Source organism: Bos mutus, chromosome 17 (genome assembly GCF_027580195.1).
Source record: "Bos mutus isolate GX-2022 chromosome 17, NWIPB_WYAK_1.1, whole genome shotgun sequence".
NCBI lineage: Eukaryota > Metazoa > Chordata > Mammalia > Artiodactyla > Bovidae > Bos > Bos mutus.
In genome coordinates this window covers 2,238,159-2,299,106 of record NC_091633.1, presented here as the reverse complement: position 1 = coordinate 2,299,106, position 60,948 = coordinate 2,238,159, and the positions used below count along the sequence as shown (strand labels likewise).

At 46.2% G+C, this 60,948-nt stretch overlaps 1 protein-coding gene across 1 annotated transcript; it reads left to right on the top strand.

The window, feature by feature from the left end:
• The first annotated feature begins 8,597 nt into the window (after positions 1-8,597).
• SLC5A1 (solute carrier family 5 member 1) lies at positions 8,598-58,661 on the top strand. The gene is made up of 15 exons (XM_005908504.2): positions 8,598-8,891; positions 12,361-12,432; positions 30,193-30,297; positions 31,153-31,212; positions 32,592-32,696; positions 41,593-41,698; positions 42,751-42,831; positions 44,030-44,250; positions 44,495-44,630; positions 45,858-45,965; positions 48,399-48,549; positions 51,272-51,440; positions 52,520-52,735; positions 54,434-54,539; positions 56,309-58,661. Exons 1-15 carry the CDS (start codon positions 8,757-8,759, stop codon positions 56,530-56,532), a joined length of 1,995 nt encoding a protein of 664 aa, XP_005908566.1. The 5' UTR covers positions 8,598-8,756; the 3' UTR covers positions 56,533-58,661.
• The last annotated feature ends 2,287 nt before the right edge of the window (positions 58,662-60,948 follow it).

The window sequence follows — 60,948 nt, the reverse complement described above, 5'->3', positions numbered from 1 at the left end:
CTTTCCATTCTGCCCCTACTCCCCCTGGGCCCAGACAGTAGTTCAGGAGAGAGGGGTGGACAGCTGAGGCCAACTCACTGGTTCCCTCTCCTAACTCTTCTATTCATCTTCACCTCTTCTCTTGGCAGCTTTTTGACATTTACCCCTGGGTCTGGACTTACCGCCTCCAGCAGCTCCCTCCTCCCCTCTCTGCCCTTCCTCCTGTTACCAAACTGAACTTGGGTCTGCTTGCCCAGCTCAGCAACCTATTCATCAGGTTGTGATGAAGCAAAGTGCAGCAGCAATTTGCAGGGCACCAGGCAAGGAGAATGGGGGCTATTGCTGGGAGACTTGGACTGCTCAGCGCCTTTCAGGCAAGGGAGCATTGAGGGGAGACAACATTGAGGGGAGGTTTGTAGGATGCTCCCATGAGGGATCAGCTCATGGACATTAGTCTGATTGGTTGGTGGTGAGGTAACAGGGTGATGTTTCGGGAATCTTCATTATCAACCTTCTGGTTCCAGCCAGTCTGGGATCTATGTGCTTGTGGTCAGCATGTAATCACCAATGGGGGGCGGTGTCTTAGTTTCTGCAGAACAACTCAAAGATATGAATCAGGTTGTTATCTATCTCTCTTCAGGAGGAACTAGGGATCCTTCGACCATTGTTCTATTTGTTAAATGCTTACGTCTGCTCTTTGGAACTTGAAGTGAAAATGAAAGCGTTAGTTACTCAGTCGTGTCTGCCTCTTTGTGACCCCATGGACCATCGCTCCTCTGTCCATTTAATTTTCCAGGCAAGAATACTGGAGTGGGTTGTCATTCCCTTCTCCAAGGGATCTTCCCAAATCAGGGATCAAACCCGGGTTTCCTGCATTGCAGGCAGATTCCTTACTGTCTGGGCTACTAGGGAAGTCCACTGGAACTTGAGGAAGACCAAACAAGAAGCAGGGGACATGGTGGGACTTGTACTCAGGAAGGCCCTGCAGGGTCCTGCTCGGTTTCAGTCCCCTCTTTCCTTTGTTGTTGTTGTTCAGTCGCTAAGTTGTATATAACTCTTTGTGGCCCCATGGACTGCAACACGCCAGGCTCCCCTGTCCCTCACTATCTCCCAAAGTTTGCTTAGATTCATGTTCATTGAGTCAGGGATGCTATCTAACCATCTCATCCTCTGTCACCCACTTCTCCTTTTGACCTCAGTCTTGCCCAGCATCAGGGTCTTTTCCAATGAGTTGGCTCTCCGCATCAGGTGGCCAAAGTGTTGGAGCTTCAGCTTCAGCATCAGTCCTTCCAATGAATATTCAGGGTTGATTTCCTTTAGGATTGACTGGTTTGATCTCCTTGCTATCCAAGGGACTCTCAAGAGTCTTCACTAGCACCACAATTTGAAAGTATCAATTCTTCAGCACTCAGCCTTCCTTATGATCCAGCTCTCCCATCCATACATGACTGCTGGAAAAACGTAGCTTTGATTATATGGACCTTTGTCAGTTAAGTGATGTCTCTGATTTTTAATATGTTGTCTAGGTTTGTCAAAGATTTCTTTCCAATGAACAAACATCTTTTAATTTCATGGCTGCAGTCTCTGTCACAGTGATTTTGGAGCCCAAGAAAATAAAATCTGTCACTGCTTCCATTTTTTACCCTTTCTATTAATGTTTGCCACGAAGTGATAGGACCAGATGCCATGATCTTAGATTTTTTAATACTGAGTTTTAGGCTAGCTTTTCTTCAATATTCCTCAATCCTTAAGGGAGCAGGGACTGGACAAGAAAGAGAACAAAGTTTTGGATAGAAAAGTGAATCATAAATTCAGCAGGGAACATAAGTTTTAGGGGGATTTATTCTTGGCCCATCAACACTTTCAACATTCAGATTTCTTTATCATCACTGATTGCAGTGGTTCAAATAATGGCCATCCAGAGGTAACAGGTCTTAACCTTGGAACCTGTCAATGCTACCTTATTTGGAAGAAGGGTCTTAGCAGTTGTGATTAAGTTAAGGAGCTTGAGATAAAGATACATCATCTTAGATAATTCTGGTGGGCCCTAAATGCCATCACAAATGTTTTTGTAAAGGAAAGGGAGGGAGATTTGGCAGACAAGCACAGAGCAGAAGGCAATATGAAGTTGGAGGCAGACAGTATCATTCCACTTACAGGAGGCCCCCAGAGCAGTCAAGTTCGTAGAGATAGAAACTACAATGGTGGTCTCCAGGGGCTGGGGAAGAGGGAATGGGGAGTTACTGTTTAGTGGGTAAGTGTTTCATTCTGAGAAAATGAAAAGGTTCTGAAGGTAGATGGTGGTGATGGTTGAACAACAAGGTGAATATACTGAATGCCACTAACTATACACTTTAAAATAGTTAAAATGGTAAATTTTATGCTATGTGTATTTAACCACTCACACACCCAAAGAGACAGGGGTAGAGATTAGAGTGACGTTGCCACAAGCAAGGAATGCTGGCAGCCACGGGAAGCTGGAAGAGGCAAGGAAGGACGCGCCCCTCAAACCTCAATAGTGGCCCACGCTATTATTGATTTCAGGCCAGTAAAACTGATTTTGAACTTCTGCCTTCCAGAACAGTGAGAGAATAGGTTTGTTTTTTAAACAATTTAATTTAATTTTATTTGGCTGAGCTGGGTCTTGACTGCTGCACGTGGCCTCTCTAGCTGCGTTCGTTGAGTGGGGACCGCTCTTCGGTTGTTTCTCTTGTTGTGGCTCACGGGCTTTAGGGCACAGTCTCTGCAGTCGTGGTGTACAGGCTTAGTCGCCCTGCGACGTGTGCAGTCTTCCCAGACCAGGGATCGAACCTGTGTCCCCTGCATTGGTAGGTGGACTCTCAAGCACTGGACCACCAGGGAAGTCCAATTTCTGTTTTGTGGTAATTTACCACTGAGTTTGTGGTAAATTCAGATGGAGGAATCTAATACTTACACTAATCAACAACCTGATTCTCACACCTGTGCTTATAACCAGGAAAAGGTAAAGGAGAGAAAAATCATGGAAGCCCCCTCAGCCCCTCACTTTCACCCTTTCCTTGTCAACAGGCCTCTTCACATCTCATTTGCACCTCATAGGTACGTAAGACAGTCTTTGTCTGACCGTCCTTTGTCTCTCTTCAAATGGGAGTCACAGATGCCTGTGAGCTGTCCATGGTCCGCTGCTGGTGATGGCTGAGCTGAGATTCAGGGTAGACACATGGGTCCCCTCCCCAGACAATCTCCCAAACTCACGGCCTCCCCACCTAGGCTGTTGACTTTACTGTGGGACAAGAGTTCGGGAGCCGACCATCCCACCATGCGGTCCTCACTGAGTAGCACAGTTTGGCCCATGAGAGACAGAGAGGCCTACTTGGGAGGACCTTCCTGGCTGGCAGGAGCAGGTTGGACTCTTGTGAGACCTGCATAGATGAGCAGTGAGGAGGGAGGCAGGAAGAGGAGATGGGACAATTCCCATTTAATAATCAGGGCTTCCCAGGTGGCTCAGTGGTAAAGAACCCGCCTTTTTTTGCAGGGTTCTCGGGAGACTCTGGTTCGATCCCTGGGTTGGGAAGATCCCCTGGAGAAAGAAATGGCAACCCACTCCGGTATTCTTGCTTGGGAAATCCCATGGACAGAGAAACCTGGTGGGTTACAGTCCATGGGTTCACAAAAAGAGTCAGACATGACTTAGTGATGAAATAACGAAAACAACAACCCTCCAAATCTTGGGTCTCTCCTTGGCCATCTGTAGATACTAGCTTAGCAATCTGAGTCATTTGAGTATTTTTCTCCAACAGTCAGGTTTAGCTGTGAACCTGCGAGCACCTGGCTTTTCAAACTTAAGACCCCAGTCTGACCAGAGGTTGTGAACCGGTGTGGATTCAGGTGGTTCTGCTTCATGCTGTCACATCTGTCTTTCTTCATCAGCCTCATCCTCCCCACGTCAGGTTGATTGGCCTGCTTTTTTTCTCTGAGGTTCTGGTAACAAGGTCCTTTTAAAAGACCAGACCCTGGTTTTTGTTGGCAACAGGGAGGGCAGGAAAGAGGTGAATAGGATCCTCACCAATGAGCAGTGACTCAGCAGCTCTGGCCAGCTGTGACGGCAGACGGTGCATCATACTTTCGTCCTCTGGAAGCATCTGTTCAGGGGAAATAAAAAAAAACCAGGTTGTACCACAAGACTTTTTAAAAGGTGTACTATGTGATGATTTAATATGTGTATACACTGTGAAATGATTACCACCATCAAGTTAACTAACCTCATGTAGTTACTTTTTTTTTCTTTTTTTTGTGATGAGAACACTTAAGGTCTCTTAGCAACTTCCAGTAAAATACTGTTAACTGTAATCACCATACTGTGCTTTCAATTTCCAGAATTTATTCATCTTAGAACTTATATCCTTTGACCAATGTCTCCACCATTTCCTCCACCCCCGGCCCCTGGCAAACTACCATTCTACTTTTTGGTTCTATGAGTTTCCTTTTTTTAGAGTGTAGGTAAGGTCATGCAGCAATTGTTTTTCCATGCCTGACATTTCATTTAGCACAATGCCTTTAAGGTTCATTCATGGTGTCGCAAATGGCAAGATTTCCTTCTTTTTGATTGGCTGAATAACATTCCATCGTGTAATATATATCACGCCTTCTTCTTTTTATTTATTATTTTATTTATTTTAATTGGAGGCTAATTACTTTACAATATTGTAGTGGTTTTGCCATACATTGACATGAATCTGCCATGGGTGTACATGTGTTCCCCATCCTGAACCCCCTCCCACCTCCCTCCCCATCCCATCCCTCTGGGATGCATCCCAGTGCACCAGCCCCAAGCACCCCGTCTCATGCATTGAACCTGGACTGGCAATTCATTTCACATATGATATTATACATGTTTCAATGACATTATCCCAAATCATCCCACCCTCTCCCTCTCCCACAGAGTCCAAAAGACTGTTCTATACATCTGTGTCTCTTTTGCTCTCTCGCATATAGGGTTATCATTACCATCTTTCTAAATTCCATATATATGTGTCAGTGTACTGTATTGGGGTTTTCTTCCTGGCTTACTTCACTCTGTATAATAGGCTCCAGTTTCATCCACCTCATTAGAACTGATTCAAATGTATTCTTTTTAATGGCTGAGTAATACTCCATTGTGTATATGTATCACAGCTTTCTTATCCATTCATCTGCTTATGGACATCTAGGTTACTTCCATGTCCTGGCTGTTAAAAACAGTGCTGCGATGAACATTGGCGTACACATGTCTCTTTCAATTCTAGTTTCCTCCATGTGTATGGCCAGCAGTGGGATTGCTGGGTCATATGGCAGTTCTATTTCCAGTTTTTTAAGGAATCTCCACACTGTTCTCCATAGTGGCTGTACTAGTTTGCATTCCCACCAACAGTGTAAGAGGGTTCCCTTTTCTCCACACCCTCTCCAGCATTTATTGCTTGTAGACTTTTGGATCGCAGCCATTCTGACTGGCGTGAAATGGTACCTTATTGTGGTTTTGATTTGCATTTCTCTGATAATGAGTGATGTTGAGCATCTTTTCATGTGTTTGTTAGCCATCTGTATGTCTTCTTTGGAGAAATGTCTATTTAGTTCTTTGGCCCGTTTTTTGATTGGGTCATTTATTTTTCTGGAATTGAGCTGCAGGAGTTGCTTGTATATTTCTGAGATTAGTTCTTTGTCAGTTGCTTCGTTTGCTATTATTTTCTCCCATTCTGAAGGCTGTCTTTTCACCTTGCTTATAGTTTCCTTTGTTGTGCAAAAGCTTTTAAATTTAATTAGGTTCCATTTGTTTATTTTTGCTTTTATTTCTAATACTCTGGGAGGTGGGTCATAGAGAATCCTGCTGCAATTTATGTCGGAGAGTGTTTTGCCTATGTTTTCCTCTAGGAGTTTTATAGTTTCTGGTCTTACGTTTAGATTTTCATCCATTTTGAGTTTATTTTTGTGTATGGTGTTAGAAAGTGTTCTAGTTTCATTCTTTTACAAGTGGTTGACCAGTTTTCCCAGCACCACTTTTAAAGAGATTGTCTTTTCTCCACTGTCTGTCCTTGCCTTCTTTGTCGAAGATAAGGTGTCCGCAGGTGCGTGGATTCGTCTCTGGGCTTTCCGTTTTGTTCCATTGATCTGTTTCTGTCTTTGTGTTGTACCTTCTTTATTCGTCCGTCAGGGATGCTTAGGTTGTTTCCATGTCTTGGCTGTTGCAAATAATGCTGCCATGAACACAGGAGTACAGATATCTCTTTGACACAGTGTTTTTATTTCCTTTGGATATATTCCCAGAAATGGGATTACTGGTTTATATGGTAGTTCTAGTTTTAATTTTTTGAGAAACCTCCATACTGTTTTCTTGGGCTTAATTTGTTCTTTTCGAGACCAATGAGGAAAAGAAATTGCAAAAGGACCTCGGTAAGCCTGGGGATAGCCATGGTGGGGATTGCTTGCTGATGACATGTTTTTAATTTATTTTTTATTTTCAGTCCCAGCTGGTGACTTCTTATACACTGTAGACAAATCCTCTCCCTCCCCAACCATGCTTCCCTCTCCTGGTACATCCCTCACTCCCCTCTTACCTGACTCATTCCTTCTGTTTCAGGACCCTGCCCAAACCAGACCTTCCCACAATCTCAACTCATTCCCGGGTCAAAATCCTTGCTAGATATTTGGAGCATTAGTGCTTCTCTTGCAAAGCACCCATCACTGTGCTAATTTTAGAAGTCTATGTCTCATCTTTGCTGACAGTCTGTTTCCGCTCCTGGGCGGGAAGCCCTGTGAGAAGGGCAGGAACCCTGTGGGTCTCATTCATAGCTGTAACCCCAGTGTCATCACACATGACCAGGCACACAGAAGCTGCTCTTTTGTTGCAAGAATGAATGAATGAATAAATGAATGAGTGCATTCTCTGTGTCTCTCCCTGGCTGCTACCCATGGCTTACCTGCTCTGGCCACCTATATTCTGCTGCCCTACAAAGGGTCAAAGAACAGCTATGTCCCCCCCTCCCCCCGCGGTCCATTAGCACTTCTGAGCCTTCCTCCCACTCATGTTTTAAGTTTTCTCATTTCCACAGACTTCACTTTTAGAACTGGGCATGGGCTGGCTGCCTGCAGCTGGGGGTTCAATGCTGGACTTTTCCTGGGGGTGGGTTCACTTCCAGATTAGACTGGAAGTTCCCTGAGGACAAGAACTCTGCTTGGCACAGAGCCAGGTGAAAAAAAAGCTTTGCTCAATGCGGGAGCAGATAGACATGGATTGAAGGTAAGTGGCTCCACGCTGTGGCTGATGGCTGAGCTCTAAGTCACGGGAGGCATCCATGGTGAAGAGCCCCTGCTCTCAAGATCCCCAGATGGGGAACTTCTTTTTCCTGTGGACAGGTATTATTTTTTTCACTGTTTGTTTCTTTAGTTGGGGGATAATTGCTTTACAATGTTGTGTTGGTTTCTGCCATACATCAACACCAACAAAAATCAGCCATAGGTACACACGTGGTGGACGGGTATTATGATGGGCCTTGGACATAGCCTCATAGAGTTTATTGTCCTGGGGAATGGACAGGGAAGTGGGGACGAACAGGCACTGGAGGGACAGGAGGGGAGTGGCCCTCGGAGGCAGTGAGGTACAAAGGAATGGGCTGCTTGAATTTAAGCAGTGGTTGGATGTCTGGTGGGCAGGGAGGACCCAAGGCATCATAGCACCCTGGCAGGGTTTGGGTGGGCCTTCCCCACTCTAAGCATCTCATCACCCAGCAAGGCTCCCCTCTCTAGAGTGCCTGCTTGGGGGTTTCCAGCACCAGCCCCTGAAAGCATCCCAGCCCTCCTCTGAACCAGGCCTGCCTTGGCCTGGGCTGCATGGTCACCTCCGTCACTGGATCACCGTGAGCCCTTGGGTGAGCCATGCCTCTCCTCACCACTCTCTCTCTTCTGACTTCCAGATTAGACCTGTGCTTCCAGGTGGACAGGCTGAGTCCCAGATAGGGCCAGGGTTTGGTGAGCTCCTTGGGGGGGGATTCTCTAGCATCTTCCCTCCTTGCCTTAGAAAGGTCCCAGATAACATCACTGGGTGAGGTACAGGGCGAGGAAATAGCTCCCAGGGGATCCCCTTTCCCAGTCTCGGTGTCTCTGTCCTTAAGTTGGGATGACCATGCGTGGGGGGCTGCAGGCTGTAGAGGGAGGGGCAGAAAGGTGGATGGGTGAGCGGTCATCCCTTTGGCTAAGATACTGTCACCATGCTGACTTTTCTTTGGCAACATCCAGCAACTTCTGATTTTCCCCAGAATGTTTTCCATGGAGACCAAGAACTTGGCTGATTTCTGGGACAGTCCTGCATGCCTTTTACATATGGAGAAGCCAGGTCTGCAGAGAACAGGAGACTGGTCCATGGGCAGGTGATCTGAAGCTTCTAGGTTCCCAGCACCAGGCAGCCTGGCTCCTCAATAGAGCTGCTGGAGCCCTGGCCTGGGTGTGGCCCCACAGCAGGCCAGGCGAGGCTGCCCGGTGCCCAGCGATGGGAGCACAGCGGCCTTTTGTGCTCTGTGGGCAGCACCGCCTGGCTGGCCCCACCCAGCTCTCTGGAGAGCCTTTACCTACCCGCCTACCTCCTGCCAACAGCTCTGCCAGCTCCTCCTCATTCTGCACTCAGAGTTGCTCCCTGACCAGCGCTGGGGCCCCTGCACGACAGTCCTGCTGCCAGACTCCCGGGTCCCCTCCTCCGGGCTGATCATTAACCTGGAGGCCATATAAGGAACCAACAGCCCGGGCAGAAGGGACGCGTTGCAGCTGCCACTATGGACAGTAGCACCTGGAGCCCCCCGGCCACGGCCACCGCCGAGCCCCTCCCGCCCTACGAGCGCATCCGCAATGCAGCCGACATCTCTGTCATCGTCATCTACTTCGTGGTGGTGATGGCTGTCGGGCTGTGGGTAGGTGGGGGGTCCTGAAACACAGGGTTTGAGGGTGCAAGGGCCAAGGGGAGGGAGGGGGAAGGGGGCCCATGGAGAAGCCACTGTCTTGGTAAAGCCCAAGGAGGGGAGTGTGGGCTGAAGGGTGTGTGGAGCCGGGTGGAAGTGATTTGGAAACGTCTGAGAGGAGTTCAGGGGGCACCATGTGAGGTGAGGGGGCAAGCAAGGGTAAGCAGAAGTGAGGGGATGCTGGTCAGTGTCCAGGGAGGCTCCTGCATCCCAGGCCAGTGGGCAGAGAAGGAGAGTGAGAGATTGGAGAGGCTGGGGGCTTGAGAGGCAGCAGAGGACCAGCTTGAAGCTGCAGGGAGGGTCCCAGGGCTGAGCAGTGAGCCCCAGGGAGGTGACTACCTCCTGCCTTTAGTCAGATGGAAGAGAAACAGGTGGGTCAGGGAGGACACAGCACCTGCCAGCTGCAGATGCTCTGGGGCGGCCCCTCCTGGGAGAGGCCCTGTGCCCCGTGCAGGGGCTGGAGTGAGAGGGAGCTGGGAAAGCCGGGCCCAGGGAGAGGAGGAAGAGGAGGAAGGCCAGAGTGTGGCCTGGGCTGGGCTGGGGAGAGGGAAATGACTGGGCTCCCTCTTGGGACTCTGGGGACATACCAAACCAGAGAAACTTGTTCTTAGCAGTCCTGAACTTGGAAATTTCACTTGGGACAGACTCTGGCACACCCAGCAACTGAAAGACAGGTGTTTTAAGTGCGAACATCTTCCAGTCGCTCTCAAAGACCTTCAAGGTGGGGGTGGACAGGCCAGGAAGCTGAGGGGCTAGCAGCTGATTGAAGTCTTTTAACTTAGAGGAGAGGAGAGTGGACATTAACCCCTTCATGGTCATAGAGTTTTTTTTTTTAATAGAAAAAGGGAAGTATTGATTTTTAAAAAGAAAAGTGTAATTTAAAAAGAAACCAGATGTGAGTGAAGGCCTTAAGGGTCACAAGGGGTCTATGTGACTGATTCTTGCTCAGTAGCCTCAGCTCACTAGACTCTGTGGAAAGTCCGGCCAGGGGCCAAGGTTCTCAGGTTTAGCACTGGCTTCTACACCTTCCAGTGTTCTTTCAATGTTGGTAACTCTGCCCAGTCTCAGTTTATTCAGCTGTGTAATGGGTACAATCTTACCTGTTCTTATGACTCCTCATAAATGGCTGTGAGGGTCTGGGAGATGCATCTGAAAGCTCATTATGGACTCTAGGAATCTTTTAAAAATGTAATTGGGTTGACTGAGAAGTTCATTTGTGTTTGTCCAAAATCTTACAGAAAAACCCAAACAAACTTTTTGGCTAACCCAATACTATCATTTGCTCTCCAGGCTATGAGTCGGACCCTGAATGATTTTTGTTCTTTTAAGTAAAATGGGCAAAAGTGGTCAGATGGGTAGGACATCTCACAAAAAGCCACGAGGAGGGCGGGAATGCTAATCCACATTTTCCAGAATAAGAAATCGAAGCTCTGTGTGATTGTGATTTGCCTACGGTTGTGGTCTACGGAACTCGGGTCACGGACTCTCAGTCTTCCATGGCACCGTCTGCTCTGTCACCCTGCATGCCTTCATCCCTCACCCCAGCTTGTATTAACAAGTGCTGCACGTGAGATGGGAATCCATCGTTTGCTAGCTGCACCTCCTGTTTCCCTGACAATTGGCGACAAGCTCAAGTCCCCTAACCAATCTCATTTTAGCCCTGCCAGTGCCGATGGTAATGGTGTTTACACTTCTCAAATATCTGTGAATTCGTATTCCTTGTCTTGTTAAATGCTGCCTAATGAGCCTGTTAGTGTTTGTCTACAGTTAATCTTTCCCTATGCGTCAGTGCCTCCGACCCCCTGATCATTTAACACGCTGGCTTGCTTCTAATTTAAGTTTCTTTTTTCCAATGGAGTGTCAAGAGTGGTTTGGCTCAGGGACGGATATCCTGACTCCTGTGTGATCTCCAGGCTGCAGAAACAGCGATCCAGGCCCACTGTGCTTCCCCAACTTAGAAAAGGCACCCAGGCCAACATCCCTTTGTCCATCCCTGTCGCTTCCAATATTTTTCTTTTTTTAATCCTTTTAATCATTGGAAAATGCTGCCTCATTTCTTATTTCTTTAGGGTATAGTTCCATGTGTCTTTCACCACCTCATATGGGGAATTTTGTATCCTTTTCGGCTGACTATTCCTTCAGGAAGACTTAAGATATCCTGAAACCCTTTGTGCTGGTGTTGCTAAACTACAGCCCATGGACCAAATCTGGCCCACAGCCTATTTTTGCATGGCTTACAAATTAAGATTTTTAAAAAAAAATGTTTTTCAGAGGTTGTAAAAAACAAACCAAACAAAAAGAATATGTAGTGGAGATCATATATATCCCATAAGGCCTAAACTATTTACTACCTGGGCCTTTTTCTTAGAGTGTCCAAGGCAGCTCAGTGGTAAAGAATCTGCCTGCTGATGCAGGAGATGCAGGAGATGAGGGTTTGATCCCTGGGTTGGACAATCCCATGGACAGAGGAGCTTGGTGGGCTACAGTCCATGGGGTTGCAAAGAGTTGGACACACCTGAGGACTAACTCACGTCACATGTCCTTTTTCTTAGTGGAAAAAAATGTACTTTATGTAGCATTTGCATTAATAGCATCATTGGATGCCTGAGTCGTAATGGGGGAGCCCAGTCTTTCTATTTAACAGACAAGGATCAGAGAGAGTGACTAGAAGTCACTCAGAGGAATCAGCCCCAGGGCTGGGACCAGAGTCCAGAACTTTCTATGCCAAAGGCAATGCTCTTTCCAATATCTCACCCTTCCCCCTCCCTAAGACTCTGTTCTTTCTGGGAATACCCTCTCCATGGTCCTTACCACAACTTGCACTGCTGTTACAGCGTCCCTCACATATTCTCATAAAGTGAGGGCCTAACTTGATCATATTCAACCCTCTTCATCCTATTCTCAAATCTCTTGTTTAAACCACTTGACAAAATCACCTTGACAAATTGTCAGCATGTGTGTGTGCTCAGTTGCATCCGACTCCTTGCAACCCTGTGGACTCTCGCCCACCAGGCTTCTCTATCCGTGGGATTTTCCAGGCAAGAATACTGGAGTGGGTTGCCATTTCCTACTCCAGGGGATCTTCCCAACCCAGGGATCAAACCTGCATCTCCTGCATTGGCAGACGAATTCTTTACCACTGAGCCACCCGAGAAGCCTCCAAATTGTCAGCGCTTGATTCCAAAACTTCCAGCAGAAACTTCCCCCAGGGGCGCTATTTCCATCCCTGGATGACTCTGGTGGCAAGGAAATTCTTCCTGGTACCCAGCTAAGACCTGATGTCCTAGAGTGTGAAATTGTTTCAGAAAGTAAAGCAGGTTGAAGAAAGTGCGAGTAAATGGGGAGACGGGGAGTGTCCTCTTGGCTGGCAAGGGTATTCTGTTCTGGTAATTCTATTAAGTTTTTGACACTTCCTCCCTAGGCCATGTTTTCCACTAACCGTGGGACTGTTGGAGGCTTCTTCCTGGCAGGTCGAAGTATGGTGTGGTGGCCGGTAAGTTTTCTCTGAAATACATATTTCCCTGAACTATGATATTCCCCACTTTCTTGTTGGCTCTGGGTGGTGGTGATTCTTTCTTCTTGCCTTTGATCCTGAAAAATGGATCACCTTCTCACCAGGTCACCAATTCGCCTTAATCTGCAGCGGTAAGGGAACAAGCTTTAAAGAAATAATGCTTGACATTTTTTTCAAGGGATAAATAGAGGAAAGACTTCACAAGGAGGACAGTGTGGAAGAGCAATAAGAGCAGCTAGCCCAGGGTGACCTTGGGCACGTCTGAGCTTCCATGTCAGTTTCTATAAGATGGTGTGATGATATTTACCTTCTAGGGGGATTATGAGAAGTGGAGACCCTCTTATAGGGTAAAAACTCAGTAAATAGTAGTTCTTTTTGCTTCAAGTTCTACAGAGGAGAGAACTTCTCTGTCTACATCAGGAGCCTAACACAGGGCCTGATACCCAGGAGGCTCTCAATAAATACTTGAAGAGTAGCTGGAGGAGGGGCCCCTACTGTCCCCAGTCACAGTTCTCCTCATCTCTTGGTGGATTTTGTATTTTGTATGTATGTGTGGTGTTTTCCCTGACATGTGCACACGGGCAGAAGAATCCCAATCATAGGACATATGCATAGGTGGAAGAGAAAGTGGGAGGGCCCTTCCATCCTGTCACCTCAGGGCTCTGCTGGGTTATCAGGTCAGCCCAATGACCGGTTCTATCCAGAGTTCTCATCGAAACTACTGTTGACCAGATTGACCAAATCGTGCAATTCCTTGGGCCTAAGATAGAAGCAGGACTGGCTGGTGAAAGGGGGGGGTTGATGAAGCGTACATACAATGAGAAGAGAGTGACAGCTATGGAGGACGAGAAGTGAGAAAGCAGACTGTCACTGTCATAACACACGGCACAGAGGGAAGGTAGGAGGAAAACGTGACGCTTCCTGCAGCTGCCCTCTGATCAGTTATTTGGAAATGGGAGTTAATAATTAGCATCTTGGGACTTGCCTGGCGGTCTAGTGGTCAAGACTCCACGCTTCTACAACAGAGGGTACAGGTTCGATCTCTGGTTGGGGAGTTAAGAGCCATATACTACACTGCACCAGCAAAATGCAAAACAAGCAAGTAAGTAAATTAGTATCTTCACAGTTGCTAGCTTTATCCCTGAAGTCATTTCTCTTTATCTTTAAGGTGGCCAAGAACACTGGGCAGCTGCTGACTTCTGTAGGGGCCCCTTGTGGTGGTCTCTCATGACACATTTTATTTTCTCATGCTTTGGCCTTTGATGCTTTTCTAAAAGCTGTGACCACCAAGTTCAAGACAAGGTTGAACTGCAGTGTCCAATATGGTAGCCACTAACCACATTGGCTTTTTAAATTGAAATTAAAATAAGATCGAAGATTTATTTCCTCAGTCACACTAGCCATGCTTCAGGTGCTTAATAGGTACATGTGGATGGTGGCCACCATACTGGATGCTGCGGATCTAGAACATTTCCATCATTTTAGAGAGTTCTGTCGGACACTGCTGCTCTACAGGCTTCAGAGCAGAGGCTGGCATGAGATGTGGACTTGAGATTTGCTGAATTAGAAAACTGAGTAGGACTTTCAAGTTTACTCTAGTTGTTTGGAAACTGGCACCCCACACCGCTGAATGCTTCAGCACCCTCAACAGTAAGCCTGCCATGTGTTCATACAGCCTCGGTTTGCATCCAGACCTCTTTTTTCTTCCTTCCCCCCACCTTAACAGGAAACTCGTATCTCTTCATGTAAACTTTCTAGGGCTGATTCATTAGGATAAGGCCTTAGCTTCCACTCCCTGGGTCTTGGAGAAGCTGATGAGAAGGCAGAGGCATGGGGCAGAACCACCCTAGGAGATAGACATTTTAGGTTAGGCGTGGGAACACATCACATCTTAACCACTGATGTCTTCCTTCTGATGACACTTGGGTTTGGATCTGGGTTGAGAGTTGGTTGATAAGAGGAATTGGCTCCGCCCCACCCTGACCAAACAGGTCAGGTTCAGAGGTTTATGTGGGTTTCCTGTGGGTGTTGTTTTCCTTATTCCTGTCTCAGTGTTGGATTATTCTGACCAATGTGACATCATTCCTCTTTTGTGGAGAATTCCCTGCTTCCTTGATGAGGCTGAAATTTTACTCTTCTTCTTTCAACAATGGTATCTAAGGTTTCATGAGATTATATGAAAGGTTTGTGAACTTCCCATGTATCCGGGTCACCTGGTGTACTTAAAAAAATACAGATTCCCGGGCCTCATTCCAGATCCACTAGATTAAAACACCTTGAAAGAAGGCTCCAAGAATCTGCATTCTTAACAAAAAGCTTCTCAAGGGCTTCCCTGGTGGTCCAGTGGTTAAGACTCTACACTTCCCAGTGCTAAAATAGGGGAATCCTTTTGATTCCTTCAAAGTCCTAAACGTAGAGAACAGCAAGAAGCCCAGAGCTCTAGGAGAAGGTTCTTTGTGGAAATTAACCATGGGCAACAAATTAAAAATCTAACCTGTCTGGATAGCTCTATTTTTTAAAAAATTATTGATTTTTGGTGGTGTTGGTCTTTGCTGCTGTGCACAGGCTTTCTCTAGTTGGGGCGAGCAGGGGCTACTCTCTGGTTGCATTTGCAGGCTTCTTGTTGCAGTTGCTTCTCTTGTTGCAGAGCATGGGCTCTAGGGCATATGGGCTCAGGAGTTGTGGTTCCTGGGCTCAAGAGCACAGGCTCAGTAGTTGTGGCACAGGGGCTTAGCTGCTCCAACGCACGTGGAATCCTCCATGATCAGGGATTGAACCCGTGTCTCCTACATTGGTAGGTAGATTTTTTACCACTGAGCCACCAGGGAAACCCCAAGGGGATTCTTGAAGGGGGATGCAGTGACCTCTAAGTCCCTCTCGATTCTGAAAATGCTCTAATTCCAAAAAATTCTAGAGTAGAATGAGCACGGGCTTTGAAGTCAGCCCATCTGACCAGCTTCATGTATTAGCTGTATGACTTTGGGCAAGTCACTGAACTTCCCTGAGCTTCAGTTTCTCCTATAGAGCAGGAGAATAATACCTACTGTGGAGGACTCTTGTCAGGATTAAATGAGAGTATGCATGTACAGCACTCAGCACTGTGCTTGGCAGGGGCTCAGTAAATGCAAATGTTAACATGTGGAAGGAAGGTTAGGAGACTCAGGACAGACCCCTCAGTTGGCACTTGTCAGCTGCCCAGTACCTGGAAACTGGCATTTATATAAAGCCATTGCTGCCACATCACTTAAATTTAACTTTCACATTGACTGTATGAGTAAATGAACACGATTTATATGTAATTTATTTATACCTACTGTAAATCATAATTCCAGCTACACATTGACCACATATTTACAGCTCTGAGACTGACTCTGTCTGACAGTCAGTGGCATGTCATCGAGCTTTGTGCCACACGGTATGTCTTACAATAGTTGGTGTTTTAGTCAAGTGTGGTTATAGGCTTCCCTGATGGCTCAGACGGTACAGAATCCACCTGCAATGTAGGAGACCCAGATTTCATCCCTGGGTCAGGAGCATCCCCTGGAGAAGGGAATGGCTACCCAACTCCAGTATTCTTGCCTGGAGAATTCCGTGGACAGAGGAGCCTGGCGGGCTATAGCCCATGGGGTCCCAAAGAGTCGGACATGACTGAGCAACAAACACTTTCACTTTTCACTTTCAAAGTGTGGTTATATTCTAAGATAGTAGTCCTTAAAAGAATGTTCACTACAACCCTTGGGCTTCCCTGGTGGCTCAGGTGGTAAAGAATCCGCCTACAAAGAGTTGGACGCGACTGAGCGACTAACACCTCTGGAAGCTGCAGAGATGCTTCAGGGACTGCTTTTGCTCTCCTTCCCAGCAACCCGGTTTTTTCATACTTTATATGAGGGGACTCTACTAAGATTTTGTTTGAGGTCAATGTTCTGCTAACTTATGAAATTTAAAAACCTCTAATTTAGAAGAAAAATAATAATGATGATTTCCATTCTAAAATTTAAAATGAATTTAAAACTATTGCAGTACACATTTGAAAGGACAATACAGCATGCAAGAAAATGCAAATCAAAGTACTTTTCAAACTTGAAAAATAGTTTAAATTGCATCAAAAATATACTTCTGTACTTCTAAATTTCCCTTTGGACTAAAATACAAAGTCGGTTTAAACCTGTCATCAGTCTGTAAGTGTATTGTCAGAATATCAGTTCTCGAGTGTACTGGCTCAAGGAGGACATCGCAGGGACCACAGGCTCTCAGAGCTGATGTCTCTCTCAGCCTCTCGTGGACCCTATGTCCCCTTCATCTGCCTTTAGCTCTGTTGCTTTGTGCTGTAGTAGGGTGAGCAACCCCCCAACCTATGTTTTGAGCTTCTTTGGTGGTTCAGATGGTAAAGGATCCACTTGCAGTTCATGAGACCTGGGTTCAATCCTTGGGCTGGGAAGATCCCCTGGAGAGGGGAATGGCAGCCCACTCCAATATTCTTGCCTGGGAAATCCCATGGATAGAGGAGCTGGCAGGCTACAGTTCATGGTGTTGCAAAAAAGTTGGACACAACTTAGTGTCTAAACAACAGCAACAAGGGTGAGCAAGCAGAGAAGCTTCAGAACAATAGTCCCAGGGGGTTTAGGAGGCGAGGACTTGCACTGACCTTGGACTGATATACCTGAAACCCCAAGGGCTTGGATAGTCATCCACAAGGAAAGCAAGTGGGAATCAGCTCATAAAGTCTGAAAGAAGACTGGACAGAGGAGAGACCAGTTTTTTGGGGGTATACCTGGGGGTTTTGGTGACTTTGAATGGTACAGTTGTGATCTGTAACAGGTGGAGGTCCAGGCACTCTGGAAAAAGATTCCATTCCTAAAAAGTTAATGAGGCTGAGAGAGAGAGAGTTTGTGCTCGGCCAGGGGATAGAAGTGAGGGACCACCTGGAGGAGGAGCAAGGACTCCAGGGCTGCGTTATAGGAGGAATTAGCTCACAAAGATAGCCAGGCAAGGGTCTTTGACTCAGAAGTGTGAGTCACTTGAGGCAAGCCAAGCCCACTGAGAAACACGAAACCTCGTGAGTAAAATGAAACCTTATGTAACTGTGGGCCAGGAGTCCCCTTTTCTATAGCACCATGGTTTGGTGTGTTGATGAACAACTGACTGGGTGATGTGTTGTAATGATTTTTTGAGGGTGTAGGAGATGTGAAACCAGGAAGGTGAGCTTTGAAGGGGAAATTCCCCATGCCTTGGCTAGTGGCAGCAGAAATTACTCAGAGAGGTAGAGCCCCATGTACACAACCCCACAGAGAACTTTTGTTTTGGAGGAGAGTTTGGTTAAACCAGCCAGAACCACTGGCAGAGCCAGCTCCATGGAGCAGCAGGCACAACAGGGCTGAGCCAACCCTTTAACAACCCTCAAGGCATTTTCAAATACTTCAGAAGTTAGTATCCAAAGGGAGTGGCGATCTCACAAGGAGCTGGAGGATTTGCCTTGTCCTAGATTTATTATCCGGAGAAGGCAATGGCACCCCACTCCAGTACTCTTGCCTGGAAAATCCCATGGACGGAGGAGCCTGGTAGGCTACAGTCCATGGGGTCGCTGAGAGTCGGACACGACTGAGCGACTTCACTTTCACTTTTCACTTTCATGCATTGGAGAGGGAAATGGCAACGCACTCCAGTGTTCTTGCCTGGAGAATCCCAGGGACGGAGGAGCCTGGTAGGCTACCGTCTATGGGGTCACACAGAGTTGGACACGACTGAAGTGACTTAGCGTAGTGTAGATTTATTATCAGGCCAATCATTAGCTTCTCTGAGTCTCAGAGAGTCTCCTCTATGTGGGAGATAGTAAGATCAAGATCTCAAAGCCTTGACAGTACTGAAATGCTGAGATTCCACACCACAGAGGAAGGAACCATCATCCTAGCCAGTCCATCACCAGTGGAGATAGGGTGGCTGTGTGTCTCTCAATAGCCATAGTTTCTTTCCTTCCTTTACTATTTGAGAATCATCAGAGAGGAGTATATCACAGTGGTTTAGGTCACAAGTTGACAAACTTTCTTTGCAGAGGCCCAGAGAGTAAATATTTCTGGAGGCTATACAATCTCTGTCACAACTACTTAACCTTGCTGTTGTAGCATGAAAGCAGCCATGGACAATAAGATGGGTGAGCATGGCTGTGTTCCAATAAAGCTTTATTTATAAAACAGGCAGAGGGCCAGATTTGGCCCACAGGCTCTAGTTTGTTGACCTCTTATTCAGGCCTGGGCTCTGAAGTCAGGCTGCTTGGGTTCAAATTCAGCCTCTGCCCCTCACTAGCTGTGTGACCCTGTTTGAGTTACTGAATACCTTGGTGACTTACATTTGTTTTCTTATAACAGAGAAACAGTACTTACTTGAGGTTGTTGTGAAGATGCACATTCAGTCTCAGAATAGAATCTGGTGTATGATAAACTCTCAGGTTTAGCTCTTGTTCTTTCTTCAGTTACTTATCTGATTGAATCCTCAGCCATCCAGCAAGAATGACGATTAACCCCATGAGTTGCCCACGTTCCCACAAGATAAGAATAGAGCTAGGGTTCTCCATGTTCTTCTGGTTGCTCAGGTCTCTTTCTCCTTATTCTTTGAGATGGAAATTTATGAGATCTATAGGCATGGTCCGGAGAAGGCAATGGCACCCCACTCCAGTACTCTTGCCTGGAAAATCCCATGGATGGAGGAGCCTGGTAGGCTGCAGTCCATGGGGTCGCTAGGAGTCGGACACGACTGAGCGACTTCACTTTCACTTTTCACTTTCACTTTTCACTTTCATGCATTGGAGAAGGAAATGGCAACCCACTCCAGTGTTCTTGCCTGGAGAATCCCAGGGACAGGGGAGCCTGGTGGGCTGCTGTCTCTGGGGTCGCACAGAGTCAGACACGACTGAAGCGGCTTAGCAGCAGCAGCATAGGCATGGTCTACAGGTTTATCTGAAAACCAAGACATTCTTTCATTTATGTTTGACCAGAGACCCTGATGGAAATTTTCTGAGAGAAGAGGACAGCTTCTCATACTTCTTAAACTCTTTTTTTTTCCTATTACAATATCATGATTTATTAAAGCACAGCATTCTGTACAACAAAAGGCCTTAACAGTTGTCTATTCTCAGCCAAACTTCTCTATAAGTTAGTTTCTCTTAATAAAAAAACATGTTATACTTTAAATTAGTAATTTAACAGATGAAGAAGTTACCATAATACCTATTTTAACATTGAACAAATCTAACCACCTATTGGACATTAATGTAAAATCCTGACATAGAATTTGATTTAAAACTTCTCAAAATAAATTCATTAAAGCAGGTTCCCTGTGAAAATATGTAAGAATGAAAGCTAGCATAATAGCAGTTGCAGTCTTTACATTTTATTAACCATAGAAGATACTTTTTAAGAGTCTAATAGAGACATTAACTGTGCAAAAGCTGGTAAGATTTACAGTCTTAAATACAAGCACCAACACAGAAAGGATATTGTGTCAGTTCAGTTCAGCTCAGTCGCTCAGTCGTGTCCGACTCTTTGTGACCCCATGAACTGCAGCACGCCAGGCCTCCCTGTCCATCACCAGCTCCCGGAGTTCACCCAAACTCTTGTCCATCAACTCGGTGATGCCATCCAGCCATCTCATCCTCTGTCGTCCCCTTCTCCTCCTGCCCCCAATCCCTACCAGCATCAGAGTCTTTTCCAATGAGTCAACTCTTCGCATGAGGTGGCCAAAGTATTGGAGTTTCAGCTTTAGCATCAGTCCTTCCAATGAACACCCAGGACTGATCTCCTTTAGAATGGACTGGTTGGATCTCCTTGCAGTCCAAGGGACTCTCAAGAGACTTCTCCAACGCCACAGTTCAAAAGCATCAATTCTTTGGCTCTCAGCTTTCTTCACAGTCCAACTCTCACATCCATACATGACCACTGGAAAATCCATAGCCTTGACTAGACGGACCTTTGTTGGCAAAGTAATGTCTCTACTTTTTAATATGCTGTCTAGGTTGCTCATATCTTTCCTTCCAAGGAGTAAGTATCTTTTAATTTCATGGCTGCAATCACCATGTACAGTGATTTTGGAGCCCCCAAAAATAAAGTCTGACACTGTTTCCACTGTTTCCCCATCTATTTCCCATGAAGTGATGGGACCAGATGCCATGATCTTCATTTTCTGAATGTTGAGCTTTAAGCTAACTTTTTCACTTTGATCAAGAGGCTTTTTAGTTCCTCTTCACTTTCTGCCATAAGGGTGGTGTCATCTGCATATCTAAAAGTCCATTAATTCTACACTTAAGAGGATCATTTCTTTATGTAAGGATAATCTCATTTATGAATTACACATGATATGTAGTTTAGAATCCATCTACATTATGCTTGTAACTACATGCTGCTGCTGCTGCTGCTGCTACTAAGTCGCCTTAGTTGTGTCCGACTCTGTGCAACCCCATGGACTGCAGCCTACCAGGCTCCTCTGTCCATGGGATTGTCCATGCAAGAGTACTGGAGTGGGTTGCTATTGCCTTCTCCTCTTCTTAAACTCTTTTGAGTGAAATGTATCTGATTTTGTTGCTAAGTCTAAAACCTAGGGATCAAATCAAAGGTCAGCCACTTAGGAGTGGCCGCTGGGAAGAGACTGGTAGGCCTGAGACCTAGGTGGGAACTCAGGAGTGAGGAAAAGCAGGAGTGAAGTGAATGGACACAGGAGAAGCAGAGAGCTCGCGTGGGGAGCAAGGTCGGGAAAATGTGAGATGGGAGACAGACAGGCACTTGACCTTCATAAGCCTGGGTGGAGGTGACTGCCGAGTCTCCAGGCAGCCCTCTCTTCCTGCTGATTGCATAAAGCTGTGTGTGCTTTCATTTATCTCAGAGCTGAGCCTGTATTTTTCTTAATCATTAAAAAAAAAAATCTGTTCCAACACCTAGTCCAGGGCCTTGTGTCCAGTATGTACTGAATTGAAAGAATGAGAGGGGGAAGAGAGCTGTGTCCCCAGGCCCTCAGGCTGGATCCCTTTGCTGACGTCACCTGAGCCCTCAGCCTACATTCTCCTCTGGCGCAGTGATTGCTCATGTAGGCAGTGTTAAGAATTCAGGAGGTCCAAGTGAAAACCTGCCTCCAGCAGTGCTCCACATTTCTGTTCCTATGTACACCTCATTTTTTTCCTTTAGGATATTTTTTTTTAGGCTCAGTTTTAGTGGTAAAACTGGAAAACCGAGCCTGGCCCTAATCAGAGTGCCCGATTTTAGCCCATACAGGACCCTGTGGTAAAATCTGGTGTGACCATGCTTCCTTGTTATTTCAGACATGTAGTTTCTCTCAGTTTGAGTCAAGATTTTGCAGAACTTGTCAGTTCCTGCATATCTGTGTTGCCTTCCTGGTAAGAGTTTTTTGCCTGCCCTGTCAGTGTCTGCTTAGCTCTTGAAGAACCTGTTCTCTCTCTTCCTCCTCCTCCTCTTTCTTCTCTTCCTTCTCCTCCTCTTCCTCCCCTCTGCTCACCTCCTCCTCCTCCTCTTCCTCCCCTCTGCTCGCCTCCTCCTCCTCCTTTCTCTCGCTCTCCCCCTCATCCTTCTCTCTCCCTCTCTCTTTTCTGGACCCATTTCCCTCCCATTCTTCAAGGCTTGTTAGTCTCCTCAGAGGAGTTTCTCTGATTCCCATGCAGGTGGTCACACCCCCAACGTATTCTTTGTGTTCCAAGGCCTCGGCTGCCTGGAGGGTAGCCAAGTTCCTGTCCTCTAGTTTGTACCTAAGCTCTTGGCTTCTCCTCTGCCTCTGGCTGCCTTCCCAGCATTCTTTAACACCTTAGTACTTCCGCCGACAGAGAAAGGGAAAAGTAACCTATGATCGATGTCGCTTGTTGGTGGAAGTCAGAAGAGTGCTGAAGCTATCAGCCAACATGGAGTCTTTGGATCAGTCAAGTTAGGAATGTATCTGGGCTTTCCCTGTCTGCCAGTGACATGGCTCATTTTGAGGCTGTTTCTTTTTGGGTAAGCTTTATGTTAGGGGGGTGATTTGGAGTTGGGATTAAGAACCAGGCTGCCTTGGTTTGAACCCCAGCTCCATCCATTCCTATCTCTGTGGCCTAGGGTGAGTTACTTACCCTCTCCTGCTTCAGTTTTCTCAACTTCAAAATAGAGATCATAGCGCCTACATCACAGAGTTGTTTTGAGGACTGAGTTAGTTAATACATGTAAATCTCTTAGAATAGTATACTGTTAGTGTGACCCAGGTTGGCCATTCTTATCATCATCATCATTATCCCTTATCATCCCCCTTATCCTTGTGTCTCATCTCCAAATCCTCCTTGTTAAAGTATGAATTCAACCAATTACTTATATTTGCATTGCTGTGATTTCATCCTACATTTGCATGTTGATTAGCTTCTATGTGTCACATCTGTGTTAGGTCCTGGTATATATTTATGTGTGCGTGTGACACAACTTCTTACAAAATGTATCTAAAATTACAAATAGTGGTGAGTGGTAATAAGGCAGTGTTTTGAGTCTTAACCTACACAAGAGGATCAGGGAAGGCCGTTTTTACATTGAGCTCTGACGGATGAGAAGGAGACAGCCATGTGAAGATTGGGGAAAGAGCAATCCAAGCAGAAGGAACAGAATGGTCAAAGGCCTGAGGTGGGGAGGAACTTGGGGTACTTGGGAACTGAAGGGGGACCAGCGTAGGGGAGAGATCATGCATCCTGATCAGGCCCTTCAGGTGAGGGGCCCTGGGTTGTCCATGATCCCAAGGATGAGTTTGTCTGAGTTTGGGAGAGGACTTATTGACCTCTTATAGGTCCAGCCTCCTTGACCTGTAAGTGCCAGCAGAAGACCTCACCCACCTACAGCCTCTGGGAAGATGACAGCTTTGGCAGTGGTTTCCTGATTTCACACTTGTTTGGTTCCTGGGACAAAGAGAGAGTTCATGAAGATAAGAAATGAAAGGCCACCTTTGTCTATGGGGAATGTGAGTTGACGTAGAGTAAACAGAGATTATGATGACTCTTGAGAAGGCCTGTGTCTAAATATTTACCAGAGCCCTAAGAAATGAAATAGCCTGAATGTAGGAACCCCACCTTCTCTTCTGTCCCCAACCAGGAAATGTCATCCCTAAGAGATGGTGAGGGTCAAAGATTAAACCTTCTCAAACCTCCCCTGTTGAAAGACTCTTTACTAGGGAATCGAGATGTTAATTTAGATTAGATCAGTTCCCCAAAGGATGAGGGAGGAATTGGAAACACAAGTGTGATGCAGATGCACACAAGGTTGGACCCCTCCTTGAGGTCTTGTTTTTACCAACACTAAGCTTACAGGTCACCCTATTGACATCTCAGAGCAGTTCATAGTCTCTAGTGAGCCCCACTGTTTTTATGGGCTCTTTGTGGGCCTGGCAGGACAGGTTTATTGTCTCTTCCTCAGAAGAGAGCCATCCTTGGCATGTCCCCATTAAGAATCCTGATGTCATGCAGCCAGTGAGAATCAACGCAACACGGGGGCATTTGGTCACTTGGTTCCTGCTGTTTCCCCAAGAGGAGGCTCCAAGGGTTTGCTGTCACTCACCCACCCACATGCTCACTCAGCAGGCTTTTACAGAGTGCTTGCCACGTGCAAGGAAGGTCCTGTGCTAAGAATGCTCTTCAAGAAATAGAGGATGTTTGGGGAACAGCACTTATACAGAAGCAGTTACCAAAATGGGGCCTAATAGGCATCGGGAAAGTGCAACAGGCAACACGCGGGGCAATGTCAGGGGAGGAAGAGCCTGGCTCTGGATGGTGTCAGCAGAGAGATAGGACTGGGATTCTCTTTGAACACGGGGGTTGTGTTTTTGCAGGTAAAACTTGATGGAGAGGGAATTCCAAACAGAAGGAAATGGTGCAAACAGAAGCAGGAGGCAGGAAAGCCTCCCGAGTATGTCTAGGAGGCTGGGTCTGTGTGATTTAACTGGAGTGCAGAGGACTTGGAAGGCATTAGAGGTGGAGGTGGGTGGGGCAGGGGGGAGGTACTGGGACTGGAGAAGAAGGACGGGGCTAGTTTACAAAGGCCACTGAGAGCCTGGAAGTCCTCTTCCCAGTTTCTTGCCATGGCAGGAAAGAAGAGCCCTCCAGTTGGCACTATTGATTGACTCTGGTGGTTGAGATCACCCTCTGGGAACTCTTATGACTCCATCTCTTGAGGTGACAAAGTGTTTGTGGAAGAATTTCCCAAAGAGCCTTTGAGTGGCTTGTGTAGATTTCCATTGAAATGTCTCAATAACTTTCCCATGGTGTGAGGGTCCTCTGGAAGTCTTTATTCAACTGAGCCTGCCGGTTCTAGGGTTTCACCAGTGAGATTGGCCAAAGCTTGTTCCAGTTCACGTGCTGTTATCTTGGCCTACGGGGAAGTGACAGTGTCTCCCACTTTGTAGCCTGAGTGCCATGGTAATAGGCCATTAAAACTCTGAAAGTGTTAAAATAAAAATACTACTAAAAAAACCCCAAAACAACTCTAGAGGTAAGTAGGAGATTCTTTCACCCCCAATTTTTTGTCCTCCGCATCTCAGCATCCCAAGTTTGTAGTTAGTCATTGCACTTCCACTCCCCAAAAAAGAGGTCAAAACAAGTTTAAGAAGGAATAGCGACTTTCAGTACGGTCTAGGGCAGGCTTCTCTAGCTTTACTGTGTATAAGAACCACACTTACTCCTCTGATTCCCAGTGGGTCTGGGGTGCGGACTGAACTTTTGTAGTTCTCCTGAGCACCTGGGTGAAGCCAATGCTCCAGGCCCAAAGGGCACTCTGTGAGTAGCATTGGTTCAGGGAGCCCTAGGGCTGAACACTGAAGGAATGATCGTTAGATGGATTGATGTTTTCCTTTGGTTTGAGAGATAGATGTAGTTCCTGCTAGCTTCCAACTCCTGACATTAATGCAGTAAGTAAGTGAGCCTAGGTACTCAACTAACACACTCAACTGTATAGTACTGTATTTTAATAGGTTTATAATACTTTTCACAGAAATAATATATACATAAAAAACGAATGCAAAAAATAAAGAAAACACTTCTAATCTTACAGTACAGAACCTTGAAAGGGCTTCCCAGGTGGCTCAGTGGTAAAAAATCTGCATGCCAATGTAGGAGACGTGGGTTCAGTTCCTGGGTCAGGAAGATCCCTTGGAGAAGGAAAGGGCAACCCCCTCTGGTATTCTTGCCTGGGAAATCCCTGGACAGAGGAGCCTGGCAGGCTACGGTCCTTGGGGTTGCACAGAGTCAGACATGACTGTGTGACTAAGCACACACACACCTTGAAAAGTACAGTAGTACAACAGCTGGCGTGCAGGGGCTGGTACACACGTTGGCGTCTTTGAAAGTTCCCAACTTGAAGGTTCGTATGTAGGGGACTGACTGTCGCTGGTATAGAGAAATGAATTTGGCCAGATGTTTTCCTTGCGGTTTCGGTAGTTGTCCTTTTAGAGAAGGCTCATGGGAAGACATCAAATTTGTGCCAAATCCTGGAGGGATTGAAGGAACGAATTTTAAGTGATAGAGCCACTGTATTGATAATTGCACATTATCAGGAATCTAAATTGCACTGAGAAGAAATCCTTTTCTGTTAAATGGTCCAGATAATTTAGAGGCAGAGTCTCCGACAGTGATGGGAATCAGAGGCACTGGCTTTGTCCTCAGCGCTGCCAAGAACCCGGTGCTGAGCGGCAGGTTTGAAAGAATACCTGAGACCACATGATGTCAAAAACAGATGTGAAGTCACTAAGGGTAGCCTGCTTAGGCTGGCTATTCAGTCCAGTCATGTCTGGACCGGTCTATTCAGGTCTGAAGCCCTTCTGGGGTCACAACTGGGGCTGCGGGCGGCAGAGAGGGCGACAAAGGTGGCTCTTGAGGAGCAGACACATGAGAAGACAAAGCTTAGCCTGGAGAAGATTTGAGGGTAGGCACAACTCCTGTCCCCTGCAAGGAGATCAAGCCAATTAATCCTAAAGGAAACTGACCCTGAATATTCATTGGAAGGACTGATACTGAAGCTGAGGCTCCAATACTTGGCCACCTGATGCAAAGAACTCATTGGAAAAGACCCTGATGCCGGGAAAGATAGAAGGCAAAAGGAGAAGAGGGTGGCAGAGGATGAGATGATTAGATAGCATCACTGACTCAATGGACATGAGTCTGAGCAAACTCTGGGAGATGGTGAAGGACAAGGAAGCCTGGCATCCTTCAGCCCACGGGATTGCTAAGAGTCAGACATGACTTAGCAACTGAACAACAACAACCCCTGTTCAGGGAACTAGATCCCATGTGCCGCAACTAAGAGTTCTCATGCCGAAACTAAAGATTTAGCGTGCCACAACGAAGATCGAGGAGCCTGAGTGTTGACACCTGGCACAGCCAATACATTAAAAAAAAAATTTTTTTTTAAAGAAAAACTGGGAGATAATGACAGCCTGTACAAGGACTATGTGAAAGGTGCTGGGTGCCAGTGCCATTGTGAAGGCAGAGTCAGGTGTAAATGATTCAGTGCAGGTCCTGTGGTGATGGGTGGGAGTTCAGATGAGGCCAAGGTGAACGACTGGAGAACAGTGATGACCATGATAGAAATGAACTGAACCTGGACCAACATCCCCAGAGCTCCCCTGGCCGCCACTCCATCAAACGGTGCAGACTGCCCCAGGAAAGCCTACAACTGCTTAAAGTCCACTGTCTCCTTTTGGGAAGATCTTGGAGAGGACTTCTTAAACTTAAGGTTAATCTAATGCAGTTAATCATTACTGATAATTATGCCCTTAATCATACAACATTAGGCTTAATCATTTATTGAGAAATGATAGATGAAAAAAAAAAGATGATGGATCATGACAGGCAGGCTACACGCAGAAGGGAATTCTGATTAAAGGTGGACTGTTATTCCCACCAAGCTTTGAGGAGGAGGTGGATGTGCTTAAACAGCCAGCTTTCCTCTCAGTTTCTCCTTCCCCTCCTCCTCTTTCCTTTTCTTTTTCTTTTTAGCCTCACAAAGTATTTTAATGTTTGTTTAATGAGGACAAAATGTAATGTGAAGCAATAGAATTTTCACATCATGGAATTCAATTTATGATCAGAGGCAATGGTAATTTACTTCTTTTTTATTAATTACTTAATTTATGATTTTTGTTTTTGGCTGTTGGGTCTTCGTTGTGGCATTTGGGATCTTCTCATTGCGTGTGGGCTCAGGAGTAGTGGCATGTGAGGGCTTTAGTTCTCTGGCCAAGGACAGAACCTGTGTCCCCTGCACTGGAAGGCGGATCCTTAACTGCTGGACCACCAGGGAAGTCCCCGGTAATTAACTTCTTTATGCAGAGTTTACTGGGTCATATCTTTTTAACTAAGGCAAGTAAGCATATGTTGTTCAACACACTTTAAAGTATGGGCAACAAAAGATTAAAGTTCTTAAGCTGCAATAATTAAAGTACACAGTTTCCTTTCTCAGTGAATGATACCCACCACTGAAGTCCTGATTCTAGGCATTATCTTTGATGACCCCTCTCTCCAGTCTCCTACATCTGATCCATCAACAAGGATCATCAACTTTGTTTCTGAAATGTACTCCAATGTCTATGCTTGTCTTTGTCTCAACTGCCACCAGCAGAGACCAAGCCACTGTCCCTTCTCATCTACAAGCAGCAATTGCCTCTTGCACATTTCTGTTTTCTCTTTTGCTCCCAGCACTACACTCTCCACACGCTTGAGGGAAAGCCTTGAAAACAGGTTAGATCCTGTCCCTCCCCTGCTTGAAACCCTCCAGTGGCTTCCCATCACAGAGCAAAATCCACACGCCTACTGCGACCCACTTGGACCTACGTGATGGACCCCTCCCAGCTTTCCAACCTCATCTCACTCCACCCAGCCACTCTGGCCTTCTTTCTGCTTTCCAACCACGATGACCTTCCTACTTGGCCAGAGGGGTGATCTTTGCTGGGATGTTTTCCCTCTGATCTCAGCGTGGTCAACTTCTTTTATCATTTTGATCTCAGTTTAGACACCCCACAGAGGATCACTCTATCACGCTTTTCTATTCTCTTCACAGCACTGATCTCTCTTTTTCTTTTTTGTTTTTTGTCAGTGCTTTTCATAGAGGAATCCCCAGTGTCTAGAATAGAGCTTGACATACTGAATAGGTGCTAATTAACATTTGTGGAATGAATGAATGAAGCCACTTACACCATCATCTTCTCATCATTCTGGAGACCTCCAGACCCTCTCCTCTGACTTGGCATATGACACTAAGCATATCAGCTATAAATCATATATTGAGGGAGAGTTAGGACAGTTCCTTGGAACAATAATCTGCCTTTTGGGAAATATGTGTTTTGTTCCAGACTTAAACCATCTTAGGGATTTTTAGACAAATAGAGCCTCCCTGCATTGCTCAGCAAGATTGGAGATAATTATATTAATACTAGTGTGGTGCTTTTCAAATGTTGCTCTGCCTTCTCTTCCTGGATATAGAAAAACTCTAGAACTTTTTGGAGTTCTCTTGGATCTCAGATGCAGTTGAGTCGATGGTACAGTATCATGATCAGTCAGTGCAAATCCCTCTCTCGTTTCCCCTGATTCTTCCTCCTTCATCTCCTAGTCACAGTCCCATTCTCCTTTCCTCTCCCAGGCTTCCACTCTTGGGTATTTAATACACACCCTTCCAATTTGCCTTCTAGCCTATATTATTAGATATATTATACCTTTGAAAAATGCAGTGTTTTGTACATATATATATGGGGTCTTTGAGATCTTTATAAAAAGTAAAAATACTATATTGAAGGAATTCCCTGGCCACCCAGTGGTGACAACTCCATGCTTTCACTGCTGGGGGCTCAGGTTCGATCTCTGGTGGGGGAACTAAGATCCCACAAGCCTTGCAATAAGACCAAATATATATATATAAATTTAGAGAGATATTGGGTTTCCCTGGTGACTCAGTGGTAAAGAAATTCTCCTGCAGTGCAGGAGACACAGGAGATATGAATTCAATCCCTGGGTTGAGAAGATCCCCTGGAGGAGGAAATGGCAACCCACTCCAGTATTTTTGTCTGGAAAATTTCATGGACAGAGGAGCCTAGTGAGCTACAGTCCATGGGGTCACAAAGAGTCAGACATGACTGAGCAACTGAGCACCTTAGACAGTATTATTACTAGTAGCATTCCTTATAACTTGGGAGCTAATGGGATTACAGAATGTAACAGCTAGGAGTCACTTGGAAATTACTGGCCCTACCCCTTGCCTTCTTTGACAAGTAGCTAGTGATCTGAGGTCCAGAGGCTTCCTTTTAAATGATTTCTTTCAACGAAACTGTCCCCATTTCCTGAGAGCCTGAATTGGTCAAGGTCCCCAGTCAGCAGTGCTGGAGACCACTGAGATGAATGGCGGAGGCCCTGCACCTGCATGCCCAGCCTCTGAGGAGACCCAGAGGAGGCCTGACAGGCTGTGGGGCATACCAGACCTCCTTAACTGTTGAGCATTGGGCTCACAAAGGTCTCACAGAGATCTCATCTGGGGATACATCCCACGGCTCCACCAGTCCTCCCCTTTTTATCTTCACCATTACCCAAGTCCCCACATTCACCTTCTGAACCAGTGGTCCCAGCAGACTCTAGCAGTCAGGTTCCTGGCCGGCTTCTGCTCTTTCTTATCCTTCTCTTGGTTGCCGTGTCTCTTCTATCTTTGGTCTGGCCTTGAGTGTCCTGGTGAAGCACAGAGTCCTCACCTGAACTTTTTGTGTTTCCAGATTGGAGCCTCTCTGTTTGCCAGTAACATTGGAAGCGGCCACTTCGTGGGACTGGCGGGGACTGGAGCAGCTGCAGGAATTGCCACTGGGGGCTTTGAATGGAATGTGAGTAACTCTAGAGACACTGTGTCCTGGTGCTGGAAGCAGCTTCAGTAGTCGGCCAGCTCAGTTTACACTCAGAGACGCTCTAGATGTTAGAGAACCTCCCGGGGCCACATTGCAGTGCAGGGGTGGAGGGGCTCAGTTTCAGGCCCCCAGAGTCCTGCTCCTCTTCCACCATGAGAGATCACTGACGTGATGGCGTTAGTGTTTCTTTCTCCTTTTAAAAGGGTGGGGCAAATTGAGAGTGTAGCACTGACGTATATACATTACCATGTGTAAAATAGATAGCTAGTGGGAAGCTGCTATAAAGCATAGGGAGCTCAGCCTGGTGCTCTGCAATGGCCTTGAGCGATGGGATGTGGTGGGGGAGGTTCAAGAGGGAGAGGATATATGTATACTTATGGCTGATTCATGTTGTTGTACGGCAGAAACCAACACAACATTGTAAAGCAATTATCCTCCAATTAAAACTAAATTAAAAAAAGCCAAGCCCTCTCGTACCCTTTTAACCACTTTAGAGGTTTGGAAATACTTACCACCAGATTTCCAATATTATTATTATTATTTTTAAAAGCTTTGTAAATGGTATCTTACTCCTGTAAACCAGGGAGAAGGCCGAAGGGACTGTGATACCAGTGGGTAGCTGCCCGGGTCCCTGTCCACGGTTGCCCAACTATTGTTCCCATGGGCTCATCAGGCATCACAGGCCTCCGTCAGTCACTGATATCCCTTGGGAAGATGTCCCTAGAGCTCAAAGAGAAAATGCCAGGTGGTTGTTCTGGAGCAGCCTTAGGCCCTGCAGGCAGCAGCGTGGCTAAGTCTCCTCCTGGTCTGACTCCCCCTCCTTTTCGGTTTTAGGCCCTGATTTTGGTGGTTGTGCTGGGCTGGGTGTTTGTCCCCATTTACATTAAGGCGGGGGTAAGTATCTGCTCTGTGATTCGGTAAGATGTATTTTCCTGCTGGCAAGCATTTGTGTGAACTGGTCCTCCTGGAAAGCAGAGGAGACTTTGGGACAAGAGCCTATGACTTGGCTCTTTGCTGGGCTATAAGGTTCCCAACTGCTCTCAGAGGCATTAAATAGATCCACTTGGCCACGACTTGCCCCTCTAGGAAGCGGTCCTAAGCAGTCTCAGTCTATTCAGCACCTAACTTGTCACATTCCCTCACACTGGGTGAATGAATACTTGCAAGGTACTGCCATGCATTGCTCACGATACATAACCGTCTGCCTCTGCCCCCGGAAGGGAAGCAGCACGAGAAAAAGAACCATAGTTTCTTTTCGTTTACAAACATCGGCAGTCCTTGTTTGCTGAGCATGCAGCTGGCGCTTATCTACCAAATAGCGTGTTCAGTCTCTTGACTAAACCTCTGGCATTTTACATGAGACAGCTTTAGAATCATGCATCCAGTGAGATGTAATGAGCATCTACTACCTGATATCCGTGCCTTGGAAGCTGAAAGCAGTAAAGAGGAAGCGCAGGTAGACCATGCGTCTCTCTCCTGGAGGCTCATGGACTGTTGGTGACACACGTCTGATTCCAGGAGACGGCAGGCTCAGGGTTGAGGACACGAGACAGAGTGTGGTTGGAATTTGCAGACAGGAGCTGGGAGAGCAGCTGAGCTGGTCTGCAGCCACGGCCCTTGGCAAGGCTTCTGCGCAGAGCAGGGCGAAGCGTGCACCCGGCCTGGCCATCTCGTTTCAGTGACTGAAAAGGTCCCGCCGTGGTTATGGCATCTTGTTTACAGTAGGTGCTCTGTATAAGACTATCTATTTAGGGGCTTCCCAGTGGCACTGTGGTAAAGAACCCACCTGCGATGCAGGACATGCGGGTTTAATTCCTGGGTCAGGAAGAGCCCTTGGAGGAGGAAATGGCCACCTGCTCCAGTATTCTTGCCTGGAAAATCCCACGGACGGAGGAGCCTTAGGGGGCTATAGTCCATGGGGTCCAAAAATAGTTGGACATGACCGAGCACAGATGCACACCTATCTATTTATCTATCCCTCCCTCCTTCAAGGCAAGGATCTGTCTTCTTGGTTATATGCAGTCATGTGTTCATTAAAACATTGTTTATTGGGCACCTACTATGTCCTGGGATGATACCAAGTTGCCTCTGCAGTGGTCGGGCGTGTGGAATTGAGATGAGCAAGTGGCTGGAGGACAGGGACACCTGGACACCTCTCAGACTTCTCTGACCAGCAGGGTCACACCTCTGACGCCAGAGTGGATGCCCTGCTCTGCTTGCTCTGGGCCTTCTGATCACCTAGGCTGGCAGTGACCGCCCTTCCGTCCGTACAGGTGGTGACGATGCCAGAGTACCTGCGGAAGCGATTTGGAGGCCAGCGGATCCAGGTCTACCTGTCAGTCCTGTCCCTGGTGCTGTACATTTTCACCAAGATCTCGGTGAGTCCCCCGCCCCGGGTGCTGGGCGCTGGCTGGCTCAGAACCTGCCCACTCTTGCTCCTCAGCAGATGCTGGCGCACAAAGGGTAGTGCTGTGTTGCTATTAACTCGGTCCCTTAGGCCTTCTTGCTTCTGAGGGTAAAGTCCTATTTCACACATCAAGGAGTGAACACACAGACCTCCTTACTGTGGGGAAGGTTGAAGACATCAGTGGTTGGAGAAGGTTCAGTGAAAGCTGTTCTTAGTAGAAGATTAAAAGGAAGTAATGGATACCTGAGGGCTGGCCCTGACATAAAGCTGTAAGCCTCTATACCCTGTCAGGGTCAGAATCTGGACCTAGTCTTGTCACTTGGCTTTCACAGTGAACAACATTTTGCCATTCTTGGTTCATCTCTTCCTTTCCACCCTTTTTTCTCCAGTAGAATTTTAAGTCAAATGCCAGACATCATGTCATTTCACTGTAGATTCTTTGGAATGCACCTTTAACTTTTGAAAACACATAACCATTACGCTGTTATCATGCTTAACAAAATTTATAGTAATTTCTTATTTTAGGTAGTTTAACACCTGGTCCATATTCAGATTTTCCTGATTATCTGAAAAATGTCTTGTTTCAGTTAATTTGCTTGAATTAGGGTTCACATGAAATTTACACTTGGCATTTGACTGTTTTCTTTCTCTAGAGGAAATACATATATATGTATATATATATTTGCAGACTACCACAATTATTTTTCTGTTTTATATTATTACCTCTTACATTCTTATGCTTTTTTTTGATTGGGTTGTCTTATTGTTGTTGCATTGAAATTGTTCTTTATATATTCTGAATAACTTACCCTTATCTGATATATGATTTGCAAATATTTTCTCCCATTCTGTGGGTTGTCTTTTCACTTTAGTGTCCTCTGATGCATAAAAGTTTTAAATCTTGATGAAGTCCAATTTATGTTTTTTCTTTTTTCGCTCGTGCTTTTGGTTTCATTTCTAAGAATCCATCGCCAAATCCAAGATCATGAAGGTTGAATGCTATGTTTGTTCCTAAGAGTTTTATAGTCTTAGCTCTTACATTGAGGTATTTGATCCACATCATTTGATCCATGATGTGAAGTAGAGTCCAAGTTCATTCTTTTGCATTCTTTGGACATCGGTTCTCCCAGAACCATTGAAGCAAATGTCCTGACTGAATGGTCTCAGTGGGAACATGGGCTCAGGAATTGGGCCCGTAGGGCTTTGATTGGAGTTGGGACTGACACCCAGCCTCACTGTTCTCTCCCTCCCCAGCTTCCTGACATCAGGGGCTGCTACCCTTGACTGGTGCCTGTGTGATTCCACTCCTTCACTTTTTCCTCCCTTCCTTCAGGGTAGTTTTTAGTTACAAGATGAAAACCCCGGGCATTTCAGTCTTATTTCCTTAGAGACTGGTGTGTATAGACTGGACTGGGAGTTGCTGGGAGGGGTGGAGAAATCAGGCTTCCTGAGGGAGGGGAGGGCAGGGCGAGAGGAGGAAAGGAATGTAAGCAGAAGGGTGCAGAGGTGACCCTGGCACCTGTAGAAGCTGATGGGGACCGCTCCTTGCTCCCTGATTCAGCTTGTGAGGTGGCACCTGTCTAGTGAGCATGTAGAGGGGGGCACCAGCATTCCCTTTCTTGGAAGCCAACCTTCTCCAAGTCCACAGTTCAGGTGGGGGAAAGTCTGCTGGCTGAGCTTCGCCCTTGGAGCAATGTAGCAGCGGTCATATAAATAAGCTCAGGGCTCAGCCTCTCTGTCTGCCTTCCCAGTCGCCTCACCTATAGTTCAGGTTACTGATTAAACCTCCTGGATGTGGGAGCCCACAGGTACCTGAGGGGCAGCCTCCCTCAGCTCAGATCCTGATGGAGTCCATCCTCTCCTCAGCACTTGGCTTCTTCTGAATTTTACTTTTGAATAGTACTTAGTATGGACTATGGGCTTCCTAGGTGGTACTAGTGGTAAAGAGCCTGCCTGCCAATGCAGGAGACGTAAGAGATATAGATTGGGAAGATTCCCTGGAGGAGAATATGGCAACCCACTCCAGTACTCTTTCCTAGAGAATCCCATGGACAGAGGAGCTGAGTGATCTACAGTCCAGAAGGTCACAAAGAGTCAGACGTGACTGAAGAAACTTGCACCCTTTCTGCGTGATTTCTGGGGCTGCTTACTGGAGGCCTTGTCCAATGTCCACCCAATGCCCAGAGCCAGTGATCCCTTGAAAAATGCATATGAAGGATGACCTCTGCCTTTTGTTTTGTGCCAATCTTTTTATTTAGTCTCCAATAGGGCCTTGACTTCTTCCATCTCAAGTCCTCATAAGAGTATGGCATGGGTGGGGATTTTTACTTATTTTCCACTTCATGGAAGAGGAAACTGAGTCTCAGAGAATAGTCATGTGGCTAGTGTAGGCAAAGACAAGACTGGAGTCTGGGTTTCTCTAGTCCCATTGTCTGTATTCTCACAATTCTGTACTGTGCTTGGATGGGATGAAGACATAGGATAACAGAGTGGGATAGATTATCTAGTTCTATGATTGACGCTCCCATTTTTCAGTGGGGAAACTGAGGACCAGAGAAGAGAAGGGGCTTTGTGGGGTTAAACAATAGCAGAGCTAGGTTGAGAAGCAGAGTCTCTGATACTTTTGACAATATGTCCCCTGGGTCTTCTAAGTCCAGGATAAACAGATCAAAATTCAAGACCTTGGGGAAAAGTAAAATAGCCAGTTAAGTGACCTTCCAATATAGCCATGTCTCTGAGAGTGGGATTTGAGAGGACTGTGAAGGGAGAAGTCAGGTCACACTGGGTGCATGAAGGATCTGAAGGTGGGCCATTTAGGCAGTGGGGAGGGACAGGGAGGGCCAGACAGGCTAGGCTTTGTCTGACTTCAGATTCACCATGGGTCACAGAGCATGAAATCCTTAAAAGAATTACATCGATAGTGACTGTACTCACTGGGAACTCACATTAAGGTGCACATGAGTTCAGGGCTTGTGGACAAAAGGAATCGTTAGTTAAAATAAGGTAGTCATTGCACACAAACAGAGATTAATCACTACTGTTGTGTGTGTGGAGGCATGGGTAGCTTATGATGGATAAGAAAAGAAGAGTGGCCTTTTGAGATCCACGTCCAGACAGGGAACAACCAGGGACCTGACAGGAAGGCTTTGGGAGGATGTTGGGGTCCAGTAGGCGTGTAATTGATAGGAGAGAAAAAGTGAAATGCATTTCAGGTGCAGTGTCCCAGACGTGGCCCAGGCCACTGACCACAGGTGGCGTGGAGCCTTGACTCTGGCTGCCATCTTGTGGCCATGTCCTTTTGGACTCTGAGTTTCTGAGACCCAGACTTGATTATTCCTCCATGCACTCCTCTGATGGCACAGTGGTAAAGAATCTGCCTGCCAATATAGGAGACTTGGGTTCAATCCCTGGAGAAGGAAATGGCAACCCATTCCAGTATTCTTGCCCGGAAAACCCCACGCACAGAGGAGCCTGGTGGACTATAGTCCATGGGGTCACAAAGAGTTGGACATGACTGAGTGACTCAGTACAAGCAGGTATTCCTCAGAATTTTATAGGCTCCTTCCCATCCACCCACTCCACCCTAGCACCCTGCCTTATCAAGTTCAGAGAAGCGTTCTGTGCTGTAAAATTTCCTGGCATCATGTCTCTTATTCAAATGTGTAGGATCACTTGAGATAAAGCCTCAGATTTTTTGAATTACTTGTGATGACCAAACATCCCTGTGTATGTTTCCTGGGACTCTTATCACAAATCACAACTGTAATAAACTTCTATAGCAACTTTACTATCTATTTTGTATCTTTGGTTGAAAATAAGAGCTTTGGCTTTTGCTTAAGTTTTGAATGCTTATTACCTTGTGCATTCACTCACAAATAGAGAAATTTGAATAACTGGGTTCTCTATCTCAAACCTCATTGCCAGGCAAAATTTACTGGATACTCTGATACAACTCAGACTAGAATGGGCAGCAAATGCACACATGTAAAACCACAGAATTTCAAAGCATCAAAACTAAGACTAAATAACCTGCCCAAGGCTAATGAGATTAGTTACTCTAAGAGGGTTTCCAACTGGATTTGTATTTTATTGTTCCTTGTGAGTTCCATAGAGCTTGTTCAGTCAAGCTTTCAAAGGCTAAATCCATCTTCCTGTTTTTGTAAATAAAGTTTTATTGGAACACAGTCATGCCCGTTAATTGATGTATCATCTTTGGCTGTTTTCATGCTTCAACAGTAGATGGCTTTGCTCAGGTTGGACAGAAACTGTATGTCCTGCAAAGCTTAAAACATGTATGATGTGAGCCTTTACAGAAGAAGTTTGCTGGCCCCTGGTCTAGAGGACCATAAATGTCTAGTTCACTTCAAGTTGGTTTTGCTTAGCAGCACTGGGAAAAATTTCTGTGTCCCCCACCCCCTCATTTCCTTCCTTCCTTCTTTAGTAAGGGCTAAGAGGGGTTTAGAGAAGGAGCAATTTGGGATGAGCTATGAGATAATTGATCTCACAGGATTAGAGGCAAGTTCTTTTATATCAAAGCTGGTGGTATATTCCACATCCAGTCCTCAAATTTTATGAATCAAAAAGTAGTGAAATGCTTTGAACATACAGTAAAGTACAAAAATAATATAGCTAGTACTACCACCAAGATTCTATAGATCTAAATAGCTTATCATTAAAAAAAAAAAGAAATAAAATAAAATAGATAAAGCTCATCTATAACCTTTGGACCCCATTTCCTTCTTCTTAAAAGGTAAACATTATCTTGAACTTGGTATGTGTTCTTCTAGTCTATTTTAAGAATATTTTTACTATGAAATGTGTATTATTCATATATCCATAGGGAATATATTGTGTTGTTAAATTTCTGTTTCCTCACCTTTGGAACTGTAAGAAAAATATAATGATGGCATTTAAGAAAATCTGGAGGGGAAAAGCACCCATAACCCTATAATTATGACACAGACATTTTCACAGTTTGACTTGGCCTGTAGTGGGTTTTCCTTTAGAGAGCTGCATTCAGAATACACAAGCCATTTTGTGGTCATTCTCCCCCTTCTTAGTATCAGACTATAAACATTTCCCCATATTTCCATCTTCACAATTATTTTTTAGGGGCCATGGAGCAAACAGTTGATATACAGATTTCAGCCAGCCACCTAAAAATCCTCTGGTGGATGAAAGGCTCTCAACAGTGGTCATCTTTGGGTCTAGTGATAGAAGCAAGACTGTATTAACTTTCAATGTATAACTTTCTGTGCTATTGTTTTGAAATCATACAACATAATTATTTTATTTTAAAAAGAAGTAAACACATTTTTTTTTCAATTAAAAAAAGACCTTGCTCTCTGCAGAAAATATTCCAGAAAGGAAGACATTTACCTTTGAATGTTGTGGGAAGTCATTGGATTTGGAGATGGAAAACCTGGATTTTAGCCCTTGAGCAAGTCATTGAGTTTTTCTCTCTCATTTATAAAGTAGAGTCAGTTCACTTGTCCGGTTACCTTGTTTTGAGAATCAGAACAATGTATGTATCTAAAAGTCCTTGGTCAACTGTAAAATCCCCTAGATATGGAGGAAAAACTGTTCTTATGAAGTGGAGAAATGTGTGGGCACCTAAGAGACCCCAAGACATGTCAGAGTGCCTGGGGTTAAGAATAAGCTTAGCTATCACGTCTTTGGTCACACCTGATGACTTTCAGGGTTCCAAGGGCAGAGAGAATTCATTCTTAAAGTTAAGAATGACTCATAGGAGGAAGAACTTTCCAAGGAAGAGTTTTTCCAATTCATGAGGGAGTTTTTCTTGAAATTCTTTATCTTTCCTGTTAACTGGAAACAGTGCATATTATAAGAGCAAGATTTCGATTAGCCCAACAGTTCCCATAAACAAAGTCTCTATAGACTTTGTTTTATAGTGTTATTTTAGGAATTGCATTACTTATTTGTGACTAATGATGGCAAGGCAAATATTAATGAGGGTATCATAGTCTGCTATGGCTTGTTGTCATAAAGCATTACAAATTAACTTCTCTGGAAAATAAAACAAGGGCATTTTAAAGGCAGGAGAAACAGCCTTGTAATCTTTTTATAGCTCACTTATGCTTATTAGCTAATTCACTGAATCTACAGTGTGCACATTTAACAACATTCCAATGAATGGAACTCCTCAAACTGAAATAACTTTAGTGATAGTAGAGAGGCCTCAGAGGGGAGAGACTGACTTTGTGAACACTCATCACAGTTCCACGTGGCCCAGAGTGCAGAGTCTAGCAGGAGTGGCCATTTCACTCGTAGCGAGGCTTTTTGCAGCAGGGGCTCTTTCTTCCTCTTCAGCCTTAGCTGTTCCAGAAGGCAAGGTAGAAGAGGTCTCAGACCTGGGAGGGGAATGCTTTCCTCAGCTGCAGATCTTCTCCAGGTCCAGCCACTGAGAATCACAAGCCCCGGGAGTCAGAACTTCTCACTTTAAAGAGAAGAACACTGAGACAGGGAGAGGTGAAATGTCTTATCCAGGGTCACTCAGACCTATCCTAGCAGCACTGGGGATAAAACCCAGGTCCTCTCACCACCAACCATAAGGGCCGGGGTCTCTTTCTAAATCACCATCTCTCTCCCCATGTCCTGGATCAGCCTCTCTTCCTCTTCCAGGGAGACAGGGACAGTAGGTCCCTTGGGACCAGAGAATCTGCCGGGAGCTAAGGCACTAGGTCCTTAGGAGGCCTGACTTGGGGAGGAGGCCAGGAATTAGTCTGGAAGCTCAGAGCTGGTGTGAGATGAGCTCTCTGCCAACCAAGAGGCAGGGAATAGGAGATTTGGTCGATGGGACCTGAGCCACTGGAGGCCCCGAAGAGCTGTGAGGAGGAGTAGAAGTGACGATAAGAATCAAGAGAAGATGCAAGGACCCCCTTCCCCAGGGCCTGACTGGGTGGCCCCTTACATGCTCTGAAATGTGTTCAGTTTTATTCAATAAAACAGTCCTTGCGCTGCATCTAGGGAAAGCCTAGTTTTTTTGCATCTAGAGATTTGAAAACAAAAGGTTCACCACCATCATCCCTTAATACTGTCCTTCTGGAAGTATTTTGGAGAACACACGAACATTCATTTTGGGTGACTCCAGGGCTCTCTGTTGGTTTAACTGCACCAACCAGCTGGGTAGAAAGTTCTTTATGGGGCTAAAGGAGGCAGGGGGAAAAATAACTGCATCAGGCACTAGTGAATTCAGGAATGAAGAGGGAGTGATTCCCCCTAAACTTACGTGAGATAATCTACATCCACAGTCTCCAGCCTTTTTGGCACCAGGGACTGGTTTTACGGAAGACAATTTTTCCATGGACTCGGGGGCAGGGGATGGTTTCAAGTTGATTCAAGTGCATTACATTTATTGTGCACTTTATTTCTAATCCAATGCCATCATCGATCTGACAGGAGGTACTGGCCCAGAGGTTGGGCACCTCCGATCTAGATAAAGCCATCTATCACCAAGCCTGTCACACAGGAGCTTCTTGGTGATGCTCTGGCTGTGTTTGAATCCAGATGGATCCCATCTAGACAGAGGAGATAAAATTATGGTGGTGTTTACATCTCTCTCCGTTCCAGGGTGAGGGTGTTTTTCCCTCTCACAGACTCCAGCACTCACACTTGTATTTGGGAGTAGATCTAATAAACCTTTTACACTGAGGTGTAAATGAAGGGTAACAGTTCACAGCAGCAGCCCACAAAGTGGGTTGTGAGGCACCTCAAGGTGTTAATAGTTGTTCCTTGGCACACGGAGTTCCACAGTTGAGTGAGTTTGTTAAGGGTCATTTACTACATTTCTCTCCTGGGGATTCACAGTGTACTGAAGGCTCAGAGAAGTTGTGTGGTAAAGAAACGGCCTTAACTTTCTTTAATTCAGCATTTCACAGGCCTCTTTTACAGAATTCTTTTTTTTTTTTTTAATCATGGAATATTTATTATCATCTTGAGTGAATCTTTTTGGGAAATTCAGGAATAGAGCAGGACTGTCTTTCAGGTGTTCATATCCTTTTGTTCTTTCATACATATTCTTATTTTTCTATTATTTCTGTTAGTTTTGTTTATTTTTAATTAATTAATTGTTATTTTTTGGTTGTGCTGGGTGTTCGTTGCTGCGTTTGGGCTTTCCCTAGTTGCAGTGAGCGGGGGCCACTCCTTGCTGCAGCTCGCAGGCTTCTCATTGCGGCGGCTTCTCTCATTGCAGAGCACAGATTCTAGGCACGTGGGCTTCAGTAGCTGCAGCACACAGGCTCAGTAGTCGCTCTGTGGCTTGTGGGGTCCTCTCAGACAGGGATTGAACCAGTGTCCCCTGCATTGGCAGGTGGGGTCTTATCCACCGTACCACCAGGGAAGTCCTCCTTTCGTTTTTCGTTTTTACTTTTATTGTGGTCAGAACACTTAGCTTGCCATCCAACCTCTTGACAGATTCTGAGTGTACAACACATATTGTTGACCCGGTGCGAATTGGGGCAGATCTTTAGAGCTTATTCCGCTTACTTAACTGAGAGATTATGCCTGTTGATTAATAACTCCACCTTCCCCCAGCCCCTAGTAACAGCCATTCCAGCCCCAGATTTTATGAGTTTGACTATTTTAGAAACCTCATATACATGGAATTGTGTGCTGTTTGTCTTTCATATTCTCAACTGGGGATAAGGATATGAACCACTAATTGTGAAATTTCAGCCAAAGGTTAAGGGGTTGTGGGCCAGCGTGGGGCCCCAGAAATCACAGGCTTTAACATGACTTAGGAGTCGGTTTCTGCTAACCTCTCCAAGCCCTCCTACCTGTCCCTGCAGCTGACAGACGTGCCTCAGCTGGTGTCTCTCACCCCAAACCCACCTCTCCTCTCCTTCCAGGCAGACATCTTTTCTGGGGCCATATTCATCAACTTGGCCTTGGGCCTGGATCTCTACCTGGCCATCTTTATCTTATTGGCAATCACCGCCCTTTACACAATCACAGGTGAGTCCCCTCAAATGGCTCAGCCCCAACCCAGCTCAGGGTTAGGCACTTGTGAAGGGTGAAAGGCAGGAGGAGACGTGGGTTCTCCTCCCGAGGAAGAGATCCACCCAGGAGACAGTTTGAGCAAACAGTTGTAGGTGCCCCAGAAAAACCCAGTGTTGGTGGGAACAGGAGAGAGCTTGGCCTAGTCGAGAGAAGCAGAGCGGGAGGGCCAGGTGCAGGGAGAGGCGGGAACAAGGGAGTCAGGAGCGGGAGTGGCGGGGCTGGGCAGGGTGAGCAAGTGGCTGCGTCCTGCGGGAGGAGGGTGCTCAGTGGGAAGTAGTTGAGGGTGGGGGTGTAGGTGGTAAGACCTGATGGCTGCAGTGGGGTCACAGTGTGGGGGTCTTGAAAGTCATTTGACAGAGACCTTGGGTTTGACACAACAGGGGTTGAGGGGCACTATAGGGAGGAAGGGGGGTAGTGACACACACAGATTTTAGAGGAAGACTCAAGATGTGACTGGAGAAGCTGGAGACATTAGTAGCCATTGGGGGCACATTTGCAGAGGTGTTGCTCTACTCTGATTAGGGGCAGGCAGGGTCGGAGATGGAACTTGCTGCCGAGCTGGAGCCCCATAGTGCCGGGGACAAGTGCTCAGATGGTCTGAGAAAACAAAGAGTGGACATGCAAGTCGCCTTTGAAATGTGCTGATTTGCTACTGTCCCCAGCCATCTTGTGAGCTGTCAGCTCTTTACTCTTCCCTGCTCTGTCTGTGGCAGATGCTTCTCCTGGCTTAAACCATCACATCAAACTCTCCATCCTCAAATAGGGAGAACTTTCTTTCCAAGGCCTTCCCAGCCTTTCTGTGAAAAGTGGAGCTACTGGGACATGTGCGTGGCAGACAGCTGTCACAGGACAAAGGAGGGCAGGAGGGAGGACAGAAGGGTGACTGAGGGGTGCAGAAGACGTGCAGAGGGAGAGGAGTGGGAGTGGGGGAGAGGGTGGGGAAAGGAGGTGGCCCGACGGGGTGCCCTCCCAGCTAAGGTCAGACACATCGCATCCTTTGCTCTTAGGGGGCCTGGCGGCTGTGATTTACACAGACACCTTGCAGACGGTGATTATGCTCCTGGGGTCTTTCATCCTGACTGGGTTTGGTAAGTGGGGCAGGGGCAGGCTGAGGAGGTGGGGAGGCAGAGTTAGAGGCCACTGGCCTGGGCAGTGAACTGGGCACACTCTGTGCTCCCTGGGGGAGTGGACTGGCCTGGATTGGCCATCACCGTGGTGTGTGGGGGACACCTCCCCCAGCCCTGGAGGTCTCAGGTTGGGTCTGGCCCGGGCAACATCTGGATTCCTTGCTGCCCTCTCTATACAATCTGGGCTAGTGGGCCCCAGCGTGGGCCTCTGATGTCATGGTCTTCTCTCCACAGAGAAACTGGACCAAAAAAAAAAAAAAAAGATAAGGCTAAATATCTATCAGACTAAATATATTTAAATGTCACATCTTAAATCTTGGATTGTATCATCTACATTTTAAGGTTAAATGTCCTTTCTTTTGTGAATTGACCATTTTCTTACTTACTTCCCTATTTGACACACACACAAAAAGAATTCGCAACTCTGTAGTCCCTGTCCCCCCAGTTTTGAAATTTTATTTGTCTTAAAATCCTAAGGACAAGACTGAAAACCCTGCAAATAGAGGTACTTGTTATGTGAGGATATAAAATACCATTTTATTTTTAAGGGAGCCCATGCTTTCTGGGTGTCCTGTGAAGCCTCTTATTCTCTATGCTGTATTTTCCAAGAGCTTCCATTTGGTTTTCCTTGGTGTCCTCAGGAGACTGGGGGAGGAGAAAGGAATACCTCATTCTGCAGGGCAGGGGCTGGAATACCTTATTCCCACAGCCAAGGTGCGGCAGAGCCCCCGACTTCCTCACCCATCCTCTTCCATCCCACCACACTGCTGGGATGGGGGGCTGCCTAGTCTGTGTCCAGGATCCCAAAGGCCACTGCGGATAGCAGGTGGTGAGAGGGAAAGCAGAATCTCTGAATCTGGTTCAAAAGCAAGGTCTATCTTTTAATAGTTCAAATACTTGCCCTTTGTAAAGAAGCTCATGGTTGCAGTACTTTCACAGGTTATTGCTCTGGACCCACACAGCAGTCCCTGATGGGGCTGGGCAGGGTTAATAATCCCATTCTATGGATGAGAAAGCCAAGGCCCAGAATGGGACGATGACTTGCCCAAGATTGCACAGTGCAAGTTCTGGCTGTGGGCTTCTCAGGCATCCACAGGAGAAGCTGCTGTGAAGAGCTGAGAGTTTCAGGGAGTTGACTTTCGTCACCAATGTTTTCCAGCTTTCCATGAAGTGGGAGGGTATGGTGCCTTCGTGACAAAATACATGAATGCCATTCCAACTGTGACCTCTTATGGAAACACCACCGTCAAGGCAGAGTGCTACACCCCGAGGGCTGACTCCTTCCACATCTTCCGCGATCCCCTCAAGGGAGACCTGCCCTGGCCTGGGCTCATCTTTGGGCTGACCATCATCTCCCTGTGGTACTGGTGCACAGACCAGGTACCCATGCTGTTGGACCTGGGAGGAGAGAGGGTCTTGCCCTGAGTGCTGCAGAGCCTCCTGCCTTTTGTGCAGCTTGTGGGTTGGGGAAGGCAGGGCAGGCTCCTGTGGTCTGAGGACTGCTGAGTCTTGGTGATGTGGGAGTGCCAGGCTGATGACCCGGGGTGGTGGTGAGAGCTGGGGTGGTCAGAACATGTTGGGGGGCCTCTTGCTTACACCCCCCTCCCTGGGCTTTCCCTGGCAGGTCATTGTGCAGCGCTGCCTCTCCGCCAAAAACATGTCCCACGTGAAGGCCGGCTGCATCATGTGTGGGTACCTGAAGCTGCTGCCCATGTTCCTCATGGTGATGCCAGGGATGATCAGCCGCATCCTGTTCACAGGTGACATCTTCTGCTGGACTCGCCAACCTCTCTTTCCCACTTTGAAAACCCCCATGGCTCCCTCTTCCTTTTTTCTGCCCTATTCTTTTCTTGCCATGATTACGAAGCATTATTGTCCCCCCTGCCCCAGACATTGAGTGACTTGAGGTCACAGAACTTGTGTAATTGTGTTCCCTGGTTCTTTACACGGACAATTACGGTTTCTCGTTTGCAGATTCTCTGAAGTCATGACATGCCTTAGCTAAGGCTTCTTCTAGCTAACATTTACTCATATTTTGCTCAGTGTCCCCCACACTGCCAGGTTATGGTGGTGTGCTGCTGTTCAGTTGCTAAATCCTGTCTGAGTCTTTGCGACCCCATGGACTGCAACATGCCAGGCTTCCCTGTCCTTCACCATCTCCCAGAGTCTGTTCAAACTCATGTCCATTGAGTTGGTGATGCCATCCAACCATCTCATCCTTTGTCGCCCCCTTCTCCTTTTGCCTTCAATCTGACCCAGCATCAGGGTCTTTTCCAATGAGTTGACTCTTCCCATCAAGTGACCAAAGTACTGGAGCTTCAGCTTCAGCATCAGTCCTTCCAATGAATATTCAGGGTTGATTTCCTTTAGGATTCACTGGTTTGATCTCTTTGAAGTCCAAGGGACTGTCAAGGCTCTTCTCCAGCACCACAATTCGAAGGTGCTCAGCCTTCTTTATGGTCTGATTTTCACATCTGTAGCTAGCTAAAGTCTGGAGACTATTCCCTCTGCTTTCCTCCCTAAGCATTTCTTCGCTTTTCCGTCCTCTGCCTAGCAGCTGTCTTTCCTCCCCAGGCAGAGCTTGGGATGGTCAGGACCAGCAGGGTAGGGGGATGGCATAGAAGGGCTTCTTGGGGGCTGCATTCTTTGTGAAACCACTTCAGGGCTGTGGGCAGGAATGTCCTGTTTGAAGCGCTGTCCTAGGTGGCGCTAGTGGTAAAGAATTCACCTGCCCAATGGGTGGACACAGGAGACGCACATTAGATTCCTGGGCTGGGAAGATCCCCTATATAAGGAAATGGCTACCACTGATTTTCTTGCCTGGAAAATCCCATGGACAGAGGAACCTGGTGGTCTACAGTCCATGGGGTCCCGAAGAGTCAGACATGAGTGAGCACCTAGCACTCACGCCTGCTTAACAAGGTGAATTGAATCTTGGAAACATTTCTGATGTCTGCTTGCTGACATGACTCTTCATCTCTCCTCAGAGAAAGTTGCCTGCACCGTCCCCTCAGAGTGTGAGAAATACTGCGGCACCAAGGTTGGCTGTACCAACATTGCCTACCCGACCTTGGTGGTGGAGCTCATGCCCAATGGTGAGAGCTGTCTTGGCTGGCAGGGTCTCTCTTGGGAGGCTGATTGGACCTGGGCTCTATCTATGTAACTGTCTGTGGGCCTTCTGGAGCAAAGCTGTTTCTGAGCCTGGGGGTCTAGGGGAGAGAGTCTCACTCTGGGGTCCTCAGTATTTGAATTTGTCTTTGCTTCAGTGGGAAGCAGACCTCTGGCTTGGTTGGGCTCTGTGAGTCCTGGCACTCATCCATCAGTGAGGCATGGGAAGGAGCCCATCTGAAAATGTGTTAGGGAAAAAACACAACTTTTTCATGCTCTAAGGTCTTTTGACGCTCTCCAACAGACATTAACATGAGGCTTGAACTAAATGGAATTCTACCTGGAGAATGAATTGACACCTAGGTTTTTCCAGGGAAAAACATGGAGAGAAGGGCAAAGAGCGATTTTAGCTCTAGAATGAGGAAGTCCAAGGCAGTACGTAGATCAGATACAAGGGGGCATCTCACTATGGAGAATGTGGAATCCAGGAGGGTGAGCACTTACAGTCCAGAATAGTTAGTTTCGGGGTAGGCCTGTGTGTTTACTGTTCATCTTAATGTTGATTGAAAATCTAATTCTGGCTCAAGGCATGGAAATCTCTTTAGGTTAGGGGCCCCTGGAGACCAAAAATTCAAAGGTATTCATCAGGAAAATTTAGAATAAACAACATTTTTTTTTACTGAAAGGAAACATGAAGATCATCTAGTCAAACCTGTTCATTTTACAGTTGGGAAAATTGAGGCCTAGAGAAAGTGATTTTCTAAGGTCATGCAGTAACTCAGTGTCTGGCATGGTTAACTCTGCTGAAGGTGAGAACTGAGGAATTTTTTTTTTTAACCACAGAGTTGATATATGACCTTGGGCAAATCGTTTGTATTCAACTTCTATAAAGATGGGAGTAATAGTTAACAATTCCACTGAGCTGGGCTGCTTATTAATTAAGGTTGCAGTTAGCAAGAATCATGGCCGTTTTAGAGTTCTGGCTGGGATTCTTGCCTCTGTTGGGGTGTTTATGCTGTTTTCTTAGACCTGCAGATCCTGAGTGAGGTAGCTCTGAACACTACACCGGAGTGAATTGTGCATGATAGAAAGCTGCGTGGCATGCAAGACAAAATATTGTGTCTGCACAAACTATTGCCAGTCTTTTTGGCTGGAATCTGGCTTCTGTAAACACCAGATTCCCCAGTGACCTCCCTATGCTAGATCAAATAGATATTTTCCATATGTTCCTCAGTAGCATTCAGCATTATTGATCACTTCCTCTTTCTTGAGTTATCCCCTCCTCTTGGATTCTATAATACTATCCTCTCCTGTTTTCTCCTCATCCTTTCCAGCTACTCCTTTTAAATCTCATTTGCAGGATTCAGTCTTCTTCACTTAGCTGGTAAATATTACCCCACCAATCCCTCACCAAAGTGTGTCAATGTTATCTCCTATGTTATCTCCTTATATTCATCTACCTCCTCTTGTTGTCTCCATCATGCTACTCTGATATGCCATTATCTGTTTCCTGGACTGCTGTAAAATTACGTTCGACAAATATTTGTTGAGTGAATAAATGAATGTGAGCTTGATAAGAGGTGATACAGCAAGGAGAGAGCTATATCCCAGCTTAGCAATTAACTGGTGAATTACTCTGAGCAAAGGGCAGAACTAAGGCTTGAAGCCCTACAGACTAATTCCTTGAAATGTTAACAATTTTATTTTGTTATTAATTAAATAAATTGTTATTTATTAACATTTTATTCTATGACTGAAAAATAAGAGAGTTGGATGATCTTCATAGCTCCTGTAGTCTGTAGTCTACATGATAGACTCTCAAGAGGAACCATTAAAAAACCCTCCCAACAAATGACAAAGTGATCAGGATAGGCAACCTTTATTTTTCATCTTGTTAGGCTGTAGATTAAAACAAAACTATAAAATTATCTACACATACAATACCTAGAGGATGATAGAATAATTTTCCAAAACTCTTATTAGATATATGAAAATATTTTCTCCCATTCTATGGCTGTCTTTTCACTTTTTTGAAACCTCATCTTTTGAATCCTAGTTTAAATATTTCTCCATTATCATTAATCTCTCAGATGAGAGACCTTATAAAAGCTCAGATGGAAACACACACACACACACACACACACACACACACACGCTACCATCACTCCCACTACCACCGGCAATCCAACTGGAAAGCATTTACTGCATGTATACTTTGTCCCTAGCTCTGTTGACTGCTGTGGACTTCCAATATAATTTAAAGACACAGTCCATTCCTTAAAACATCTGATCTCTCTGGAGAGATAAATCAAATAATATGGCATGGTGTCAGAAGGCAAAGAACCTTGAGTTGTCACACCTTTCAAGCACAGAAGAGCTGAAATGCTGCATGTACCACTTAGAGCCTCCTTTTCTCCCAGGACTGCGAGGCCTGATGCTGTCGGTCATGCTGGCCTCGCTCATGAGCTCGCTGACCTCCATCTTCAACAGTGCCAGCACCCTCTTCACCATGGACATCTACACCAAGATCCGGAAGAAAGCCTCTGAGAAAGAGCTCATGATCGCAGGACGGTGAGTACAGCTGCCCCGTCAAGCCCCACAAACACTTGAATGACCAGAGAGGTTCCCTCAAGATGGGGAAGACTGGGAGATGCTGGGTAGAATGAGAGTAACCACTGTGGCAAGTTATATTGCTCTCAGTGGCATTTAACTTTAAATCCAAGATCACTGAAACAGTGTCCCTCTGGAACGTGAAACGACATCAGAGATCATTTAATCTGGAGCACGAAACAACATCGGGGATCATTAATCTAACCTCAGTTCATCGGTGAACAAAATGAGGCTTGTCACGCCTAAATAAGGAAGTTTGGACAGCAACAGAGCTAGGACTGGAGCCCACGGCCAACCGAGTCCTTGTCTAGGCACTGTATACCACCCCACACTGTCTTCCTCAGGCCTGCACGCTGCAACTCTCCTCTCTGGACGTCTTTTAGGCCAGGTGCCTCCAATGCCTTGACCCTTTGCTGTAGCATTTTACAGGACCGTTGTGAGGGTCAGGTGATGCTATGCTTGTGAATATGCTTTGCACAGTCTAAAACACCATACTCTGTGCACACTTGTTATTGTCAAGTGGGATAACGGACACAGCAGGATACTGGACACAGCAAGTATGGATCTATGGGCCAGATGTGCCCGTTATCTCGATTATCCATGGAGCAGAGGCTCTGATAGAGGACCAGCAGAAGCTCTGCTGTGTCTCTCTGGGGGGCAAAGGCAGGCCAACCTCCTCAGGGCAGGTGAAGAAGTCCCTGGGATGTCTGTCCAGGGAAAGTTTCCCGGGGAGTGCTCCCGCCTCCTAAATCTCATGAGCAAGATTGGGGCAAAGGAAGGAAAGGAACATGACGGGCCCCTTGCAGGCGATGAGATACCTGGCACCCAGGGGAGGTCAGACTGGGCCAGAGTCTGCCCTCAGCTTCACAGGAAGCAGCATGGCTCCCTCACAGGGTTTTCCTCTGAAAGATGTTTACTGGCATTCTCTGCTACGTATAAGACTCAAGATGCAACACGAAAAGAAAATCATTTTATTGCTTTACTCAGGGCTGGATCTCTTGGCCCTGAGATTGTGCTGGGGCTCACACTTTTTGTGCATCCAATGGTTGCTGCTCTGGGGTTTGTCCCTGTCTTCAATAAGCTTATAGTTACAAGAAACAATTCTATACTGTGCTGTGGTGCCTGTAAGAGCAATCTCAAGCTCAGAGAAGGGAGAGATGACTGTACTAGTCAGTAGCTGAGCAAGACTCCTGGGGGAGGGAGACCCCAATCTATGTCTAAATGGTGGATAGGATCTGAGTAAATGGGAGGCAATGGGAGGGGTACTTTAGAGGGAGAAGTATGTGAGCAAGAACACTACTTTGTGAAGGTTAGCTTAAGACTCTTCTGCCTTAAATTCAAGAGATAAGAGAACCACTGCCTTCTTTCTAATTAAATCAAGAGGTTAAAAGGAACCCTTCCATCTTTCCCAGGTGATTCAGTGGTAAAGAATCTCTCTACCAATGCAGAAATTCCAGGACACTCAGGTCTGATCTCCGGGTCAGGAAGATCCACTGAAGGAGGAAATGGCAACCCACTCTAGTATTCTTCCCTGGAAAATCTCAAGGGCAGAGGAACCTGGAAGGCTACAGTCTATGGGGTTGCGAAGAGTCATATAAAACTGAGCACACATCCCATCTTTTCAGCACTTGAAGTAAAACTCAAAAGGAGGAAAGCTAGGGATTCCCTGGTGGTTAAGATAGTAAAGAGCCTTCCTGCAGTGTGGGAGACCTGAGTTCAATCCCTGGGTTGGGAAGATCCCCTGGAGAAGAAAATGGCAATCCACTCCAGTATTCTTGCCTGGAAAATCCCATGGATGGAGGAGCATGGTGGGCTACAGTTCATAGCGTTGCAAAGAGTCGGACACAACTGATTGACTTCACTTTAACTTTCAGAGAATTCCCAGGTGGTCCTGTGGTTAGGATTCCATGTTCTCACTGCCAAGGGTTCAAGTTCAATCCCTGGTTGGGAAACTGAGATCCCATAAGTCATGAGGCATGGCTAAAAAAAAAAAAAAAAAAAGGAGACTGCCTCCAAAGTCCACACCTTTGTTCCTAAACTCCACTGCCTCTCAAAATGGATTCTTTCCTGGTGGTTAGTGGGTCTACTTTACTATCGAAAATCAAGTGCATTTTACTTATAGGCACTGAAGGAGCAGTGCTATGTGCTTGTCTGACTCTTTGCGACCCCATGGACTGTAGCCCACCAGGCTCCTCTGTCCATGGGGATTCTCCAAGCAAGAATACTGGAGTGAGTTGCCATGCCCTCCTCCAGGGGATCTTCCCCACCCAGGGATCGAACCCACGTTTCCCACAGTGCAGGTGGATTCTTTACTGTCTGAGGCACAAGGGAAGCTCCTGAAGGAGCAGAATACAGAAGAAGAGAGTCTCAATGAATTTGCTAATTACTTTTCCCTGCTCTGGTCATATAAACCTTTCTATCTATCTTTACTGGTGCTGTTGTTCAGTCGCTCGGTCACATCTGACTCTTTGTGACCCCATGGCATGTAGCCCTCCAGGCTCCTCTGTATGTGGGATTTCCCAGGCAAGAACACTGGAGTGTATTTGCCATTTCGTTCTCCAGGGGATCTTCCTGATCTAGGGATTGAACCTGAGTCTGCTGTATTGCAGGTAGTTTCTCTATCCATCTGTAACTATTCCAGTGGAGCCACTTGTTGACACCCTGCTGTGGGGCTTGATTTCAGGTTGTTCATGCTGGTGCTGATCGGTGTCAGCATCGCCTGGGTGCCCATCGTGCAGTCAGCACAGAGTGGACAGCTCTTCGACTACATCCAGTCCATCACCAGTTACTTGGGACCACCCATCGCAGCAGTCTTCCTGCTTGCTATTTTCTGCAAGAGAGTCAATGAGCCGGTAGGTATCACGAATGTCTAGAAAAGTCATTCGGGAACAGAGATTCCCATCTGGATTTGTATATTCTCTGGGAGGAATTCTACTCCCAGATATCTTAAGCAGGAATGAAGGCGCTGGTGAAGGTTTATATGGAAAATCCTCCAGGGACCTTGGGACTTTCCTCCTCCTTGCTGCAGGTTCTAAATTAATTCCCAAGTAATGCTGTGTGTTTTCCATCTACTCTGGGTGATTCTGACTGTGTGGCACTTTCTGGGAAGCTTGTAGCTTCTGGGCGAACAGCTCCATAGGAAGTGCTAGCACAGGCTACCTCCTGGGTTCTGCAGGGGGCTAGGTTTTCCAGCCAGCACTTCTCAGGCCCCAGTGAAGGACCAAGAAGTGATACTCCAGCCAGATAGGGATAAGGGTGAGGGGACTTTGGATCTATAAAAGGGGCTGATGGAAAAGTTCCTTTCTCCTCTTCCTCTAAGAGACCCAATTTCTTTCCCATGTCTTCAAGGAATACAGATTAGCTCTCAAGTAATTGTGTTATAACTGAATGTACCTAAATCTGGAATCTGATGGTAATGGTAGCTGCAGGTAGAGAAATTCAAAGCATTTTTAAAGTTAAAGGGATTTTTTTGGCACTGAGAACTTGGGTGGTATTCTAACCAAGGGCTTCCCAGGTAGCTCAGTGGTAAAGAATACACCTGCCAGTGCAGAAGGTGTAGGAGACACGGGTCCAATCCCTCCATTGGGAAGTTCTCCTGAAGGAGGAAATGGCAACCCAATCCAGTACTCTTTCCTGGAAAAGCCCATGGACAGAGGAGCCTGGCAGGTCCATGGGGTCGCAAAAGAGTTGGTTGGACATGACTGAGCAACTAAGCACATGCAAATACCAAGTCGAGTTACTAAAAGGTGGTAAACAGAGCCATTGAAGGCCTGACATAACATTCCTAGTCATGTTCTGAACCACAGTGTTCCTGTCTCAGATGGCCTGGAGCTTGTATTTCTCTCACTGTTATTCTTTCATCACTGTCCCCCAGTGAATGCACAGCTGTTTCCCAAATACAGTGTTCATTAACCAGGCTTTTCTTTCACAGGGAGCCTTTTGGGGACTGATCATAGGATTTTTGATCGGGGTGTCCCGTATGATTACCGAGTTTGCCTATGGAACCGGGAGCTGCATGGAGCCCAGCAACTGTCCCACAATTATCTGTGGTGTGCACTACTTGTACTTTGCCATCATCCTCTTTGTCATTACTATCATCGTCATCCTGGCCATCTCCCTCTTCACCAAGCCCATTGCAGATGTGCATGTGAGTATCCGTGTAGGAGGCTGTCCTGCCCTGGTTTCATGTTCATGCTGCAGCACTCAACTTGATTGCTTTGGCTCAGTTAGAGGTCTCTTACTCTCATGACTAAAATAGGCTGTCCTTGTCTTTGGTGTCATGCAAAAGGACACAAGGGCTTCCCAGGTGGCTCAGTGGTAAAGAATCCACCTGCAATGCAGGAGACCTGGGTTCGACCCCTGTGTCGGGAAGATGCCCCAGAGGAGGAAATAGCAACCCACTCCAGAATTCTTGCCTGGGAGATTTTATGGACAGAGGAGTTTGATGGGCTACAGCCCATGGTGTTGCAGAGAGTTGGACATGACTTAGCAACTGAGTGTGCACAGAAGGACAGGACAGGAAACACGGTTTGCCAGCAGAGCAGTGTCAAGGGTGTCTTCAGCAGGCCGTGTTTCAGCCCAAGGGACTGGCCTCTGGATCCTGCTGCCCGAGTGATGGCTCAGGTGCACGGCAATGAGATCACATGGGCTGACACAGGGTTACCCCAGCTTGGATGCTTCTGTCCTAGATAGGAATGCATATTTCTTATAATAGTCTCTAGGTCATAGCTTCCCAAGGTCCCAGCAAGGGACATACCTAGGTGTAAAAATCACCATGCTGAGGGAAATCTGAAGCATGATATATATACCCTTTACGGTTTTTTTTCCCAGTGAAGCCTCCAAACAGTTGCCCATGGAATTTAAGAAACTTCAAACAGTATCAAAGTCTAATTGATTCAAGACTTCAAAGATGACAAGTACTCTTCTTTGGCTCTAGATGTCGTGCTTGGTTTAGGGAATGTTTGCAGCCCTCCCAATGCAGATGAATTGGTCACTTTTTACCATAAGCAGTGAAGTCTGGTAACCCAGCACAGCTAGCATTCCACCCTTTTCAGGTTTCCAGGGAACAGAGCTAGAGAGTTAACCCAAGATCACATGTGTCTGAAGAGAAAGATAAAGGGTTTTGCTAGGCCCTTTCTCATGCATACACAAAAATAGGAATCCCTAACAGACCTTTAACCTCATGGCCAAATTTTCAAAACTGTGACCAACCTTAATGTCAAACAAAGATTGCTTTTGTAGCAGCAGAACTGCTGTCACGGTTATTGGCCAAATCTGGCACAGACTCTCTTTATGTTGTATTAATTGCTTGTTGATGCCTCAGTTTTTGAAAGTATTGTAGCCTCAAATACATTTAGTTCCATGCTTCTTGAAATAAAGTAGTTTCTGGTTTCATGTCAATAGAAAGTATACCTCCAGCTCTTCCTATTCTAACTGGCTCATGAGTCTACAATTAATATGGTATAAAAATCTGATCTTACTTACACTGCTGGTCTGGATAAATGGGTGCCTGGCCTTGTTTCCTAGCATGAGTGCTAAAGGGAACAAATTCATTTATCATATGTAACAAGAGATCATTCATTCAAAACATTTCTATGCTCATGACAGTCTCTTAGCCTCTGAATATGCCCATATCCTAGGGGATGGTATGTGCATGTGTATGATTTATATCCATGTTCCCAACATATTCAGAGATAGTGCTCTGGGTGGGAACTGTAATCTGTGTTGATGGAGTTGAGAGCCACATTCCTTTTCCTTTCTCGACACACATCTCTTTGTTCTCCCAACTTCTTGGCCCAGGACACTGCTTGGATCTTCCTGGTAACCTGTTCTGCTTTCTCCACAGCTCTACCGCCTGTGCTGGAGCCTGCGTAACAGCAAAGAGGAGCGTATTGACCTGGATGCAGAAGACGAGGACGTTCAAGATGCCCGGGAGGATGCCTTAGAAATAGGTGATTTGCGGCTCAGAGCCCATTCCCAAGCTACTCCTCTAACCACAAGACCACCTTACTGAAGCCTTCACCAAGTGCCTTCAAAGTTCAGATCTCTCTTCTGGAGGGGAGTGAGGAGTGGGGTATGGGGTGAGACGGATAAATGGGTTTTGGGCAGTTTACTCAAGGCCTTGTCAGGGGAGGAGGGGGATGCAGAATTGTCCTAGCTCCTCCCTTTTTGGTTTACAGTGCTCAGTGAGTAAGCACAGGTGAGCTATTCACCACTCTGACTTGGTTTGGGGCTTGTCTAGGGATAAGGGAAGACACTAGCCTATAAACTGAAAGCAGTTGGAACCAGCTATGGTCAGTTCTAGTGATATCAGGGGGATGAGATAGAGGCTCTTAGGGTCTTGTGTCTTGCTGGCTTACCATACCGTGTTTAAAATATCAGATTTCCCTGCAAGTCCAAGATAATGCTTGTTGTTTGTTGTTCAGTCACTAAGTTGTTTCTGATTCTTTGCGACCCTGTGGACTACAGCCCACAAGGCTTCCCTGCCCTCACTCTCTCCTGGATTTTGCTCAAACTCCTGTCCATTGAGTTGGTGATGCCATCCAATCATTTCATCGTCTGCCACCCTCTTCTCTTTTTGCCTTCAATCTCCTCCAGCAGCAGGGTCTTTCCAATAAATCAGCTCTTCATACCAGGTGACCAAAGTATTGGAGTTTCAGCTTCAGCACCAGTCCTTCCAATGAATATTCAGGGTTGATTTTGTTTAGGGTTGACTGGTTTGATCTCCTTGCTGTCCAAGGAACTCTAAGAGTCATCTCTGGCACCACCATTTGAAAGCATCAGTTCTTCAGAGCTCTAAGATAATGCTTAGTCAATACTTAGAAACTTATCCTGATCATGGAGCAATGTTTTCCTGTTTCTGTTGGAGCTTTTCCTCCCTACATGGGAGGATGGTCGTGGTGATGCGTGCTGTGCAGAGGTGTGGGAGCGCAAGGTCATGTGTGGCTTACTGGTACTGGGCCGGAGAAGGGAGGGCAGTGGTCTCTGACCATGGTGCTGAAAACACAGTGGGCTTGATTTCATATCTATTGAGTCACAAACCTGGGATTCTAACCCAGGTCTGCTCACCTTTAATGCCACACCTGGGCTCAGAAGACAGAATTAGTTCCCTTGGTGGGCATCCACTTTTAGTGGCAAGGTCAGTTGAGTGGTTTGACTCAGCAGCATCAGATCTTAAGCCCTGGAAGTGTTGCTCACTTGCTGCCCTGGATCAGGGACTGAACAGACCAATCCTTGCCACATGACCGGATCTGTTGTGAAGCCTTGGGATTTCCAGGTGCAGTCAGTACACCCTTAAGTCATGCCAAACTCATTGCTTTCAGTGATGTAGCAAACAGATACGGGTTTCTCTGGTTGAGAGGTGGGTTTTCCACATTCTTCACATGTCACAGTCCCCCAGTCAATGGTTAACATTTCTCTCTCGTAAGCTATTATTTCTTGTTTGATTCTGAGTGTCTGAAATCAAAATGTATTTCCTTTGGGCCCAACAGAGGTAAAATATACCACCAGAGTACATTATGTAGAATCCAACTATTAACATCATCTTATAATTAATTACATTTATTCAAACCTTAATCTGTACCATTTTTATTCCTGCAAACAAGAAAACTGGGAGTTGTGTGCAAAGTGGCAGGTGTGTCATGGCCTGATAGCTCCTCTGGAAATCTTTTCTAGTGCCTCCTGCCTCTGTATCCAACAGTCCTTTTATTCCTTTCCCCAGACACAGAAGCTTCTGAGGAGAAAAAAGGATGCTTCAGGCGGGCCTATGACATGTTCTGTGGCCTGGACCAGCAGAAAGCCCCCAAAATGACGAAGGAAGAGGAGGCAGCCATGAAGCTGAAGATGACAGACACCTCGGAGAATCGTTTGTGGCGGATGGTAGTGAACATCAATGGCATCATTCTGCTGGCCGTGGCTGTCTTCTGCCACGCCTACTTTGCCTGAGTCCTGCTCTCTGCTTGGCTGCGCCTGTGGAGGCCGGAGTCTTCACTGTGTCTCTCTTTGGTCCCATTCAGTGGTGTTGAAGGGACACCAGCCAGTTGTAAACTCTGCCCTGTCGATAAACGTGTACATTTGTAATTACAGGCTAGCTGAAGAAAAACCACTGATTTGCTGTTAACTTATATATTCGAGGCCAGTGTGGTACAGTCACCTGTACATATCTGAGCTGCAGAAGGAAATCCCACTCAGTCCAGTGTCTAGGAAAAGGCAGACTAAGATACAGAAGCCCCGTGGTGTCTGATGCAAATTTTTCTCAGGTAGATTCAGCATGCTAACATTGTTTGTGATCCTTAAACACTGCTTAAAGAGTTGTGGCCCCCTGGTTACTACCACTTTCTCTATCTAACCTCCCCCCTCATTTTTTTTGAAAGAAAGCATCACCCTACCTCATGAAATCCTTGTCAAGTTTTCCTGGCACAAGAAAAATCAACCTGATAAATTGATGGACATATTGAAGCTGAGGATGGGAGCTTGATGACTTCTGTGTCCTGGGTGTTTGCTCTTTGAAGGAGAGGCCTGGACATGGTAGAACCAGTGCCAATGAGAGGGATCCAGGCACCAGCCTCAAGCCAGGGGGGAAAGCAGATAATCTTGAGTCAAGAGGATTTTCTGGCTTTCTTGAAAGTGTTCATTGTCAGTTCCTTGTGTTTGAGATTCCATTTATTTTGGCATTTCCTGTGCCTGGACTATCTTAGCCACTCAGTAATGTTTGTGGGCTGAATGGATGACATGTGTATTTGTTAATAAATGCTTGTTTTCTTTTTGGGCGTCCCTGGTGGCTTAGATGATAAAGAGTCTGCCTGCAATGAAGGACACCTAGGTTTGATCCCTGGGTCGGGAAGATCCCCTGGAGAAGGAAATGGCAACCCACTCCAGTATTCTTGCCTGGAGAATCCCGTGGACGGAGGAGCTTGGCAGGCTACAGTCCGTGGGGTCGCAGAGTTGGACACAACTGAATGACTTTATTTTTCTTTTTGGTTAACCTTATGGCTGCACAGAGTACTCTCTCTGGTGACTATAATGAATCGGGGTGCATTTTCCAGAGGCTCCACTTCCTCGTGGTGCTGATGTAACTGATTCTGTGGGGGCTTAGTAACTGAGTCTGTGTCACATAATGAGCAAACATGCCTCTGGGGGCACTTGTCATCTCAGAGCAGCCGCACTGTCCTGAAACACTGATGCTTTTAGCCCAAGTCCTCCTCCCTATGAGTTCAGGTGGCCACAGCTCTTTTTCCTTACGTGTCTTGATTGGTGATCATCCATTGAACGAGGTTAGAGCGGGCAGTCTCTGTTCCAGGTGGTAGTGTTCAACATTTTTATTTTCTTTGTACCTCTTTCCTAAGGAGAAATTTTAAAAATTAAATTTAAATTTGATTAATCCTTTTGGTTCCACCTGTGAAATCTGAGTCATTTTGTAATATAATCCTGTGGAAGTCATGATGTTTTTATTGACTGATTTGAGGCTAGCTTAGCAAATAGGTGGGATCTGAGGTTCTGTGGAGCAGCTGAGAGTAGTTCCTGGGGTGTAAAAACGGTTCAACAGGTAAAGAATGGCTTGTTCTTATGAAAGGAAAAGAAAATATTTGATGTGCCCTCATATTCCCCTTAAGCCAGGCAGAGAAGAGGGAAAAGCGGAGAATTTCGCATGGCTAGTATTACTCAGAGTACTCAGCTTTGTGGGGAGTTTGTGATATTTTTGAGCTCAGAGAGGATAAAGAATGATGACTGAAAGCTGGTGGGTGGAGCAGGCATTAAGTATCTAGATGGTCCTAGATTCTGTTTCTGGCCTTGCCAATGATTCACTGTGTATATTGTGGTAAATTATTTTTTTCTCAACTGTGTATTTTTCTCTTTGAAAAAATGAAGACCTTGGTGCTTATAGCATATACCTACCTCCTCTAGGTGTGACGAGGTCACTTTGAAAAGTGGATGAGTGAAAAGAGGCCGGCATCTTTCTTACACACATGAAGAATGCCAACAGATGTTATATTAAACTGCATGTAGTCCTTTTCATTAAAGTTTATTACTTTGGTAAAAAAAAAAAAAAACATTGAAAAGCCATAACATCTTGAGTTCCTGTTTTCTAGCCATTCTAGACAAATACTGACCATGTCTGTGGTGAGAATTAGTTGGCACCAGATATGGATTGGGAAGCAGAAGCCAGGAAAGTTGAGAATAGAACCTAGCAACTTGAACAAGTTAACTACATGTAGCAAAGTTTGGAGAGGATTTCAACTTCAAAACCTCTAGTAAAGACGAGGTGAGTAACTCTACTTTCAACGCACAGTGTTCCATGAGAACCACTTGGGTAACCAGGGCCCAGTAAGTGATAAATTGTACTAGAATGATGGCAGGGATGCAGGAAAGAGATGTTTCTTTCCTCAGATGGAAGGCACGTGCTGTGGGGCAGAGTGATTGCTCATTAATGTTAGTTTATAGAACTGAAAAACCATGCCCTGTCAGGAAAAAGGCTTCTTTACGTATGGAGCTTCTTTACATAAGGACTGATGCTGAAGCTGAAACTCCGTTACTTTGGCCACCTGATGCAAAGACCTGACTCATTTGAAAAGACCCTGATGCTGGGAAAGATTGAAGGTGGGAGGAGAAGGGGACAACAGAGGATGAGATGGTTGGATGGCATCACCAACTCAATGGACATCAGTTTGAGTAAGCTCCAGGAGTTGGTGATGGACAGGGAGGCCTGGCATGCTGCAGTCCATGGAGGTGCAAAACGTCAGACACGACTGAGCGGCTGAACTGAACTGAACATATGGAGGACCATTTTAAAAGGAATCTGTCAAAATGAGAAGACAAAGCTCCTTCTGTGCAGAATGATGTTGCTCCTGGGGCCTTTGACAGACCTGGTGGCGTTTCTTACTTCTGTACAACTGAGTCAGGCATTGGTGTTTACATGGAAAATTTCTACCTTAAAAAAATTATTTAAAAAATCAGAGTATAATTGCTTTACAATGCTGTGTTAGTTTCTGCTGTACAACAGTGTGACTCAGCCATGGGCATACATATATCCCCTCCCTCTTGAGCTTCTCTCCCACTCTACCCATCCCATCTGCTAGGTCATCACAGGGTGCTGAACTGAGCTCCCTGAGCCATACGGCAGCTTCCCGCCAGCTAGCTATGTTACACGTGGCTGTGTGTATATGTCAGTGCTACTGTTAATCAAATTCTACCTTTGAAACTCATTAGAGCTCTCACTTTTCACTAGAACTGAAATCACCATTTCCTGAAGTATCTGCTACAGCGTGTTGTGCTTCACAAAAGCAAACCTTGGAAGAAAAACACACGTGTGCTTAGCTGGAGGAGAGAGATTGTTTTTTAACATTACCCCCAACCCAGTCCCAAGAATACTCCTTCTAACCTCCAAATTGGATTTCGGTGAACCAAGGTTTTGAATGAGATGCTATTGCCTTGACGGTTTGGTGGGGATGGAATTAAGGTGATGTGCGTGAGGTTAACGGGGCAGGATTGTCTGACTGGCTCTGGAGGGTTCCGGTGAGTGTTATTCAGTCCCTGAGCTTCACATTGCATCCGTACCTCAGCCAGTTTTTTTCTGTCACATTAGCTTCTGCTCTTCTATGAGGGCTCTTCCAAGACTCCTAGGACACAGGTAGTGATGCGGTCTGGTTCTAGGGCACACCCAGCTTGAGAGAAGCTGGTCCTTGTTTGGACCTGCATTCCCAAATCACACTCAAAGGCCAAACTAAACATTAGATATTTCAGATTGGAAAAATTCAAATTAGAATTCTGATGCTTGGCTTATATCTTCTGATAGTCCAGGAGTCAAGGTGCTGGAGTCCTGGGAGCCCCCGATGCTTTTTCTTTTGCTCTTTGTTGAAAACCTCTGTGACTCTGCCATCCAAAGGCCCTGCCCCACCTGCCTTTCTCACCCTCAGGCTCTGTGTGTTCAGTTTGTAATTCTAGTTCCTTTTGCTGCATGACATCCACTTCAGATTATTGTTTCCACAGGAAACTATGACTTGGAAATCCATAAGAGGCACAACTGACTTTACCTGTGCTGTAGGCTTAATTGTGTTCTCTTCTCCCAGTCATTCATTTGGTTAAGTCTAATTCCCCAGTGCCTCAGACTATGACTGCAGGGGTCGTGGGAACTAAGATCCCACGTGCTATTTGGTGTGGCACCCTGTCCCCCCCCCACCCCCAGGTAATAAAGTTTAGAAAATAAATGCTTTAAAAATGGTGATGTCTAGGGCTTCCCTGGTGGCTCAGTGGTAAAGAATCTGCCTGCCAAGGAAGGAAAAATGGGTTCGATCCCTGATCTGGGAAGATCCCACAAGCACAAGCCACAGATCAACTAAGCCACAACTACTGAGCCTGGGCTCC

Excerpts from the sequence above, each read along its gene's own strand:
- SLC5A1 (XM_005908504.2), top strand. The coding sequence starts at position 8,757 with ATGGACAGTAGCACCTGGAGCCCCCCGGCCACGGCCACCGCCGAGCCC. Across the intron at positions 44,631-45,857 it reads CAGCCGCATCCTGTTCACAG|AGAAAGTTGCCTGCACCGTC; the intron begins GTGACATCTTCT and ends ATCTCTCCTCAG. Across the intron at positions 48,550-51,271 it reads GAGCTCATGATCGCAGGACG|GTTGTTCATGCTGGTGCTGA; the intron begins GTGAGTACAGCT and ends GCTTGATTTCAG.